Genomic DNA, 72,089 nt, shown 5'->3' on the forward strand with positions numbered 1-72,089 from the left:
AGGGATATGTAAGATATCAAACAATACATAAAATAAACTTGAAATTATATTTTCAATAATAAAAAAATATACTGCCTTTCAAAGTTGTATCCTCACTCTGTCAACTCGTTTTAAGATTTATTTCTTTTTCTTTTTTGTTCTGAATAATTTAGATAATGTCATGGTCAGCTATAACTTTGAGAACCCCTTTCCCACTTCCTGCTCATGGTGGATGCAACAGTAGGACATGTGGTCTGTAAAATGTTATATTTTATATATAAAAGAATGTATAAATGAAATAAAAAATAAATCATATATTATGTAAGTTTTACACTTTATATTTTTTATATCTTATATATGTTTAAGTCTCTGCTGTCACAGCTTCAACATGTCAACATCGTCATCCCATTGGAAGAATTTCTGTTAAGAATGGTGGAATAAAACTGACTCACATTACAGTAAGATGTATTTTAAAATTATAAATAAGTATTTAGTCTCAAACTAAATGTGTTCATTTCAGGGATTTTCATTAGCTACATACATTTGCAACATTTTAAAAATATATAAGTTAGATGAAATTGCCTTAAAATCAACCTTTAGACACCACACCCAATTAACTCAAGAATCAGGAAAATGTAGCAGTGCATAGTGACAAACAGGTGTTTAGAAAATGACTGTGGTCATTTCTGTTGCTATTTAGTGTTTTGGGAGAAAATAAAATCAATGGAGCCCTTTTACTCTGTGGATACTTTAGCCCCGTTTTACTCTACATATCTTTTTTCAACACAACTGTATTTCATGTAGGCCAATCTCATTTTCATGTCCTTTTGTTCTGTGTTTTCCACAATGCTACCACATTTACCAGCTCTAAAGTGAGAGATGGAGAATTTAAAGAAATGTGGGGAGAGAAATACAAACATGCATTAGTTAAACACTTGTTTGTCACTGTAGGATTCAATTTTACTGCTTGTGGGGGAAAAAAAACCATGCATCCATTTTGTAGTCATTCTCATTCTGGGAAGAGAAGGGTTGACAAATAAAAGAGGATGGGAAAAAACTGTTCAAGCGAGAAGGAAACATGCTCAAAGAATGTTTATCAGCTTATTTGAAATAAAACGACATATTACCATGCATTTGTGGGGCTACTATAACCATGCAATGTATTTCAAAATTGCGATACAATTAAACAAACAATAGAACAGACATGAAAAGTGCTAGAACTACTGTCTTGCATTTAATGTGCTACATAACCCAGAGATCTTTCATTATTACAAGAAATAAGTTATTCAGACTTTGCAGCTCCATGGAATGAGAATTTTAAAGGATTTGGTTGGTGCTGAGTTTGTATTATTTGTGGATGGTTACTTTTATATCAACGATGCTGAGCTTATGTAAATTTGTTGTTCAGCAGATACACAACTTTTTTGTCCTCTGGATCAATTTAAAAGCATGTATTCCTTCTTCACGTTCTGATAAAATTGCATCCAAACCATTCGTGTAGGGATCTCTATTAAAAGAGGACAATCATGTATGATCGATGGTGTCTCTTGGTCTGCGTAATAATAGTGACCATGTTCAATAAAGTCAGGAGTATCAGAAGTGTATGTCTGTTGACTGTGCTGGTATACGACTCCAATAGCAACCTTTAATCATTTAAAAATGGAACAATGTGTAGGTGTGGGGTACATTATTCCCTTCCAGAAAGAACATCTATGTAGAAAAGTGAAAAGACCTCTTGATACAATCTATCAAAACAGTAAAATGTATATTTCATTTGGTCCTATTCATGATGACAATAGGCACCTTTACGGTCAAAGGGTGTAAACATTTTTACAATCATAATGGAAAAAAGAAAAGCTCTCTGGACAGAGTTACCATAGCCCTAAAGCTGAGCATGTAAACAAACTGGATGTAAGAATGTGTAGTTTGGTATGAACATCTGAGAAACAATATGTATCAGAACCATTCAAGATGTATTGACAGCTGTTAAACTTAAAAGTTAATACTTGGTCTTAGTTAACTGCTTACAAAATACTGCTCAATAAATAAAAATTTAAAAAAAGAATACTAATAATAATAATAATAATAATAAAATATATATTTGCATCACAGTGGTCAAGGAAGTATGGTCATATATATATATATATATACTTTACACATATAGTTCAACCAGAAGTGATCATCATAATTTATTATTTATTCACCCTCAAGTTTTCCAAACCCATATGACATTCTTTCTTACTTGTATAACAAAAGATGTTAGGTAGTGTGTGTGTGTGTGTGTGTGTGTTTAAGAATATGTGATGTAATTTGAAAGAAAGCATTTCAACTGAACTTCTTAGAAACATCAGCAGTTTTTATAGAACGTTAACAATTAGAACTAAAATGTAACAACCATGTAAGAATGAAAATGTTCATATTAAACAAAATAATTATCTTTGTTTATTACGATCCAATTATTATCCAAAAATGCAGCATAAAAGTAATCCATAACACTTCCGTGGTTTAATCCATGTCTTCTGAAGTGATCTAATCAATATTAAGTGAGAACTGGAGTTGTATGGATTCGTTTTATGGTACCTGTATTTGCTTTTTGAAGCTTCAAACTTTTGGTCACCATTCACTTGCATTACATGGACCTACAGAGCTGAGATATTCTTGTTTGTGTTCTGCAGAAGAAGGAACGTTAGACACAACTGGTATGGCATGGGGGTGTGAATGATGAGGGAGTTCCTTTGATGAATGGATCACACATCCTGAAAAATACACTAAAAGGAAAATTCAATTTAGCTATAATGGACAAAATCACTTGTCAATTCTGATGTTTTTTTTTTTTTGTTTGGTTTTTATTATTTTCAAAAATCGCAGTTTCTCTATTTACAACTTGTGCAAAAACATTTAAAGGTTTCAAGGACTTTACATTGTAAGTTAATTTCAAGGCACATACATGGGACAACACCAACAATTTAATAGTGGAAACAAACAGAAGAAAATTGAATGTTGCAATTAAAAATTGACTTTGGTTCCCAACAGATTATACTGCAATACCCAGACTGCTGACCAACAAACTGTAGCACGAGAGTGTAAAATCACTTCCCATTCTCATTCTGAAGAAAACACACCCAGAATATTAAAACACATGAATCTTATTCAATGTGTTGTGGCTTTCAGGTTGCCATTTGAATGAACAGTCACTCACCAAGCAATTCGGTAAGGTTTTGCACAATCCATTCATTAACATATCAGCTAAATTTAGCTTTTATCTCATGTAACACCATAATGTCAACCAATAAGTTGAGCTCTGTATTAAATAAGGTTTAATTATAGATTACCACATCACACAGGCGAACAACTTTTGAAAAAATAAAAGAATGAAATGGACACACAAAGATCCAAGACATATTCAGCCACATTTGTGGTAGTGCTTTGTTCAGACTGACCCCACAGTCATTTAGAGTAATTATTCCAAACCAAATCAATGTGCTTTTTCAAAGAGACGGATTGACTGTTGGGTAGGATTACTGACACGAGCCATTGCTCTCAGTCCCTTTTGTGTAATACATCCATCTGACTACAGGGCCGCTACTGTGATTTTCAGCTCATCCATAGAAAATAAAGAACAATGTACGCCACACGAGCGAGGCAATGAGTCACTCTTAATCATAACATGCCATTCTTGTCTGGAGGACAGATCTTGGCTTCTTAGCAATGTCATCTATTGATGTCTGTCAGTATGTCGTTTGCAATCGCCTTTCAAAACGTGTGCTTTGCATTCAACCCTGACTTCACAATTGTTGACTATTGCTGTAATCCGCAGATCTCTGTTTATGTCATGTCCAATCCTTCAACTGAACCCGATTAAGATATACTGCTAAGTTACAGTAAGGCAACAGATAAAACTGTTCATGTGTAGTATGAAACATTTCTGGTTTTGGTGATGGCCCTGCAAAAACACCCTCTACACAAGCTCTGAGGACATCAGAAGAAGGAATGATGTAGTGTAACGTGGCACATGAGAGGATCAGTAAAGATTTATCTCACTAATGGGTAAACTTCACAGCTATTTATACGGGTCTTCGCCACCACATCCACCTCCTCTTGGGGAACCTGAGCTTGAAAACCACACTGGACTTCAGACTGTGTGAGGAAGTCTGTTTAAAAGACTTACGGGTGGCCACAGGATTTGAAATGAATTTCTAATGGAGTACAAAATCAGTTAAAAGCCTTCAGTTGAGCAATGGATCCCAAGGATGTTCCAGATTTCAAGGAAAGCAGAGTTCATGCCCAGAGAAGTGCAGTAGCCCTCTTTTTCTTTTTTCTTTTAGAGAGCATTTTATTTGTGCCACGGAAACAACACTTTTGTAACCTGTGCAAGCTTCAAGCTCATCAATGTAGTATTCAAATATAGACATGTTAGTCATACAAACCAAATATCCCATTTGATTTCATGTAATGGCAAGAGCTGTTTGGATGTAATCAAGTATCCAGCCATCTATTCTAACTTTAGTGCCAAACCAGAGAGCAACAAAGGGTTAACTGTTAATTAAGACCCCCCTTTCCAACCCCAATCCTACTGCCAAGCGAAAATAACCTCTGCATATTTTCTCCTTTTCTTGGACCACGAATTATAAAGTGGGGGGTTGAACTCGACCCACAAAATAAAATAGTGTCAAAGCAAGTAATGTCGATGAGTAACAGTGCATGATAAATACTTCTCCACAGCAAGCTTGCATTCCAAAATGAGCTCTCTGTCCTGGAAAACTGACGCGGCATTAAAAAATAGTCCTAATTGCACTCATGCAGGGATCTGAAACTCTTTCAAAGACAAAATCAGGCATGTGCCAGTTCAACTCTGTGGGAAAAAAGGCTTTTGTTTAAATCAGCCATTCATCATCCCTCCTGATTTGATGTCCAGAACATACAGTCACTATAGAAGGTTCCTGAAAACATTCGTTTCAGAGCATAGTCAGAAAGAGCTTTATGTAATGTCATGGCCTAATTTGTAGAGCAATTAGAATAAATAAAAAGGAATTATACAGACTGTTCCCCTTCTGTTATGTTCGGGTCATTTTGACACTTTTAAGCATTAAAATTGGTTTTTAGGTCAAAATGGCTTTAGATTCTCCACATAGTCCACATAAATAAGTTTGATATATATATACTGGGTTGGGGAGTAACAGAATACATGTAATGGGATTGTGTATTTAAAATACAAAATATAAGTAACTGTATTCCACTACAAATACAATTTAAATAATTGTAATTAGAATACAGTCACATTCAAAAAGTATTTTGATTACTGAAGAGATTATTTATCATTTTATTGTCATTTGTTTCATTTAATATTTAGTCCTTTCAGATGGAGAACATTTGTACATATAAATGATGCGATCCAAAATACACTTTCTTATGATGTGTTACATTCATACGAGCAGACAGAGAAGTAAGTTTGAATAAGTTTGGAGCAGAAGAAATCAAAATAAACCTTGTGTAAATTGTCAGCTTTATGCTAAGCTAAAATGCTATTTCTTGCCATTTTACATGCACGTTACCAGGCACGATAATATTTTTTATCAAGAAAATTCATGTTAGATCATAATTTCTTTTTTCAAGTAAGACCTTTGATATTAGGGCAAAAATCATGTTCTTGATAATAAATTTTGGATTGTTTTCCTGTAAAAATATCTAAAAATACTTAAAACAAAATCAATTAAGTTTTAGAAACAACACTGCATAAGATATTTAGGCATGTGTATTTTGTCTTTTATTAATATCATTTATTATTATTTTGTATTTTGAGTTTTTATAGTCAAAACAAGTGATAAAATCTATTAGTGCTAAAGAAGTAATCCAAAGTATTAAAAATATGTTACTGACCTTGAGTAATCTAATGGAATACGTTACAAATTACATTTTACAGCATGTATTATGTAGTGGAATACATTTCAAAAGTAATCCTCCCAACCCTGTGTGTATATATATATATATATTATTTGAATCATGCTTGTTAATATGTCCAATGTTGGGTATTTACAAGGCCACTGCTAGGATAATTAAAAGGCCATTGCTAGGGCATTACTAAATGGTTGCTAGATGGTCAGAGTAAAATAAATATACCAACGTCTCTATGCCATCCTTATACCTAGATTTAATGTAAAAAGTAGTCTATGGGATTTTATTTAATATATTTATTTGTCTGCCAGGCAGATGTTTATAGTCTGAAATTAAATATTTTGAATAATAATAATAAAACATGATTCTGTATTTGTTTCAACAGATACATATTATCTTTTTTACTAAAAACGTACAGTAGGGAACACAGTATCTACTGCAAAAAAGTAGTACCACCACTGATATATAGGAGGCACTCTTTCCAGATGAAAAGCTATTTGATAAAGCTTGTTTACTGTAAAAAACAAGCCTATGGTAATATTCATGTATATGATCAAATGCAGGTACACTGTATATGTACTGTACTCTACTGGGTCTTTTCGACACCAAACATAACAGTTGTTTGTAATTTCCTCCAAAACAGAAGAGTTAAAGGTGCTGTTTTTCATCACTGTGTGTATAATGAATAATAATATATATGGAGGTTAAAGAGCTCCAACAGGATATTACTTGTTTACCACTGGGATTTACCTAATTATATTACCTCTTTTAGCAATTTATGTTTGGGTTGTAAATTAGCAGGAGAAAAACCATGAAAATGTATAATATTAAAGAGTGTTTTTTGGGGTCTAGTAGGTGCTATGAATTCTGCTGTATGGGCTGAAACAAGCTGCCCCCTGGTGGACAAAATGAATACATATATATGAATAAGTGTGTATACATATATATATATATATATATATACACACATGCCATGGAAAACGCTTGCACAGGAACCCTTCTGGTCATCTCCCTATAACATTTACTGCTGTTGGCCTTTCCCTGTGAGAAACTGCAGGGTGATGAAGAGTGGTCCCTTTTCCCTTCAAATGTGATTTCCATGAAAGTTAATTTCCTGAATGACTGCTCATGCTCTCTGCTGCATTAAAAAAGTGCACTTCAATAATAATTTAAAAAAAAGAATGAAAACTCAGCTCAATTTTTTTCTACTGCAGCTTAATCAGCAGTGTTTGGATTTCCTGACCACTGTTATCTTAACTACTGTTGTGTGAAGGGGTAGCCGTATTTCAGCACAAAGGGCATATTTTGGTTCTGTGGTTGGAAAAATATTCAGGATCTGAAAGTTGTCATGAGGCAAGCCTGTGCACTGCATATGCAGCAGGTAGCCAGCATTATTTGATTATATAAAATAACTGAAGTGTCCTTAAGCCAAAGCACTTTGAGCCTCACAAATTACAAAACCATTTCATATTTACTAAGAATAGAAAATATAGCAGAATTCCACATACTTGTCCACAGTATAAATTACCATTTTAACTGCACCTGGAAATATATATATATATGTGTGTGTGTGTGTGTGTGTGTGTGTGTGTGTGTGTGTGTGTGTATTTGTATTGTACAGTATACTGAACTACATTTTTCATTCAACAAATAGTTGTAGCTTCCATTAAAGAGCATCATGTGTGGCAGAAGTCCACACTGGGTACGTTACTGCTCTTGCAGTAACCTATGCTATTGTTACTGAGGTGACAGTCTCTGAGGCCAATTCCTCCATTAGGTGTGTAGATGGGCTGAATTCTGAAGTCCCCCTTTAAAAGCTGCTCGTTGTTAAGTGACACTATCTGAAAGCTTGTTTCAGTCATTTCTAGGATGGAGTTATCTTTTTTGGTGCCAGCCTCACAGTAGTCATCTTTTCTCCTGCCACGATTATATTTCCATTTGGATGACGACGACCTGCTTTTCTTGTGCATGTGCCAGCAAAACAAACTCAGAAGTGTCACTAAGACCACTAACACTGCCCCACCTATCACTCCGGCCAATAGGAGTGTAGAGGTATTGTCTTGCTGGGCAGCCTGCTCCGATTCAGAGTATGTGGATATGGACTTGGTCTTAGCCTCAGAACAGATAGTATCCTCCCCTGGTCTGTAAGTATTAAGAGTATCCAGAACATACACACAAATGCGATAGAGAGATCTGGGCTCCAAATTCGTCAGACGGAGCCTTCTCTGGTATCCTGGGATGGTTCTTTCTCGAGTGATGTCACTCATTAGGCTCTGACCCATCTTGACCCATGTCACTTTGTAAGCCATCACAGTGAAGTAAGATTCCCAACTCATGTCAATGCAGGTAGAATTAACAACATGAAAGGAGATTTTCAAGGGGTCTTCATAAGGAGGTAGGGGTCCGGGAGGGAAACGTGGCACTGGGGGTGTGGGGCTGGCAGAGGGAGGGTAAAAAGCTGTGGATGAAATGGTGGTGAAGCGGGTGGTTCTGGGGGTGGTGGTGGTGATGGTGGTGGTTTTACGTGGTGGAAATGTGGATGGGTATGAATGGGTTGGCCAGGGATGCAACACTGTGCCATCAGGGCAGTCAATGGCATTTAAGGTGAGTTCTCGAATTACCATGCCACGCACCCGCTCCGGACTATGGCATGTGAATCCACGGACATTTAGCGCAGATGGCAGAGACCTGAGCCATGCAATGACCCACTTAATGCTGCAATCACATCGCCAGAGGTTGTTCCTCACATTAAGGGACCTAAGGTTTCTCAAACCGTCAAAGACACCCGGTGGAAGAAACTGAAGCTGGTTGCTGGAGATATCCAATCTCTCCAGTTTGCTGAGCCCAGAAAAGGCTGTCACTTCAATGTTATCAATCTGATTCTCCTGCAGGTTGAATTTAGTCAGGGATGCACCAGGGAGCAATGGTGGTGGAGTGGTGAGTGAATTGCGTGCCAGGGACAGCTCTCTGAGGTTCACCAGATCGTGGAAGGTCCCAGGAGCGATGGCCTCATCTTCCAGGAGGTTCCCATCCAGCAACAGTCGCTGCAGGGTGGTGACATTCTGGAAGGCATCCTCAGCAATGTCGGCAATGCGATTCTCATCCAATCGCAGCTCCTTGAGATCTGCCGGTAATCCGATAGGAATGCTGCTCAGGTGGTTTTTGGTGAGGAATAGAAGCTTAAGGCTGACAGCCTCACTGAAAGCCCCCTCCTCTACTCCTACAGTGGAGATGGAGTTGTCATCCAGGTGTAGTTCCTCCAGCATGGGTAGCTGGGCTAGTGAAGCCCTGGAGATAGTCTGGATGTTGTTTTCCTGGAGGTGTAGCACTCGAACGTTCCTGGGAAGGTTTAGGGGAAATTCATCCAGCTGGTTCCCATATAAGTGAACAGTATCTACAGAGGCAACGTTGTGTAGCTCCACCGGAAAACCAGCATTGTTGATCTGGTTGTTGTGGAGGAAGAGGGTCTTATATCCCTCTTGCACCCCCAGAGGCACAGACGTTAGGCTCCTCTCATTACAATAAACAAATGTTTTATCGCAGCGGCACTCCTCAGGACAAGAGGAGACAGGGCTGAACTGCACATGCAAGCTCAACAACACTGTCAACCAAAAGCGAAGAAATGAAGTCCAATCATTACTCCAAAATCCAGCTTGAAACTCCATAATGAAAAAGAGAGGGAGGGAAAGTAAATGGCAAAAAAAAAAAAAAATCGAAGACCTCAGGGAGTAAATTGGAAATTTCACAAATCCAGCAAAATTATGTCCTCTGAAAGATCAAAATATGCAGTTCACAGATAAACCAGGAATTTAAGGAGTAATCCAACGATAATTTCTAGTCCGTCTCTGGAGAGGTGGTCTCATTGAAGTGCATGGGTTTTCTCACTTACGCCATTCAGTGTTGGGCCCAAGCAGCGTGAGACTGAGAGTGTGCTGAAGCACAGAGCCACACTGGCCAACTCCCAGCCTGCTGTCAAGTGCTGATGGGCCCCAACACAAGCTGCTTCCGGAAGATGCGACATTTGGGTCCAGAGACCTGTTACAATAAAAAGGAAGAATTAGAATACAAAAAGTTGCAGGGTTGCAACAAAAACGAACCAGGCCAAAGCCTCCGTACATTTATCTGACTAAATAATACACACTAGAATTACAATCATAACAAATCTTACAAAACTTGAAACAAACACGCTTACAGATAGTTCACCAAAAAAATTATTCTCTAATCATTTACTTACCCTCTTGCCATCTTAGATGTGTCTGACTTTCTTTCTTCTGCAGAACACAAATATGTCTTTCTTTTTTTTTTTTTTTTTTTATATATCTCAAATCTGTGGGTCCATAAAAGTAATCAATTTGACTCCAGTGGTTAAATGAATGTCTCAAGAAACAATATGATGGCTGTGAGTTTACAAACTTTAAAAACTGCGGGTTTAAAATATTATATGTAAATCCATTTTTACTATAAATTTCCACTTTCACATTTGTCTCCTTTAATTTTCAGCAACTTGCATTCTTCGTGCATATCACCACCTACTGGGTAGTGAAGGAGACTTTATGGTGAATAAAAGCCTTAAGTATTGATCTGTTTCTCACACACACACCTATAATACTGCTTCTGAAGACAATAATTTTTTTTTTTTTAGTGGATTAGTTTTATGAACATCTCCTTTGTATAGAATTCAGAGTAAGAAGTAAAGAATGTATGTACCGCTGCATTAAAATCTCTCTCTCTCTCTCTCTCTCTCTCACACACACACACACACACACACCCCTCGAGAAGCTGCTTTATGTCAGTAATGTGTTTTTTCGAGAGTCTGTAAGTTTGCTTACACATATGAAGATTTGATTGCCTTCATATGTTGAGAGCTCAGTGCAAGCATTATTCTGACAAATCTGACATTTTTGACAGAACAAGTGCTACTACAATGCCAATGTTGGTGTAACTAGCAGAAGGAAAGATTACACAAAGATGTTCTATGTGAATACTCGGCTAATGGGGAGTTGAGAGTTGAGTTCTGGCCACCATTCACTTGCATTTAATGGACCAAGAGAGCTGAGATATTCTTCTAAAAATCTTTCATTTGTATTCTGCTGAAGAAAGAAAGTCATACACATATCCATGAGTGTGAGTAAATGATTAGAGAATTTTCATTTTTGGGTGAATTATCCCTTTTATACCATTAGTTCTCTGCATGAATGGGAGCCTCTGAGTTCACATTTCAGAAAACAAAAAGTACTAGTAGCAATGTAAAACTAAAATCAAAAGAAAACACACTAACATAAGCATAATCATGCTGCAGGAAGTGTTTTAAAGTGACTGACTACTGCTTTTGCATATGAATATTGCATATGGCGTATGGTGTCTTCATGGTGCATCGCAGACTCATGTCCTCTTTGAGCATAGCTAAAGGGAAAAAACCATCAAATGAGTTAAGAGAGTGGGGGGTGTCCTCTCAGAGCTCAATGTGACGAATGCTGCCTGTCAAATTAAATAGGACTGGGTTATAATGTAGCCCATCTACCTGCAATAAATGATCAATGCAAGCTTTTCTCTCAGTGAAAGGGTTTTGCATTCACAAAGGTCTCAGAATCACAACGCATATCAAATCAACTGCTTAGATTTTATTGCTTCATTTCCAGGTGATTCAAATCTGTGACCTGCATAAGTTCAAATTTAAAATTCAAAGTAAGCTGCATGTGTACCGTTTTTTCATCAAAACCAACTCTTTTATAACTGGGCAAGGCAGCTGCAGCCCTTTAATCAAGACTGGTTGGAAAAAACTTTTATTTTTTACCTGAGGACAGAAAACAGGCTTTTTGGCTGACATTTATACAGCTGTCATTTTCACAAAAATGTAAATGTTGTAACAGACCATCTAAAAAGCAGTATTGCACAGATGACAGATGTTGCCTAGTAAGGCACGAGAGAATCAGACAATCCCCATCCTTTATTTATTTATTTATTTTTTGCAACGTAAAATATATTAACACACTTTTTTGGCATCTGGAGTCTTCAGTCAAACACATTTGCATTAGATATGCTATTGTGGCCTATATTCCATCCAGCTTTGTAAATAGAGTTAAGAGAATCAATGCCTGGCAAGAAAACACTTATCCATACCAAGAAACAATTTGTGACAGATGGTGGTAGCGGTGTGGGTTAAATAAGTAAAATAATAATAGGCTAATAATAGTAGGCTTATAATAATAATAATAATAATAATAATAATAATAATAATAATACAAACCCGACCTAAAATAAACCTGTTCGAAACTTCCAAAACCGAATATCTCTGTGAAATCACTAAAAAAGCATAGGCTATTAAAAATGTAAAGAACAACTGTTCCACAGGTCCCCGCCGATAATAAGCCTGTTTTAATTGCTCAAGTCCAGCGTGCTGCAAGTATGCACATCAAAAACAAATAGAGTGAGAAAGAAAAAAAAAATCTATACATCGAAATGAAATGTTTGTATCGTTGACAGCATTTCACGGCGGATCAGGTGATCTCAAAAGACCAGCGAAGGCCGTTGATGTGAATGAATAATCACTAGATGGTACTGGGAGCCGTGAGACGAGCACTGAGTACTTTGCCAAACTAGAAGAGAAACGGTGCCATGTCACGCATTGATGTTAGACCAGATAAACCGCTTTCGTTATCCCACTATGTGTACATACTAAATATACATGCTATTTCAGTTGTTAAATATTTGTAACGATTGAACAAGTCTCATCATATTAGTTTAAATAGTGTGCGGGTAAGTAAAAGCCCATAGTTAAACAGCAGAACAGTTTCGGATGAATGCCCGTAATCTATACAAAGGTCAATGCAACCAAAGAGTAGTCTCTTATGTCAAAAAGAACACTTTTAACTTAATATATGGAGGTCATTCCTCCATATCCCTGAATTAACATGGGTAAATAGACTTAATCCCTCAGAGAATAACTGCAATGTCTCCATCAAAATCTGCCTACCTTATTAAACATGATTTTATCCATACCCGAAATAAAGCAAATACTTCAGACAGCCATCTCCCGCTGCTCTTCATGCGCTCGGTGGAATGGACGAGGCGAAAAGATCCAGCGCCATTCCCGTAACATACTGTTTTAAAGACTCGGTTCCGAGCTCCTCTCCGCCCGCTGCGCGTCCGTACAGCATACCGACTCCCGTATGGAGAGCTCAATGTCCGCGTACTTTTTAACCGAAGCGGCTCTCTCTCTTCCTCTTCCCACAACTGAGCTCTCTTTAAAACCTTTAATTCAAATTTAAATGTACAACATCCACTTTTTCCAGTTGTCGTTACTCGAAACGGTCAACTCGCCCCAACGAGGCAAAAATACATCCACGTCATCATGTATCATATCATCATACTTCGTGAAAGCGTAAAACAAGAGTTAGTCGATTTATCTCCGAGGGATGTTTACTGAAGAAAATTGCGCTTGTAATGAGCTGTTTACTACACACCTCCGTGTCTCTCTCTCCCTCTTTCTCTCTCCCCTTCTCTGCCTCTCTCTCTCTCCGTCTGGTTAGCACTGAGTTTTTCGGTCGGTCCTCCCATACTGTCCTGAGTAAAGAGGTAGGGGTGGAATGACACTTACGTTTGAACCATGTGCGACCTTCGGGCTATTTTTGTCTTTTTCATTTTAGTTTTTCGATAAATTTGGCAGTGTATTTTGGGGGGAATTTTGATATTTCAGCCTCAGTTCCTAATACATCTATAATACACTGTGCACACAAAATAGTTACACTCAGGATCTTAATGACAAAAATGTCCCCATTGAAACCCATTAAAACTGCAATGTTTGAGTCCAGTGCCATTAAAGCATAAAATCATGAATTCTATGAAATTATGCTTTCATTCTGGAGCCCTGGCTTTAAATTATTACATTTTAATATTTTCCACCAAATGGCAAAAGTTTTCTCATGTTTAGCTAATGGAGCAAATACATGCTTTTTTCCTATTTCTATTTGCATTTAAAGGGTTAAAAACATGAAAATGAATGAATATTTGGTAGTTATGATCAGAACTGATGTTGGTTAAAAAACCTAAGTCAGTGAAAGTGGAAAATAACATTAATTTATAATATTTTATGTAAGTTTTTTTGACTTATGTTTGTCCTCTAAGGTCCTGAATGTGTTTTATTTTTTTTAATCTGACACTGCACAAATAAAATAATGCATCAAAATAAATGATATCGCTAATCATTGACATATCCCAGACAGTGATACCCCCCGCCCCCCACCACCACCAAAAAAAAAAAAAAATCCCATTAGCATTTAGTATATGGAATATAATTAATTTTTTGGTGTTTTATTTTTTTTTATGTAATTTTTTTATTAAAAAAAACAACATGGGCATTATGTAAACAATCTGGCATTTAAAGGGTTAAAATCCTGAAAATGTATGTATATTTGGTAGTTATGATCAGGACTGATGTTGGTTAAAAAAAAAAATACTAATTGAAAGTGGATATTATTAAGTGTAATATTATTATGGCTGTTTTTTGATGCAGACTTTTTTGTCCTCTATTTGTTTTATTGATGCACAAGGGTTAAATTGGCTTTTCTCATTTTAAGAATAGATTTCTTTGTGTGTTAATCTCTATACCACTGCATTTATCCACATGTAGACTTCATACAGTAGGCTATATTTATATGAATGAAGTGAACAAATAATGTATGTAATTGTAGAGTTTCTGACACCCTTTAAAATTCTAGCCTACCTGTGGGTTTTATTTTGAAGTCATTCAAATGCATACACACGTGAAACCTCGGGAGATTCGGTCAGTTGGCTTTTATTTGGTAATTGCAGTGAGCTGATACACATGAAGAGAATGACCTGCTAATGTTATGAGAGCGATAAGATGCGATTTAATACAAGTGAAGCACTGTGATGAAGCCACACGCTTCCCGCCCCTCTGCTTTAGAGGAGCTCGCACACACCTATTAATTTTACTCTGCCATTGCTGTCCTAGTGTCCTATGAATACTCAGATGCACTCTATTCTCTATTGTCTTGAGGTGGCTGAGGTAAACTTTAGGGTAGCCTCTCTCTCTCTCTCTCTCAAACTCTGGATGGAACGCTCATTAATTATTCCCTCACTGGCACCTGCCATGCACAGAATGTGCCGATATTGCACTCTTTCAGACTATACATTTTAATTAGTGCCAGGTTACTGTATACGTGGCATGATATTTAAACAGAGGCTGGCTAACATTGAAGGGACAGTTTTATGTGGGCGTATATCCAGTGGGAGGGAAAACTCCACACACTTCTTAGGGCCCGACAGAATTGGCAATCAATTTGCGATCATTAGTTTTAAATTACAAGAAAGGGTGGAGAATTGTAATTGGTGAACCCTAAGAAATGAAAGTGTCTCCCGCCTTATTGCAAATAAATTGGTCTGATTCAAGAGATTACGTCACTTTCAGGTTCCCAGCTAGTTACTGTCTCCATCGTATCACGTTGCAAAGAGCCCTTTTAGTGACTTTCCAGATGTCTTTTATATTTCATTTTATCTTCTAAATGTCAATGATGGACTGCATCATCCTTCTCAGTTTCCAAAATTTAATTTCAACATAAATCTGTCTGCCATTCAGACAATGAATTATTTACTGAACACAAAAATATACAGAAGTAATAGTATCATATTTTTACCTGGAGCGACATTTACTGGAAAATTCTCAAGTCTTAGATTACCAAAAAAGGATAGCATTTGGTCACACAGCAAAAAGTTTTATAAAGTACTGTATTTGGTCATGCCTTTCAGTTTCTATATGACATATGTGGCTGGGACACAGTTTACTTTTATGCAAATGTTGATATTGTATGTGTATTTGCTTAGTTTTTTTTGTTTTGTTTGTTTTTAATGAACTATATCATACTTAGCCAATTACTCAAATAAACAGATACATGTTGGTCTATTGCACATATCAACTCTAAAGCATGCTTAAGAGAGTTATGAACATTTTGGCAAATTAAACATAGGATGGGATCTAAATCTTTTAAACCTATACAGATACTTAATGTAAAGTTACAATATGATCACTGAGAGGAATTTTAATTTCTATATGCTTCATTCTATAGCATTCCGTAAAGATATTTTGTCTCATAGCACATCATCTGATAAAAAAAGGAAGAAAAAAATAGGTTCCACTGCTGATAAATGTGACTGGAAATAGGCTTCAGGTCACATTTATTCTGCTGGTTGAGCACTCAGTAGGTGTCTGTGAGGTAAAGCTTAAAATCTGGATCAAAGCCCTCACTCACTGACCCCTCTGGACCCAATCCAAAATCACAGCACTACAGAGCACATGCACTTCACTTCTATGCGATTAGTAGTTTTACATATTCCAGCTTTTTATTTTCCATTCACTTATTGCAACTGATTTAAAAGGCCTTTCTCCACAGAAATTCTAAATGCTGCAGATTTCCCCCCAAAATCAGGTTAGAAAATAAAAAATTAAAAAAGAAAGAAAGAAAAGTCCACATGTTCCATATGCCATGCATCTGGACCTTCTAATGGCTAAATAACATAACACCTGCATTCTTCATAGGCATAACTGAAAAGTTAGGAAGGTAAATGTCATTGAACATTTAAAAAACAATTGCCAACACAAATGCGTTTTATTTTTTTAGTCAATATCCCTGATAGTTTTAGTATTTGGCCAGTGCTTGAAATGTTAATAAACTGTGTTTGTGTGTTTTTATAGCAGAGATTTGCAAGCAGCTTAGCATAAGGACTTACGAAAGGTTTATAATTTGTGCTTAAGCCAATCCTCTACGGCATTAGAACTCGTACACATTAAGAAGTATTAAAAAGATAAATGTTTCTTAGCTCCTTATTTCCTTCGCAGGAGGAAGAGTCAAAGTTAGCAATGTTTCACTCGACAAGCTTCACCCGAGCACGACAGCATCAGCAAGCTGTAAAAACAGGGTCTCACAACAAGCAAGGCCTTGTTTTTGCCTGCCGACTTGAGACAGGGGTCAGAGAGGCAGCCAGAGGATGGGTCTTATCCAGTGTCCTAATCCTGCCAGGAGCTCTGCCGTTTGAAGTCACATCTGCTGTAAATTGTCCTCCGCGAGCTTAGGCAGGAGGAAGTCTTAAGTTTGGGGGGGGGGTGCTGAGCTCTCCTGACTTGCTCAACCCTTATCCTGGGTCACCAGCGCTGGACCGGTATTCACATGGCTGGGTGGTTCAATGTACTCAAGAGGAACAGTGCTGATCTAGGACCAGATGTAGACGTCATACTATTTTGGATATGAGTAAACTGTATGGTATTATTTTAAATTAGTGGCCATGTTACATGTTACGTGTACATAAGACTAATTACAATAGCATTAATACTAACAAAGTTTATTTACAGTCAGCTCTGTATTATAATTTGAATAATCAATATTTGGGTCATTGACACATAAGGTTGTTTGAGGTACAAAAATATCAGACATTTTAAAAAAATCATGGGTAACTTAATGAGTATTGACACTTCTTAAAAAAAAAACTTACAAAATGTGATGCTGTGTAACCATGAAATTGCCCTAAATAGATTCCTTGTACCTTGGCTGTGATACCTGAATGGTTGATGACATCATCTCATTAGCATGTTGTGCATAGGAAAAATAAATACAGAACTACATACAGACTTAAATGGGCAGTTAAAGAAATATAGAAATATATAATAACAAAAAAATGAATTTCCTTTAGCATTTTCGGATTTTCCCAACCTTTTATTTATGCTCCATATTGTATTATTTTTTTCAGCTTTCATGCGTCTTTGCACGCTTTCGACCAGGCTTTCACATTGCTGTTCACATTTATGCCACTCCTGGCAAATCATTTCAAGCAGGAATTCAACAGCAACTGGAATGGAATGGCTGCCATACATGTAGAGATGCTAATTTAAGAAACATTTGGAGTGGTCCCTTATTTCTTTTCCCTGAGCTGTATACTGTATATATATATATACATTTTTCTGGATGGTTACACCACATGACCTTTTATCTTTTCTTCACTTTAAGCCCCAGAAAATTATTTTAGACAACTTAATTGATCTGGACAAGATCAATGTCTTTTAATGTCTTTTACTCATTTATCATGTCCATGAACTTTTTTGGTGCTAAAGGAATAGAATTATCAGAAATATCAAGTGACTTTTTCCAGTATAGCAGAATTGTGCTTTCCTTTTAATGTATTTTTTCATGATATTAAAGGATTCTCTCATCATTTATTCACCCTTATGCCATCCCAGATGTGCATGCGTTTCTGTCTTCAGCAGAACAATGATTTTTTGGAAGAATATCTCATCTCTTTTAGTCCATACAATGCAAGGGAATGGGTGCCAATATTTTGAAGTCACATAAATCATGTAAGGCAGTATAAAAGTAATCCATAAGACTCCAGTGGTTAAATCAATGTCTTCCGATGTAATATGATAGGTGTGGGTGAGAAACAGATCACTTTCACATTCTTCTTCTTCTTTTTTTTTTTTTTCTTCCTTTATGCATACTGCACAGAAGAATTTTTTGCAAAAAAAGGACTTAAATATTGATCTGTTTCTCACCAACATCTGTCATCTTACTTCTGAAGACATGGATTAAAACACTGGAGTCAAAAGGATTACTTTTATTATGCTTTTTGAACTGTCAAAAATTTGGCAAAATGAGGGTGCGTAAATGATGAGAGAATACTCCATGTAGTTAAGGAAAACTGCACAGATAATATTTATATAATAATAATAATTATTATTATGTATTTATTTATGTTTAAAATACATTTTGATGTATTAAAATGTAATGTCAACTACCCATGAACATGCCATTTTTTTTTAATAATTCAGTACTTACAGTATAATTACACTATAACATGATTAAAGTAAAATGTGACTGTATATTAATCACTGAATATTTATGATATATTTTACTTATTATTTATCTATTTTATTTACAGTGTTGACCTGATCCTAGGTCAGCACTTTTGTTTCTGACCTTTGTTGTATTTGCTGACTTTAGTTACTATGGGGCAATACGCCATTGACTCAGGTGCCTTAAGGGTATATGCCGTGTCAGAGCCAATAGAGTCAGTCCCGCGGGTAATTCTCCACACATACATTTATCATCTTGTCTCTTAAGAAATGACCTCTGGAGAGTTATTTTGAGCTTTAATAAATGCAAGATCAAGTCTTGTAGTTAATGAGCATTGAGAACATGAGGGTCTGCAAGTTAATGAGTGAATCAGCTTTGTTGCAAATAAGGCTGAGTGACACACACATTAACACACACATGGTCGATCTTGTAGTCAAAGCAGCTCTTCTGTGCTCAGCCTACCATGGTGATGAGAAAATGAAAGAGAGAGAGTTTATATTCATACTCAAGACTTGGTCAGCAAATTCCGTAGGATCCCTATAAAAGACAACAGTAACATAATGTGACGACGCTTGTACATAAAATGGTGTTAGGTTGGTGTGCGTGATGGATTTCTTATAGATTCATATACTGGAAGGCATCATGAAAAACTCAAAACCTCACAAACTATGTGCCAGCAGTCATCTGGCAAAAGCAAAAGCCATTGTGACATAATCTGTTTCAGTCAGACTGACAGGCTGAGTCAGTCTCTTCCACACTAGTCAGCCCGAGCCTCTGTCTATCCCATAGAGTGACAGCATTTCCCTTTTTTTAAATAACCATTTGCTCAATTGGGAACCTTGAATCCATCAATCCAAAGAGGAAATTATAAACAAACCTCTCTCCCGGGCGAAGAGAATGTTTAGAAACCACCACCAAAAATCACCTCAGACTGAGAATTTGATTGAAGTTCATCTGGTTGTAATTATTCAGTAAAATGTAAAATCTTTCCTCTGCTGATCGCCTCTGGATGCTTATAGCTAGTATCCAGCTCATTAGATAGCAATTTTCAAGTGTCATTTGAGAGCTGCAGTTTTGCTGACTTGTGTTTACTTCTCAGAGTGTGGAGAAGGTAATCACTTTCATATGGTGGACTATAAAGATTAAATAATTTGCAGTTGATTTTAAGCTCTTAAAAACAGGTTTAACTCTTATGACTAACTGCCATTTGCCTGGTCTGATAACAATCCACTTTAAAGTTCTTGTTGTCAGGATAATAATTATGTTATGTTATTGCAGACTACATCTTTAAAAATTCTATTTCACACCTGAAAGCCACGTCTGATTTGGCTTTATTGCTTCAGACACTCCCATCATCCAAATGTAGTGATTTATGTGCTGAAACTAATGGTGCTGCGGAGTTATGTTTCACTTTTATGGTAATTGCACCATGTTTGTGTTGACATTGTTCACAATAAATGACTGTAAATGTCTCAGTAAGGGTGTGAATGTGAGACTGTTTATAGAACATGATCCAGTCTGACAGTACGGATCTCTTCCGTTTTGTTATTTACATATTACAAATTGCCCAGATACTTCCCTTGCCCCAAGACAAATGCGATTTGGTTGAGATTACACAGCTCTATTTTTTGGGAGATGGCTGCTTTGCTGTGCTTCCACGCTGGCTCTTGGGATAGTTTGTTTATGATCCGCTGCTATCGCCTCACTCATCTGCAAAATGTTCGAAAGATCCGCAAATATATATTTTTTTTCCCCATATGGCTTTGCTCAGGCAAAAACCCCCTTCATCCCAATCTGTACCTCCATCTGCTCCCTGCGGTTTAGCACAAAACAGTTTGCTTCTCGCAAAGAGAGATAACTTTTAAAGTGAAGTCTCAGATATCTCCCGGGGAGGCTTGGTAGGAATGCCGGGATATGTTAATGCTGGTGTTAAAAACACACTCAGTGTGACTGAGAAGTGAGTTCTGTTATGATCCTCTCGGCACCGAGGGGGCCGCAGTGAGAGATGATGTAAAGTTTATTGATTTTCACTATCGATTGGCCCCTTCTGCTGTACAGCACCTCAGAGGCATGCTAGTCCTCTGACAAACACTTTCTTTCTTCATCTTATCCTCTTTCGCTGTCTTTTTATTTAGCATCGCCAGTTGCCCACCAGTTGCCGACCCTGTTGCCCACCACCCCAGCCAAAATAACAGAGGCATGACACTGCAACTCATATATTACTAATCGTCCTACACTTGTTGCTACAGAGACAAACTAAAATGACCTCTGTTCTCTCCTCTGTTTACTCATTCGACAGCACAGAGGTACACTGTGCATCAAAATAACAAAGGGGAAGAAAAAGAGAGGATATTAACAAGGAAAAATTAAATATAGCCAAGGTCAGTGTGTGTCTGAGCCCTTTGTATAATTCATGCCTTGCGTCCTCCATTTAACTCATTTCTTTTCTCTACTTTCAGACAGTGGCGCTTTTGATAAATTGCACTGTTCCAGAGAGCTGGACTGTCCTCACACCACCGTGACTCGAGATGAGGAGATTGCAACCCTGTATTAATTATTCAAAGAAGCTGGAGAGAGCCAGGTACCAACACCTGAGTGATACATAGTGTCAGACTGTTTGCAGGGGTAGACATTATTATACTGTTGCTCTGCTGGAAAACTGGATTAATCCATTAGCCAGCCTACACCTTAACACGCATGTCTACATGTTTAAAAAGACTTGCCCTGGATTTCTAAAGTGTATGTAGAGCTACTTATAATTAATATAGACTAAAAAGAAAAAAACAAATTTTGGAGGAATTATTATTATTATAGTTTATTTACAAATCACTATTCCCCACTTGAGAATGTCCCCATGCATTCACCAGACACTTGACTTAGGACAAAGTCTTTTTGAGATAAACACGGACTGTTGCATTTATTAAATGATTATTATAATTACTAGATTAGATTGTAATTTCCATATGGAACCCAAATCTATATTGTAACCCTAAATCTAATAGAAATATTTTTGTATTTTCGACTTTGATTTTTTTAAAAATATATTTATAAATGTATATTATATTATTTATATATATATATATATATATATATATATATATATATATATATATATATATATATATATATATATATATATATATATATTGTTTTTTTTTCCTTTTTTTTATGTGTGAGTGGGTGTGTACAAACTTTGCACACACGCATTCACATATACAACAATATATAAATATATAATGAACAACATAAAGATGCAATGAAATGTGATATGAATGTTATCTGGTTAAATCATATTCAAATTACATGAAATTATCAGGCAGCAAAACATGAGGCCGATGAAATATCCATTATGTGCAGTGTTGCACAAATACTCTTAATTGAAACTGATTTATCAGATTTAACCATGCAGTTTCCTCTTCTTTTATTCTTTTATTTATAAATAATTTCACATCATTACATGATGTAGCTCAACAGCTCTCTGCCTTGATGCAATGGAATGCTACATATCATTTTGGCAATCAGACTTTTCTGAGATATTTCCTGGAATAACAAAACCCTATGACTGATATTTATGTATTCTCTCGGTAGACACTTTATTACCTATTGACATAATGCATGTATTAAGCTGTTTTGAGATGCTTGCTTCAGAGGGTAGGTAACGACGCAACGCCAATGCCAAGAATGGCATGCATGTCATTGCTTTTACAATGTACTATTGGATAACATGTATTTAATTTCTTTATAACTTTATGTAATTAGCAAAAGCATTGGCTCACAATGTGGCATGCTACATGCTACCAAACTTCACAATGGAGTTGGGTTTCGATATCTGCTTTAAGATCTTACGCCTTTGGCAAAAGCCCTGATTTCTTTGTTTTGAGAATGCATGTGGTAGATGTTTTGGGCTTGATATTTTCCCTCTTGTGGTTTGCCCAAGGGACACCATTATCATGTAACTTTCTTGAACTTCTACGATGTGAATGTATGGATTTGTCATGTCAGATTTACTCCAGATTTTTTAAGAAAACTATAATACATTACACCATTTAATGTGGCTTTTCTTTTTTTACTTGCCAACGGTAATGTGGGTTAATTTAAAGAAAACGCTTTAAACAGTTACATTAGAGCAACTTAAACTGAAATCAGTAATCACCAGGATTTCATATCTCGGATTTCTTACAAAAATGCATAACCACATTTAAAATATGCCAATATCATAAAAAAATTTAATAATGTTGAAAGAAGAAATACTACTTGAAATCTGTATCTGAGCTCTATGAATGCTAAATGCATACTTTAAAAATTCTGGCTTTTCATCAGCTTTAATGTTATTTGATCCTCTTTAGCACGTTATCTTAAAAACATGAGTTAGTCTACTAAAACATATGTAGCATGCATACCGTTGAATTAAAATAAAGGGAATTGTGTGATGTGACACGCTCAAAATTCTGCTTTTTGAACTCTACCAAAAATGTTCTCCAATGAGAGGTCATTGCAGAAAGAGATCGTCTGATTAATTTCGTGTTTTAAAGAGAGATTTAAAATTGCTGAGCTGTCAAAATTACTGCAAGTTTCAACCACAGTAAAAAAGGAATCTGGGAGCGAACACACACTATTAGCTCAGGTGGCTTTGTTCTTCAGACACCTTCTATTGGATTTATTTATTTATTCTGTTAGATTTTGTCTGTTGTTGAGGTGTGTATGACACAGATGTGAATAACAGCCTGATCTCAATGAAATTACCTGACTTTGGCAGCATTTTCACAAAATCATTTTACACGGTTCCTTACACGTCTCACGGCAGTTCTGAGGTGAAATGTCCACTTTGTGGCACTAAAAGTTCATTGATTTTCTCTCAAACAGTTGAGGTTTTACTTTTAATGCTTTATCACGTTTTGAATCAACAAAACCTACCTCCATACCCTAAAACTTAAACCTAAACCTAATCAATAGTGTCATAAAAAGTGTGATATAAAAATGCAATTGCAAAAGCAAAAACGTCACAGTGATCATGGCCTGTGCTAGCTATAAATGGAGTACGAACTTGCCGTGGGCCTCTGCATTTGGGAGGGCCTCCAAATACCAAAGCAGTTGGTCGGTGAAATACTGATTTTACTCATACATTGAGCCTCAATCATGAAACACAAGCAAATCACATTTTTGTGTAAATCGTTCATAAAGCCATTTTGACGGTTTTCGTATTTTCGTATTTTCAAAATGTCAACAAAATTTACACCATCAATCCAACAGCTAATTTGATACTAGAAAATCACCTGCCATTGTATCAAACAGGGTTGAAAGATATTTGGTTTGTTAAATGAAGTTTAACATTGTGTTTGTTTTTGAGTTACAGTATGCAATAGACTGGCATGTCTTAAGGTTGATATTAGGTCAAAAATGGCAAAAAAGAAACAGCTTTTTTTTTAAACTCGTCAGTCAATTATTGTTTTGAGGAATGAAGGATATACAATGCTTGAAATTGCCAAAAACTGATTTCATACAAAGGTGTACACTACAGTCTTTGAAGACAAAGGACAACTGGCTGTAACAAGGACAGAAAGAGATGTGGAAGGCCAAGAGGATAAGTACATCAGAGTCTCTAGATTGAGAAATAGACGCCTCATATGTCCTCAGCTGACAGCTTCATTGAATTCTACCCGCTCAACACCAGTTTCATGTACAACAGAAAAGAGAAGGCTCAGGGGTCCAGGCCTTATGGGACGAATTGCAAAGAAAAAGCCACTTTTGAAACAGAAAAACAAAAAGGTTTGAATGGGCAAAGAAACACAGATATTGGACAACAGATAATTGGAAAAGCTTGTTATGGATCTTAACCCTAATGAGCTTTTGTGGGATCAGCTAGACTGTAAGGTGTGTGAGAAGTGCCCAACAAAACAGCCACATCTATGGTAAGTGCTACAGGAAGTGGGGAGTGAAATGTCACCTGAGAATCTGGACAAACTGACAGCTAGAATGCCAAGGATCTGCAAAGCTGTCATTGCTGCATGTGGAGGTGTCTTTTATGAGAACTCTTTGAAGTAGTTTTAAGAAGTTCTGATCATTTGTTTTCAAATTATAATAGTAAAATTTCACATTATTAATGTCCGGACTATACATTGTGATTAGTTGAATGCCGAATCGGTGAACACAAGTACAAATTTCTTTCCATAAGAGCAAAATCAGTACATTATTCCAAACTTTTGGCAGCCAATGTGTGTGTGTGTGTGTGTGTATGTATGTATATATATGTAGTAACCATTTCAGTGACAGTTTCTTCATTTGACATGAGCACTATAATTTAGGTTTCACTAGATCAATATAGACGTTGGTAAATCGTGTTCAGTTAATGATTTGTGGTCTTTGTTAATGCTGTTAAATAAACATATTGCAGGCAGGTGCTTACACAATAAACTGAAAAATAAAATCTAATAAAATAAAATATAGAAAAGCTCTGCATACTGTCGTAGTTTACAGCGTTTCGTCAAGGATCTTCAGACTTTACGTTAATTTCTTTGAAGGTTATTCCAGATGCAGGGGAGGTATATCAATGTTACCATCATGATTTACCCAAGAAGTAGCACCAACGATGCTGACAATGTGCTCAACAGAACCAGAGAAGGTTAATGGTGGTAGACGTTCTCCTTCTGGCATGAACTGATTTTTTCACACTAAAGCTTCATGTCAACCATTTTATTGACCTCTTGGACGGTTTGAATAAAAAAAGAGCTTTTGATGTCAGCAAAAACATGCAATGACAGAAAGTTCCTCACTTTATTTGAGACACTATTGTGTTTGCTAAATAAAAATATTACGATGTGAATGCACTTCATTCATTTAAAACGATTTCATTACTGTTCAGCATAGATGTTAACAGCATTTATTAGCAAGTCTGGTGTATTACTTTTATGCCGTTTTCATGAGTGTGGATTATGATAATTGTGAATGAATGTGCAGATGCCTCCTATTTACGAATGTTTGGAATTCACTAACATACATTTATCTAACAAATCTGTATTGTATGCAGCGTTTGTTAATCCAGAGGAACGTTTTCACAAAAGTCAATTTTGGCGTTAAAGTAATAGTTCACTAAAAAATTCTTAATTCTCTTATAATTGACTCACCCTCATAAAATTCCAGATGTATATGACTTTCTCTCTTCTGCAGAACACATATTGTTATATCATGTCATGATTTTTATAATAATATATTTCATCCAGTGGCACCTGCAGCTGTACGGCCATACGCACTGTGCGTACCATGAGCGCTCCAACTGACCTAAGAAATATTTACTCTCAGAATGTTTCACCAATCATGAAACGTGTCCCGTATTTCTGTTGGCTGTTTAAAAGAACTAGTGATGACCAATTTGTGAATTAATAATTCTTTTGAGTCAGTTCTTTTCAGTGAATTGGCCAAACGGGCTTGCAAAACTGTTTGAATCGATTCGTGATTCAGTACAATTAGTTCAGCGCGCTCTCTCACTGAATCATTTTGAGCGGTTTCTCACAGTAACGGGATATACGAACACAGAACAAACAGTGCTGGATACAGTGTAAATTTACCTACAATCAACTGACACAAAAGGCTGTCTTTAAGGTAGTGATGTGTCATGTGAACAAGGGGCTGTTCAAACCATAGCCTATATTGTTTTGTGTATGCTTGTGCTGTTTTTCAATCATTTCCATGTAAACATTCACTTGATGACAACTGCATCATGTTTAACTGTGTTTTTAGCTCTCACACAAACTCTGCATATTTAGATGCCGTGAAAATGAAAATAGTCGCTTGGACCAAATGCTAACAGCTCTTACATTGTAACCAGTTATTTTAGAACTTATTATAATATTTCTAATCTTGTAAATATATTGTATAATGTTGTGCAATAAAATGTTGTCATTTCACATGTGGTTTGAGAGGTGTTTCTAATATTAATTTTATTTAGATCCCAAACTTTATATCGTACTCACCCACAAATGTTCACATGTTTGATGGCGCTTTCTAAACTTTCTAAAGAAAGGCCAGCTCATGTAACCATGGAAACCTCACACTATTGCCTAAACAGAATGAAGATTTATTATATTCATATATTATTTAATAAGAATAACAAGTAAGTTCCGATGCCAGGTTGAATCATAAAACAACATATATTTTTCCCTTAAGGATAACACACACTTGTGGAATTTAAATGTGTACATACATTCTCAAATATATAAAAAAAATTGTATTTGTTCGTATGTGGCTATATATCAGATTTAATTATCAGACAATGTAATAATGGCAACAGGCCTTATTATTGAATCCTCATTTGTGTTTTTAGGACATTTCTGGTACTGCGTCTGAGCACTTTGCCACTTGATCTTAAATTAGGATCAGAACTGACTTTGATTTTCAATTTAGTTGATATTTTTATTATATTTTATTTATAAAGATTGTTAGGTGTTTTTTGACTAAATAAAATTTCATAAGTCTTAAATAATAAATAAAAAATTATATCGAGCTGGTATCTGGCGGAGGAGCAGTTGATGACTGTGTCCGGGAGCCGGCGAGCAAGTTCATCTCTCTCTCCTCTATCACTGTGTCTCCGCTCACTCTTTCCCTCTCCCCACACCTCCACTCGTCTCTCCCCTAGGTTCGCAGCAGGCGGGGTGGAACACCGGCTGACAGAACGGCCGAAAGGGCAGCGCCCCCAGATATGGGGGAGGGGTGGAATTAGACAGATCGGTGGCGCTTCGGTCTAAAACGGGTGGGGGAGGTGTGACGAGGAGGAGGAGCGTGGCCGGGCAATGATGGAGCATGGCCATTGCTGATCAGTGGGAGAGCGAGATAAGGGGCAGCCGGAGACGCCAGTTCGAGAGAGAGACACACAAAATGTTGACACTCCAAAAAGCACAAAGCATCATAAAAGTAATTCATACGACTCCAATGTTTTAATCCATATCTTCAGAAGCAGGGATGCCGCGATTATACAATTTCACTATTAACCGGAATATAAAAATGTTGCAGTTAATTTAACCACAAGAATTAATAATCTATGGTTAAAAACCGTGAAATGTTTTATTTACACATGGCAAAAATATTATGTATATAATATCTAAATTAATATATATATATATATATATATATATATACACAGTGCATCCGGAAAGTATTCACAGCACTTCACTTTTTCCACATTTTGTTATGTTACAGCCTTATACCAAATTTATTAAATTTATATTTTCCTAAAAATTCTACAAACAATATCCCATAATGACAACATGAAAGAAGTTTGTTTGAAATCTTTACAAATTTATTAAAAATAAAAAATGAAAAAAAAAAAATCACATGTATTTAAGTATTCACAGCCTTTGCCATGACACTCAAAATTGTGCTCAGGTGCATCCTGTTTCCACTGATCGTCCTTGAGATGTTTCTCCATATATATGTATATATAAAAGAGTTTTGCTTGTGCATTTGTGGTTAGAGTAGCTGTTACTTTGGTTACGGACGGAGGCTACGTGGTGCTTGGCCAGGTGCCGCGGACTGAACGTTAACTTTCAATTAATGTGAAACTGGGTCTTAAACATTCCAAACATGACAGGAGAATTCGATACCAGACTTGTATCCACCAAAAAAGCTACTTAAAATTAACTTAAAATCTGTGTTGGAGCATTTGAATGACTGACTGAAGACGACAGATGGAAAACATGAGATACACATCTTACAAATCGGACAGGGTGTTCTATTAGTCATTCAACAACCAACTAGTTAGCTTAATATTTTTGGTGCTTATAAAAGGATGAACTGAAAGATGCAACTTTATGTTATGTTAAAGCGTGTGCTGGGTCTGTTGCCGATTCTTTATAGTGGAGTGTCTGACAGACAATGGATCACTTTAATAAACTGTTGCAGAAGACAAACTGTTGTATGCCGTAAACTATATATTGTGCACCCACAATAATCTTACAGTTACAGTATGAAGTTCTGAAGACTCCAGGTACTTTAAAGCACATTTTGCTCCAAGGATGCAGATAAGCAGTGTTGACTCTCGTATTTTATTCCTTCTATTCATTTATTGTGTGTTTAGCAGTTTTCCTTCTGCATGACTGTGCTTAGAGTTCATGTAGCCCTAAGAAATGTGTGCGCTTACACATCCAATTATGATACGATAAGCCTTTTTTGCTTCAGTGCTCCTGCATAAAAAAAAAATCTAAATAATCATAAAACCAGTTAACGGCGATTTCTTTTCTCAGACGGTAAAATAACCAACAAAAGCACTTGGTGTCATGGCAATAAGTATAACCATAAAGCGAGTGAGCTCGCACAACACCATAAAAAACACTGGTGCACACAGAAGACACTCACCCACATGCCATATTATGTGAGAGCCACAGTGACCTTCATGTGGGGTTTCGTTAACTCACGGATTTGGAGATTTGAACTGCATGTCATCTAAAGATCCAGTCGCTGTCACCTACCAGAGTTGCTCGTAGTTGTGAGCCGCGCAACACAAATGCTGCGATCTGCATTGTGTTAAAAATTATTTAAAGCCAGTTAATTGTGATCTGACGGATGAACTCGCGCCTCAATTGGACTTGTTTGTTTAATAATGCTCCGTCAATTGTGATAAGACATGCCGCTGTCATGGACGTCGCCGTTTTTATATTTACTTTAGTCACTGTTACTATGTTTACAGCTGTTAGAATACGGCTTGACTTCATTTGTTTGTTCATACAGACAGTATTCAACTGTAAGATGTTGTATGAATGGGACATTTCAAGACTCATGCCTGTATGTAAATGTGGTTGTCAATCCCAAACACTGACTATGTGAACGTAGCCTATGAGACCTGGCTTGTAAAAAAAAGAAAAGTTACCATGGAAAAATAAAATAGACAACAAAAAACAGCTCAATGTAATAATGAAAATAATCCCATTCCATATTTTTACCTGGTAATGTAACAAGTTTTAAACTTTTAATTCTCAGGTGTATCTTTTTCCCCCTGAGAATATCAAGTTTCGACAAGCACAGTCGTTTAATTCTTCACAGGCAAACTGAACCCAGAATCATGGAAATTCTTTAACAAATGCCTGAGAAACTAGAGTAGTTTGTCCTCAAACTGTTCTCATAAGGTCAAATCATCACCTTTAAGTGCCAAAATTGACCACACCTGAATTCTAGCATGGAGTGTGGAATCTTTTCAGGAAGTTAGGCCACCAAGAATGGGAAGAAATGTGTAACTGCTCTCAGTGTGAGAACGTGCCTCGAGACTTCCTGCACTGGCTTCAGGCCAGCTGAACTGATAGGTTAAGAAGAAGAACTTGTTCTTATCAATGGAGTCCTTTATGCCTTCTGTACACAGATACACAAACTCTCACACTTACAGCCCTGCAGGCATAACAGCACTGCTGACACCGCCTCAGCTCTTCCCGGCTCTCATCAAGGTGCTTTCAGTCAGTCAAAACCTTTTTGACTCCATGGCCCCCCACTGTCCAAGACAATATTTTAAGGCCCCCTCACCCACAATTAGACATGTCTGATTAAAATAAGTAATCATAAATAAAAAAAACAATTATTTTAAAAGTTTCAGAAAGAGTCTGTTTATAATTTTTAGGCATACATCTTAAAGCCGTTTTTAGCATTTTAATTAAGTTGAATTATTTTAATATTTTCCTATTTGAAATTAATTTTAAGTCAACTTGATGCCCCCTTGAAAGTGTGTTGAAGCCCCCAAGTGGGTTTGAGAACCACTGCTTTAAGTGGCACAGGCAGAAAGTCATTCTTATTATTCCTCCAGCATGGAACAATTGAACCTCCAGTCAAGCCGAGCTCTGGCCCGATTGCTGGGGCGACATGAGGGAGGTGGGAGAAAGCCTTCAGTTATCTTGGCTTCTTGTTAGCCACAGCTTTCAGCTAGAGAAAACAATCCCTCACTACTCTTAACAGGCTAATCTCTATGCTAAATCCAGGTGAAAATACCATTTGATTTAATTGCAAACCGGACAGTGTCAGTTAACTCTTTCCCTAACCCCTCACATACATACACACTCCTCCGCTTTCAAGCTATTATGTCCTTTTGGTCTTGTCAATGCAGCCATTTTTTTCCCCTGCACAGCATAGCTAAGCAGTTCCACTCATGCAGCAGAAAGGCCAATTACACCATTACTCACTGGCCAACACACTCTGACCTTAGCAGAGGTGACCTGCCTTGACTTGGATGCAGACTGATGATCAGCGCAAAGCTTTGTTCAGCACTCGGGAGATAATTGCTTTAATAGCACAATACTATCTAGAGTCCCACCTCACCACCATAACAACACCCTATCCACTGCTCACACACACACACACACACACACACACACACACACACACACACACACACACACACACACACACACACACTCACACTAATTACTCAACAGTTCTCCACAAAAAACAAATAGTCAGATACTAAAATGATGTAATATACAGATTTGTTTTAAGGGGCTTAAAGGGATAGTTCACCCAAAATGTATAACCATATTCTCACCTTCATGTTATTCCGAACTGCCATGGATGTCTTTCTTCCATGGAGCACAAAATAAGATGCAGAATGTTAGGTTCAGTCACCATTCAATTTCATTGAAAAAAGTTTAATAAATAAAATGCTATGTCAACCGTGACTGAGGCTGTCACTCGGAAGTCTCCTTTTGTGTTTTACAGAAGAAAGACAGTCATACAGGTTTGAAACGAGAAGTTGGCAAGGTTGAGAGGATTACTTTTGAAATGTATTCCACTACAGATTAAAGAATGAATGCTGTAAAATGTAATTTGTAACATATTCCATTAGATTACTCAAGGTCAATAATATATTCTAAATATTTTGGATTACTTCTTCAGCACTGGTAGATTTTTTTACTTGTTTAAACTATAATAACTCTTCCAGTACAGTAAGACAAAATACACATGTTAAAAATACATTCTCTGAAAAACCTAAATATCGTATGCAGTGTTGTTTCTAAAACAAGATCAATCAAATTGATCTTTTTTTTAAGGATTTTTAGATATTTCTACAGGAAAACAATACATAAATTATTATCAAGAATACAATTTTTGCCCTGCTATCAAATGTCTTAATAGAAAAAATAAAATTATGATCCAACTTGAATTTTCTTGATAAAAAAATATTATTGTGTCTGGTAATATGTGCATGTAATAGCAGTTTAGCTTAGTATAAAGCTGACAATTTACACAAGGTTTATTTCGATTTCTTCTGCTCTAAACTTACTTCAAACATACTTCTCTGTCTTGCTCGTATGAATGTAATACATCGTAAGAAAGTGTTTCTCCGCTGTTCAAATGCACTTTGGATCACATCGTATGTGTATATATATATATATATATATATATATATATATATATATATATATATATATATATATATATATATATATATATATATATATATATATATATATATATATATATATATATATATATATATGTATATATATTTCCATCTGAAAGGACGAAATATTAAATTAAACAAATGACAATAAAATGCTAAATAATCTCTTCAGTAATCAAAATACTTTTGGATGTAACTGTATTCTAAATACAAACAAACCGCTAATTTTAGAAGGTTGTAGGGCAGGATAATGTCATCACCAAAGCTTTCAAAACAACAGAAGTTAAAAAACAAACCTAAAATGCAATTTTAAAACAAATGTCATATTTGTGAATTAAATGCTATGCGTTTTATGAATTTTTATACTTAACTTCTGACCTGTTAATCAAAACCAAATAGAGTTGACATAAGAATCTGAATTCTGAAAATATCAATGTTCTGTCTTTGCATAGCCAAACTAACAAGTGATAGCCAGTGATGAAGCAATTTACCAATAAAAAATTGGCATAATTAATCTGAGTAAAAAGAATGGCCAGCATCATCCAATCACTGCCATACATGGTAAAATAAAATTTAGCACCATAAATTCTGAATTTATGTACTGATTACCATTGTACCATGTCTGCCAACTATGTTGAGTGGTCCAAAAATCATTTGCAGCCTGAAACTGAACTTTTGACCGGAAATTTTGAGTGAATGCATTTGACTGCATTGGAAAGCTATAGGATGCTTCTTTGCTACCTATTTAGTGACTTGACTTTACCTCCAGTGTGTCTGCACTAGTCTCAGGACAGTTCTAAATTAACCTTATTTTCATCCTAACTCCATATACAGTTGATGCTTTTGGATGAACCCATTGAACCGCAATGTGATGAGGCACAGTAAATATAGGATTTCTAAGCAAATATAGCCCTATAATCACATTCGTGGTCATTGTATTTAACAGCGTTCAGCGTTCCGTTTTACGATAAATCAATAAAATGTTCAAAATGGTATATTGGCTGAAACTAGAGACTCAGACTTTTGACTCAAAAAGGTTTAAATGTAAAACCTTATTGAGGTTTCTTACCAGATGTTGTTTTGTTGGTGTTTCTCCCAAAGACAACTTCGCTGAGATCATGCATTAGACAAAAACATGTGTCTCGTAGTATCGCCACAGCGAAAGGTGACCATTTTTTAATTGATGCTAAAATGTCTGATGAGGATGGCGCTTGTCAGTCATTTGTCAGAATAGTGTCGATTTCAGGGTACATGAAGTTTCAGAAGCAGCATATGTGCAACACAAATAAATGCTTGGACACTATAATTATGAAATGTACAGATTTGATGGGGATGCTTAATTCTTGCCAAGGTTTGCACTAAATAGCAGCCATTCAGATCATTCTTTGCCGTGTGTATTACCTCGTTACCTCAATTTCAGGATCAATTCTTGACTTCTGCAGAAGACCACTACAATATAAATCTATTTGTTATTATTGTTGTCAGGTACACATACAACATTTGGCATCTTACAAAGCCCATAAAACCTAGTTTCACATTTTATAATAATTAAAAGGAATTTAGTTTCTGTTGTGTTTCTAGGGCACAAGCTCACCCGAGGGATAAACATAAAATGAATGAGATCACGTTTATACATAGGAGGGCGGATTGGCAGCAATGATGCCCACAATTTCATGGGTTGTATGGCATATTTCTCTTTAAAAAAGAAGTGTGATGGCATATCATAAATCACATTATATACTTCATGGTGCTGGAATGGCACAGCAAGATTTCACTAATTTTGTCCCTTTGGGGGAAATGTTTTGTGCACTTTGGTGAAAGATTAAGATATTACTTGTTGTCAGGGTACAGTTTTCTTCAATGGTTGTATCCCTGTTTAAGGGTAAACTGACATATGATTGTTATGAGTATTCACATTTTGCCAGAACTGTACACATAACATTTACTGTGAAAAGGCATAGCCGGAAAAGCTGCTCTTGTATATAATAAAAGAATAAACTTGAGACAATAACAGTCCTCTTTCCTGGTTTCTTGGATCTTTCTGTTTTTAGTTTTCAAAAAGATAGAAGCAGTGTTCATTCCTTATAGTTTTTTTCTCTTCTTTTCCTTGTATTATATAATTCAGAGACAGCAGCACAGGACATAAAGGCTACTTCACTACGTGAACAAAACATTGATACTTCTACTGGAGTTCCCTACTAACATTAGTGCTGAGATATTCCCTCAGATCAGCTCATTTTTGGCCCCTCACTTTATTATTTCAAATCCTCTCTCACAAGCCAGTAAATTAATTATTATTAATTTTTAACAGTATTTCCTTTAGCTTTTGGTTATATCTCAGCCAAGAAGCTCAATACACATGCCCCCTGTGTGTGTGTGTGTGTGGGGGGGGGGGTGTATGGGTGCGTATGTGTTCCTCAGCCTCGGGTAATTTTTGATTGAGGCGTTTACTGTTTCCACTGTAGATTTAAGGGTAGACGTTTGCCATTTCTTAAGCTTTAAACCCTCCACATCATTTCTTATTTGCAGTGGACTTCTCTGTGCATAGATACACAACTCTGTGCAAACTCACACCATGCTTGGAGTATTTATAATAAGCTTCTAGCCTGAGAATAAACAACAAAATATGCTTTATGAGGTAGCATCTAAATAAAATGGTTTGATTAAAACCAGTGTAATTGTTTTTTTATATTTTGCATTATTCTGATTTAAATGATTACTTTTATTTTTAATTACAAATTATATTATCAGCATAACAGTTTGAGTGAAAAAAAATGCTCAAACCCGATGATTATGGTATAATCATGACCCTGCATGTGAATTTTCTTGTGAAAGTGTTTTAATGAAAGAAAACCTGTCCTATTGTACAAAAGCAGTTAACACAGTTAATGTCACAAATTTTCTTATTTGAATACTGATCACAAAATTGTGTGGAATCTTAAATATTTCTTATATCATGTCATACATTTTACTAAATCACACAGAGGGGTAATCACTAGAATGCAAGCAACAGTTTTTCGCACCTGCATTCCAGTCTACATCTTGATGAAATCCTTCCTCATGATCATGCAGTGTGTTTTCATCAGCTCAATGGGAGACTAAACACTATTAAAGTCTGACGAGACTCACGCTGTGCATGCAAGCCGTTCACGCATCATAAGCCGATCAAATCTTCAGCCCTTTTCGATGAATCGCACCAGCAAAATCTTAAAAACGTTTCCAGGTTTAATTTATATTTTTAATAGACTCCGATTTTTGAACTCCATAATGTGGGTTCATGTTTTCTCTTTTAATCGTTTAACATTATTTTGATTGTGACCATAGTTTAAGGAAGGTGTTCCTGTATGCTTAGTTGGAAATCTCAAGGGTTAATAGTCAGTATTATGTCACTTGTTTAGGGGTTGAGGGGGTATGTGGCAGGGCGGAAGGCATTTCCGGGTCGTGATCCTACACACCCGGTCCAGTATTAGGCTAATTATGCCTCAGTGAGGGATAAAGGTCGACTGCAGGAGATTGTGCGAGAGAGAGAGAGAGATCGTTTACGGACATGTCCGTCATGTGTGTGTTTATGTTGTCTTTTGAGTTTATCATTAAACTATTATTTATATTGAAAAGCCGGTTCTCGCCTCCTCCTTTCATTTGATCACTTTACACGGTAATAAAAATAAAGAGATTTAAGCCAACAGCCAGACCAAGAACATGAGACAATGAAAAGTAAATTCTTCTATTATATATTATCAAAAATAATTCTTTAAAAGTTAAGAGCAGCAATAGTTCTTTTTTTTGGCTTCAGGGTAACCAAAGGACCGAAACAACAAACAAACCCACTTAGATTATATATTTATCTGTTTTCTTTTTCTAACGAATGAAAAGAAAAATACATACCAATTAACATAACTACACTGACAATAAACAAATTCAAAATAGTTCTAAAAAATTAAAAAAAGAGAGGTTACCCCTACAGGCGGCACGGTGGTGCAGCGGTTAGCACTGTCGCCTCACAGCAAGAAGGTCGTGGGTTCAAACCCTGGTTGTGCTGGCCTTTCTGTGTGGAGTTTGCATGTTCTCCCTGTGTCTGCGTGGGTTCTCTCCGGGTACTCTGGCTTCCTCCCACCATCCAAAAGACATGCAGGCTAGGTTAATTGGTGTCTCCAAAAAAATTGCCGTGGATGTGAGTGTGAGTGTATGTCTGTCTATGTGTGGCCCTGCGATGGACTGGTGACCTGTCCAGGGTGTCCCCCGCCTTTCGCCCAATGTTAGCTGGGATAGGCTCCAGCCCCCTGCGACCCTATACACAGGATAAGCGGTTGACGATGGATGGATGGATGGATGGTTACCCCTACAGATTGCTGCATTAAACTAATAACATAACCAGGTTAACGTAAGAAAATAACATAACACATATATCGCTGTGGCTTTTGTTGATCTGCCGGTAGGTCTGGGAGTGTGGAGATATGTGACCAGTCCGAAGTCACACACAACCCCATTCCAGAGAGCAGATCTCCTGATTATAAGCCAACCATGTCAATTTGTCAGCCAACCATAATCACTGAGGGGTGGAGCTATTCAATCCTTCAATCACAGAGTCAATCAGTGATTCGGTCACTGATTGACACAGAACACACACAGGGGGAAAGCACACACATTAGAAAGGTAAACAAAACACAACACTGGATCGGAACAGTCGGGTTTTCCATATTACATCACGCATTGATCTGAAAGCAAAAAGAAACAAATGAAACACAGAATGTAGGCTGTCATCCACGCAGTCTGACCGAATCAAAGCGAGCAGGTTTACTCACGCGATTAACCGGAAGTGAAGTGCTGTCGGCTCGTGATTCACGAATGGCTTGCATGCGTTGCACGAGTCTGTTGGGTAGACTGCAGTCTCGTCACATTTTAACTTTTTGCTATCCTCCCATTCAGCTCAAAAAAAAAACTCACTGCATGATCATGAGGAAGGATTACTTCCAGATGTTGGAATGTTGATTGGAATGCAGGTGCACAATTTATATGAATAAAAGTCTACTGTCTCGCCATTGCTGGCGTGCCACTGATTACCAAAGCGACCCACAGAGGTCGCTGACCACTGACATAGATCCTTAAAGGGTTAGTTCAGTCATTGATTACTCACCCCTGTGTTGTAATAACCCCATATGCCATTCTTTCTTTTTCTTAACACAAAAGAAGAAATTGTGAAAACAATTTGTGCTCAGTGATGTCATACAATTACAGTTGATGGTGACCACCTCTTCAAGATTCAAATGGATTCAAAGTTAGAAGTCAAATAAATTATTCCATGAGACTTATGGTTGTTACAAAAGCAAAACATACAATAAGGTTTGGTGAGAAACAAATAAAAATCTAACGTTCATGAGACTGCATGAGAGCAACAGTTAAAAAAAAACAGGTCCACCACAGCGATAGTAACAACAGAACACAACATATTTGCATTTTCTATGCCCAGTCTTATTTGTGCAAAACAATTAAAAAAGTACTTAATCAAACAGAGAGATAGAGGAGGCGGGAATGAACCGGTGAGTATTTGTGACAGACCTCCACCTGAAGAGAGTGAGACCTCAGTGAAAACATTCGGTAGGCGTAACATTCCCTGCCAGAATCAAGTTGTTTTTAACCAGCTCATGAGATGTAATAAAGACACCTGGCTTAAATCTCCATGCTCTTAAAAGGCATCTCCGCTTAAAATGGCACCATTATATTTGTGAAGGGCACCTTTATATTTGTGAAAGAAAGGGGCAGGGGCTTGCGCCCCTGTAGCCCCCATTCTGTGCATGTCAGTGTTCACCATAAAGCACCATTGTATGACATTACTGAGCACATATCTTTTTTCACAATTTCTCCCTTTGTGCTAAGAAAAATGGGTCATATGAGTCATATGGGGTGAGTAAACAATGACTGTGTCACGATTGAGCAGCAAGGCAGACAAGGAGATGCAGATCTAAATGCAGTTACACTTTATTAAATAAACAAGCAAGAAAAAACACAAAGGAAAACCCTCAATGGGGAAATAAACATAAAACTAGAAAACACAGGCAGGGAACACACACCAGGCTAACAACATTCAACGAACGACAAGGAGTGAACAAAAAGCAGGGCATAAATACACAGTGAGTGATGACAGAATGAGACACAGGTGAAAACAATGAACAGAATGGCAGTGATGATGGCAGGTGGATTCTGGGAAGTGTAGTTCTAAACAATGACAAGTGAGACAGTGGAGCTAAACAAGGGACAAAAGTGAAAACTATGGAATGCAAAGGTGACAAAAATGGCAGACAGAGGGCAACAGTGAAACAAGACAAGGAATTCCTAACATAGCCCCCCCTCAAGGATCGGATTCCAGACGATCAAAGTAACATAAAACAAAACAAAAAATGTCCATGACTGGGGGGGAGCTTGAGGTGGGCAGACAGACCAAGGGGGCAACAAGGGGCAGACAGACAGTCCAGGGGGCAACGAGGGGCAGACAGACAGTCCAGGGGGCACAGAAGGCAGGCAGGAAGTCCAAGGGGGCACAGATGGCAGGCAGGAAGTCCAAGGGAGCACAGATGGCAGGCAGGAAGTCCAAGGGAGCACAGATGGCAGGCAGGAAGTCCAAGGGGGCACAAAGGGCAAGGACTGGGTCAGGAGGCCTGGGAGGAGGCCACAGGACAGGGACTGGGTCTGGGGGCCTGGGAGGAGGCCACAGGACGGGAACAGGGTCAGGAGGCCTGGGAGGAGGCCACAGGACAGGGACTGGGTCAGGGGGCCTGGGAGGAGGCCACAGGACGGGAACAGTGTCAGGAGGCCTGGGAGGAGGCCACAGGACAGGGACTGGGTCAGGAGGCCTGGGAGGAGGCCACAGGACAGGGACTGGGTCAGGAGGCCTGGGAGGAGGCCACAGGACAGGGACTGGGTCAGGAGGCCTGGGAGGAGGCCACAGGACAGGGACTGGGTCAGGAGGCCTGGGAGGAGGCCACAGGACAGGGACTGGGTCAGGAGGCCTGGGAGGAGGCCACAGGACAGGCGCTGGCTCAGGGAAGGTCGAGGCGACAGGCGCTGGCTCACTGACCTCTGAGGCGACAGGCGCTGGCTCACTGACCTCTGAGGCGACAGGCGCTGGCTCACTGACCTCTGAGGCGACAGGCTCTGGCTGGGTGACTGGTATGCGCTGGCTTGGGTTCGCTGACCGTGGCTGACGAGGGCTCTGGCTCGCAGACCGGGGCAGGAGAGGGCTCTGGCTCGCAGACCGGGGCAGGCGAGGGCTCTGGCTCGCAGACCGGGGCAGGCGAGGGCTCTGGCTCGCAGACCGGGGCAGGCGAGGGCTCTGGCTCGCAGACCGGGGCAGGCGAGGGCTCTGGCTCGCAGACCGGGGCAGGCGAGGGCTCTGGCTCGCAGACCGGGGCAGGCGAGGGCTCTGGCTCGCAGACCGGGGCAGGCGGAGACTGGGGAGCAGAAGCCTTTCCTCTTCTCCTTCTCTGCCAGGCGGACGAAGCTGGCAACGCTGGCTCGTTGGCCGTGGCAGGCACGGAAAGCCCAGTGGCGGAAACCGGGATCGAGAGAGGTGGTTCCCCGGCAGCGAGTACTCCCAAGACTAGATCCACATATTCCCTCCACGTGAGGTCTCCGGAGTTCGGCAATCCCCTCAGCTGGTACGTTGGTAGCCCAAGCTGGTAGATGGTTTTCAGGGATGTGTCGTCGAAGCCGGTGTGGATGGCAACAGCGGAAAAGATGTGGGAGTACTCGCGGATGGTCAACTCTGCCTGGGTCAGTTCCATCAGGTAAGCTGCTAGATCCATATTGGGTCGTTCGTTCTGTCACGATTGAGCAGCAAGGCAGATGAGGAGATGCGGATCTAAATGCAGTTACACTTTATTAAATAAACAAGCAAGAAAAAACACAAAGGAAAACCCTCAATGGGGAAATAAACATAAAACTAGCACACACACACAGAGCAGGACACACACACACACACACACACACACACACACCACACCACACACACACACACACACACACACACACACACACACACACACACACCACACACACACACACACACACACACACACACACACACACACACACACACACACACACACACACACACACACACACACACACACACACACACACACACACACACACACACACACACACACACACACACACACACACACACCAGGCTAACAACATTCAACGAACGACAAGGAGTGAACAAAAAGCAGGGCTTAAATACACAGTGAATGATGACAGAATGAGACACAGGTGAAAACAATGAACAAAATGGCAGTGATGATGGCAGGTGGATTCTGGGAAGTGTAGTTCTAAACAATGACAAGTGAGACAGTGGAGCTAAACAAGGGACAAAAGTGAAAACTATGGAATGCAAAGGTGACAAAAATGGCAGACAGAGGGCAACAGTGAAACAAGACAAGGAATTCCTAACAGACTGAACTATCCCTTTAAGGTAACACTTTTTACCTTAAAAAAGTGGTTATTACTTTTTACAGAGAATACACTACATAATAATACTTTTCCATAAGGAAAAAAATAATGTGTGTACAGAGAATAAAAATGACAAATGATGTTTGAGTCACTGAAAAGACACTTCAGCTTAAAGTAATCTTTTTTCTTAGTAATTTATGTATATATGTATTCATATTTATAATGGGATATGAAACGTGCACTGTGGTGATGTTTGCTTAATTTCAAGGAAAATGTCAAGCACCTTGCTTTTCTGGGTTCAAAATGCAAATGTACAACTTAATTTGAAGCTGAACTCAGTCTTTGTCTGCTGCGGTTGCTATGTTACAAGAAATAATTTCCACACAGACTCTCTACGTACAAGCAATAACACACATTCATATCTTGTACTTGAGTGGATCTAGAATTAATGCATGTCCAGCAGTATTAGTCTACTTGTCAAATCCACACATGGCAGATTGCTCGGTTTGTTTACAGACTTGTGTGGGCTGGGTTCTTTTCAACTTTCTCTTTTTCGGTTAGCCAAATTTCCCCTTGAAGTTTGAACAACATCAAAGACTTTTTCACATTGCAACATATGGAAAATGAATAAGTGTCAGAAAGTGTACTTCTGAATATTTTTCACTCTCAAAGTAGTTAGGGAGACTTGAAAATGCAGCATGTGATCTTATTACTATTTATAAAAAAAGGAACGGTTCTTCCTGAGAGCGATTCGTGATTACAGCTTTGTTCTGCTGCAGCAGAGCTCTCTGTATTTCTCTTAGTTAGCATTATGTGTATGTAAAAGGAGAACGCTTGGCCCTCACAGTCATAAATTATGGCTGTGTCATTGTGTCTGTGTTATCGGCAGTTGGTCTAGAGGTCCAGGGCAAAAACGGCGAAAATCATGTGACTATGGCTCTGGCTTTTCAAGCTATTCAAACTGAATGGAAAACCACTGCTCACTGGGAGAATGAAAGAGTACCAGACTAAAATACCAGTTAAAGGTCACACTACTATACATACACATACTGCTATTTTACATATTTTAGAATAATAACAATGTCATTAAAACTATGAAATGACTGGACAAAGCAAATAAAAAATCTTGTATTTTAATTATACATTATTAAATATCTTACATTTTTAAATTGTAACAAAACTTAAAAAAACAAAAAAAAAAAAAATTATACTTTGCTTCTTCACCCTTTGCCTAGATTGCAGATCAACCTGGACATTCTTTAAACAAATGTAATTTAATCAAGTCACACCTGATGCATTTAAACAGTATTAAATTAGTTCACCTGTACTCGTTGGCTTCTTTTCCTTCAATATCCGTCCCAAGTCATCTATTAAAATGAATAAGTAAATAAATAATACCTATTTTGTCATTCATACATGTGAAATTTATATTTGTCCAAAAATTTGTTTTTGTTGAAATTAGTTTCAATAATACATAAATTAATAATTAATTAATAATGAATTAGTTAAATTCATATATGTGCAATTTATATTTATTTTAAAAAACAAATTTCAAGAATCAGCTAAACGTGTTTACCCATTGAATGTTTATCATTTATAATACACCCTAAATCAGAATAAGCTTCAATAGAACAGGGTCTGAAATGCAGGCATAGCAGGAACAAATTTTCTGAAAATGTAACTCTCTGATTCGAGGGTCTGCAGGACAATCTGTCCTGGGTCACATGCACTAGTGCTACTCTTTGAAGCTGGTTGTTACAGAGGGACTGGACTGGCTTTGTGCCATTGACATCCTAATATTGTTTGGATAAAAAAAAAAAAAGTGGTAACAGCTTTTTTGGGACTGACACTATGACATGGAATACAAGATCGGACTGTTTGCCATGGCGAATGAAACCGACCACTATTGCATAGGGCCAACACAAACTGACTCTCTGCTCATGGAATCTCTCAATTTTCCACAATAGATTGCAGTAGGAAACAATTGCATGGCAATGTGCAGCCTGAAAGGAGCACCCACCATAGAAAGGAAGATCACAGCCAAGCAATGCAATCCTACCACGGCCCAGCTGAACAAATGCTGCCACGGCGCTTCTTCCCAGCAGGCCTCACTCTCAAGCAAACAAACAAAGGAAAATGAAAGCACACCATGAGGGATACTGAAAACGCTAAAGAACTTGGTCCAAAGGCTCTTAAACTGTGGTGACAGTGATGCAGTCCACCCCAGGTGGTATGTGACACGACTCTGGAAATTTACAATGCAAAAAATATAATAATATTTACATTTTATATTCAATTGGAGATGTTTTATTTCTAATATCTATTTTATTCACATTTTCTTTTGTGGTCTACATATACTGTAAAACTTTAAAACATATTACCCATATTCTTCCTTTTGGTGAATTGGACTAGCCATAGGGAGAACCGGGACTTTTCCAGGTGGGCCGGCTACGAAAAGGGGCTGCAAAACAGCGCTGCGATATGACGATGGGGGCCGCGATATGCACCTACGAACCCCCAGCTGACCACCCGTCAGTTTTTATTCAAATTCCAGGGCCGTTTTCTCTTCCCAGTCCGCCCCTGCTTGTGAGGTAATATTTTTAACTTACTTTTACCACCACACAGTGAACATTTCACCTGTACTGCTGTTATACGCTTAAGGAACCACATAATATCGTGTTGCAAAGATGTCGCCACAGTCACAAACTTTTCATGAGATCAGGCCAGTTTTAGAAATTTTAAGCTAGACTACATTCCCCCACCTTCCCCAAAATAGTATGTGTGTTTGAATTTTACTGAAAACGTGTGTTTTAGCAAATTAAGTTCTATTGTAATTCTATCTAAATGTTACAATTGAAGTGTGTGCTTATTTTTTACTGATTAGTCAAGGGATGTATGAGGGTCTTGCAAGCCAATGATTTATCTTAACTTCAAGAATATATTAGGATATTCATTAAAATATGACATTATGCAACTCACAGCCAGAGGTGGGTAGAGTTGCCAAAAACTTTACTCAAGTAAAAGTAAAAGTGCTAACATAAATAATTACTTGAGTAAGAAAGTATCCAATTAAAATTTACTCAAGAAGTGAGTAATTCATTACTTTCACAAATGACATAATGGACGTTAACTCCCTACATTCTATTACATACAGTTATACACATTTAATATGTATTACAGAATTATTATTTTTATTATTATTATTAATGGAAATGATGTCATCATTCATCATAATTTTGTTCCACACCCATATGTCTTTCTTTCTTCCATGCAACGCAATGAGGAGATATTATACAGAATGTTAGCCTTGGTTACCATTTAATTTCAGAGAATGTGTTTTTTTCAGAATGTGAATATTTCAGCTCTGTAGGTCAGTACAATGCAAGTGAATGGGTGCCAAAATTGTGAAGCTCCAAATAGCATATAAAGGATTCATAAAAGTAAACCATACAACTCCAGTAGTTAAATCCATATCTTCAGCAGTGATAGATATGGGTGAGAAACAGATAATATTTAAGTCATTTTGTGCTTCTTTCCCAGCCCAGCAGGGGGCAAAATACAGAGAAGAATGTGAATCACCAAAAACAAAAGAATAAAAATGTGAAAGTGATCTGTTTGTCATCCACACCTATCATATCGCTTCTGAAGATAGTGATTTAACCACTGGAGTCTTATGGATTACTTTTATGCTAATTTATGTGATTTTGAGCTTTAAATGTTGGCACCCATTCAGAGCTGAGAAATTCTTATAAAAATCGTAATTTGTGTTCAGCAGATGAAAGAAAGTCATACACATCTGGCATGAGGGTGAGTAAATGATGAGAGAATGAATGAACTATCCCTTTAAGAGCTCTTGTCAGATCTGGATAAATCTTTCAATAAGAAAAGAGGTTTTGAATCCTTTCTAGTAATTTTTGCAGTGAAAACCTGAAAAATGTCCCACAGCTAGGAACATTATATATAATGCTAAACCAATGCAAGATTATGTTTTATTAATGCCTACTTTCACTATTTCATAGCTTTTAGTTCTTATTTTAGTGTAATTACAGTTTTCAATGTCAGAAGAATTTAGATTGTTAGTTCTGTACAGCAGTACCACCTCTCCCTAAACGCAGAGTATGCAGCCTGTGTAGGGCACCATGTGCAGAAATGCTGTCTGTTCGCACTCCAGTTGTCAATTACACGTTCGACAGAGCAAAAGGCATTTACACTTAACGTGGATGTTTACAGTTAATCAGCCCGAAGAAGTTGCTATAGTATCCAGTACCCCCATGAGGGCACAGGGTAAATGTGTAAATACTGCTCATGACATGCGGGATACGGGACAAAGCGCACTGTTATATTGCTGCAGATTTTAAAATGTACACTTAAAAACTGATGCCACAAGAGCACATATTTACAGAATCACCCTGAAAATTTTCATCACCATAAAACAGAAAAGCCTGCGTTATAATTAGAGTCAGCGTGCTCCCTTAATTTGGAGCTGCAATTTAATCTTAATAAATAAATAACTGCTTGTCTTGCTGTAAAATGGTGCTGCATGATGAACAATATTTTTTTCACTGTGCGGAGCAATGAAAGTGTTTCACTTAGTTAGAAGAGCATGATGCTACAGCAGTGATGGATTTGGCTTGAGTGACAGTCTGTGACAACGTGCGCAGCTGTGTCAACGTCCGCTGACGTAAACATCCCATTCAATAATCTCTCAATAAATTAAGCAGTAATTAAAATTAAACCCAATAATGTAACAACAGGAACGCCGCCCATTTTAAAAACATAAAAGCAATTTTTTTAAATTAGAAATGTACTTGAGTGAGAGTAAAAAGTACCCACTTTTAAACCTACTCTAAAAGTATTTTTTTCTAAAAAGTTACTCAAGTAAATGTAGCGTGTTACTTCCCACCTCTGCTCACAGCAGTCCTCCAGCTTGTGCTCCAAGAGATTTCAATTTGCTCAATGTTAAAAACTTGTGACTTGGTACTTAGATATTCTGTTTGGATCTATGGTGGTACTAGTCCTAAAAAAGTCATGAGAATCACTGATTTCTCAAATTTAACACTAGAAATTATCTTATAACACATGTGAGTTAAAAAGCAAATAATCAAACCAGCACATTTCACAATCTACACAGTGTGAACATTTCTCCAAAGCCGCATTAACCGCCTGAGCTTAAACTTGAATTTGTTTTCAATTAGTGTCCCACTGCCCGGTAGTTAGTCCTGACATCAGGCCAGTCACTTGGTTCTGTTCAAACTGCAGGTGGCATCAGTGATGCGCATTAGAGTCCCACAGCCCTCGTCATGCTGAGCTTAACCCAGACATAACTGGATAAATTCAGAAAAAGGGCCGTCTGCACCACAAGTGGAAACCTAGACTAAATCTAATTCAACGTCAACCCAAGACCATGAGCATGAAGTGGACATGACGGTCCTTTTCAATAATCCGATCTCCATGTGGTTTTCTTTTCCTACATCTTCACTGGCACTGTGCCAGGGGCACTGGTAGCGTCAGTCAACTTGACGAACTCAAACTGTACCTCAGCTTAGTCAGTTGCATGTGAACAGCTGACTCTGTTCAAAATGTGGTCGCTGAGAGCTGAGCGCATGTGTTTTATTAGGTGGTAGACAAATAAAGTGTATTAGAAACAGTGTGTGGGAAGACAGACTCTGGCCTAAAGCTGCTGTCATCTTGACTCATGTTTCACAAGGGTTTCAGTGTCAAAGTTAAAACAAAAATCCACAAAAAAATTATCCTCTATATGCCCATGTAAGAACAACATATTGGGTATGCGGTTGTCTCAGCCTAGATCAAAACAATATCTATCTCAATATGCAAGCTCTTCTCTTGTCTTTGCTTATTGGTCTTGGACAAGAATAACAACAAAAATATATGAATAGCCCTCCGATGACACACCGAATCCTTTGATTGTTGTTCCGACAGCTGCCTGCTCTGTTCCAAAAGAAACGTGTGGTGTCTTAACACCTCAAAAAAAAAAAAGTGTACAGAGAACCACCTAATTAGAGAGCTGCTTTAGCAGAGAAAAGGTTTAAGATGGTAAATATGTCCTGTTTTCACCCTCAACTTCATTCTAAAGGCTCATCAAAACCTACAGTACACAAGCTGACCCAGTGGAGTGTATTGTGTCTGAAGAAATTTTCCTGCTTTCACCAGCACTCCCGCTGGTCAGCATGATCAGAGGTTGCCAAGAACAGCAGTGGCCCACATCCACATTCTCCATTCAGGGCAGTGTGCCAGTGTACCCACTGCTCAATAGGGCACAGAAAGGGATGAGAGGATCATGGATCCTACTCATTCCAGGTCATCAGCTGAGCATGGTATTGTAATGCAGTCTGTTAAAATGAAACCCAGAGTGTGCAGGTGAGGGCCACAGAGGTGGATGAAGCCAGACACATCCTCAGCTGGACTTTATCCAGATTGTCATAATATGCATGCAAGTTTTTTTTCTTCTAATCTATTGTCTCTATGGCATTAAAAGACAAATATCTTAAAATAAAGGAGTGTGAAATAAGACAAAGAAAATAATATTGATTGTTCAAGGCCTTGTGCATTAGGTTGAAATTAAAGATTGCACAAAAACCTGCATCCTGTTCACTAACCACACACAATCCAGTTTATCGAGTTGCTAAATATGCTGAAACTGTATATTTAAACGAAGTAATTCTTTTTTAGCACCTTTTCTTTGTAAATTAGGCTTAAGTTTTTTCCTTCAGCCACATGTAAGGTATGGCGGAGGATCAGTGGCCTTAACAGATTCACGAACAAACAAGAACTTACTGTTAAAAACTCCTCTAATTACTGAAATAGCGCCAACCAGTCTCCACAAGCACAATAAATGTATTGACAAAGAGACAATGAACTATTGACAGAGAACCGCATGTGACATCCGCAATGCTCACCACGTGCTTATCGTGTGGACAGGAAGGGGAAACTTTGAACGTAACAATGTGTGTGTGTGTGTGTTTTTCAGTTAAACACAGAACTGCATATTGCTAATGAAATACGTGTAATCCCTGTATGTTGTGTATTTCTGAGGTATATCAAACTCGTTAGAACTGTTTCGTTGTGTGTTTTAAACTCTGAGGCCTCATATTTAATAGCCTCAGAGTGTATATTCCCTTTTTAAGTGTACTAAACACACGTTTCTTGGTATCAAATTAAACCTTACGATTTGTCCGAGCTGAATTCAAATATAAGATCTCTGTAGAATGATATTACACAATGTTTTTCTATCTTTTGTGTCATTCAGCCCAAAATCTCTTACTGTCATAAACATGCAAATGAGCCTTGACAAAGGAACTCTCTCATGCCCAGAGTAAGGGAGACTTTTACGACCTCCAAAGAAATGTTCAGAGAAGTGCTGACCCTCACTTCTTTCTCTTACTGAGAAAGAGAAATGAACCCTGTTAATCCTATATATATATTCTATATATCCATGTGATAAATTCATTGACATGTATCTAATGTTCCATCTCATAATTTTCCTAAATGTTGTTTGATCTGTGTTTTCTTTCAAACTCTAATGGGTTAAATCATATGTGTGGCATATTTGGTCTCTATAACTTGGTATTTTGAAGATCGAAATGACTGTGTACATGATATGTCGATAACAACAACATATTAGTATTACAAGTATATTTCCTAGTTTCTTTCTTGCTCATGCAATGAGAAATGTGAGAACAAAGAGCAATAAACCAAATTCCCGCCTGGAACCCAAACTCTTCTTATTGGTCGAGCCAATGAGAGGTGGGACACGTTTTCTAAGGGCATAAATTGCACCAACAACGGACCTTCGCTTTTTGCCCTCTCTTAGCTCTCTCGCTCTTGCTTCCTGCCTCTCCTGTTTTCTGGTCCTCTGAGCCTTGTGCTCTCTCACTCTCTTGCTGAATGATGCTGAACTAGCAGGCCCCAAGGACTCCCAAGCATGCGCCAGGCTACGGCCTTGTCCTTCCATTCACCAAAGATCAATCTGACCCCCACTGGTTCTCTCTCTCATCAAGACAACATCATCAAAGATCAACTGGAGCATCAACAAATTGCATCAGAACAGTTTAATTCAAATGGGACATGCAAGTATCAAACTTAGTCTCATTATTTGATACATTAAGTATCCTTAACCCCTTTCTAAAAAGGGCGTGTCAGAACTAATATGATGGTTTGCTCAGGCTGTTGATCTGCTGAACTTCAAACAATGCTATAACTTCTATGCTATTGCCTTCCTGTATTCTGCTTCAGCCCTCTTTCCCTTGGTAAACTGTATGAATGTATGTATATGTATGTTAGAGTAGTTTAAATGTTTAGTCTAGTTAATAAAGTCTTGTTCATGTCACATGTAAAGTTGTCTGTGTCTCAAGCTCATATCTAAAGTCACTAATCATAGATTTTGACTACTTGCTCTTAATACTTAGTAAGAAAGACATTTCCCATGCCCCGGAAATGTACATTTCTATTAATTAATTAATTAATAACCAATATTGAGTGTTCACGGGATGAACCGAGTATTTGGTTGTAATGTTAATGTAGCTACATCAAGTTAACCCGATTAACTGATCCAAGTATTCATAATCGATTATAACAAGTTATGATTGATTATTAATATTTCATAGAGCTGATTCGCTACACACATTTGAGGCTGACAATGAACAGTGCTACAGACAGAGACAAAACAGTCTTAAAATCGATGGATGATTTTACTGGAAAGAATCCGCATGACATTATTTTCTTCAAACGAACGGGTTTATTAACAACTTTCCTGTTATGTGTGGGATCGTAAATGCTCAGGTTGATTGAAGTAAATGCACCGCACGCCACTGCTGTATATAGGTCAGGCATATGAGGTATTGTTTGAAAGCTTAGAATCTGAACGCTTCAGAATACCATCACTTTTACATTTACAATCATTTTAGAACTGAAAACATTGGCAGGAATGTAAATGCAGTTTATTTTGTTGCCAAAAACCACAGTTCAAAAGATTTTCAAAAGATTGGATGTCAGTGTTGAGTTAAAAATAGTCATCCTCAAAAATTACAAATCACTTACCAGAAATTGTATTAAGATTACTTAACTGATTACTTCATGGGAAAGTAATCACTTTTCTAATTACTTTACTATTTAAAGCAGTTTTCACTGAAAGTTCAAAATATTCCTCCTCATTCTTTGCTATTGTCCCCTCAGCTGTAACATAAACACAGTTTTTATAAAACACATGTTTTAAATGTATTAATATATACTGTGTGTGTATATATATATATACAGGGTTGGGGAGTAATGGAATAAATGTAATGGGATTACTTTTTAAAAATACAAAATATAAGTAACTGAATTCCACTACAGTTACAATTTAAATAATTGTAATTAGAATACAGTTACATTCTAAAAGTATTTTGATATCTGAATAGATTACTTTGCATTTGATTGTTATTTGTTTCATTTAATATTTAGTCCTTTCAGATGGAAATAGTTATACAAAATATTATGCAATCCAAAATACACTTTCTTATGATGTGTTACATTCATACGAGCAGACAGAGAAGTAAGTTTGGAGCAGAAGAAATAGAAATAAACCTTGTGTAAATTGTCAGCTTTACGCTAAGCTAAAATGCTATTTCTAGCCATTTTACATGCACATGTTACCAGACACAAACATATTTTTTTAATCAATATAATTCACGTTAGATCATAATTTTTTTTTTTCTAGTAAGACATTTGATATTAGGGCAAACATCATATTCTTGATAATAATTTTTTTTATTGTTTTCCTGTAGAAATATATACAAATCTTTAAAACAAGACCAATTTGATTGATCTTGTTTTAGAAACAATTCTGCATAAGATATTTAGTTATTTTTTAGGTGTATTTTGTATTTTTTGTACTGTCAGATTTTTTATATTCAAAACAAGTGAAAAAATCTAACAGTGCAGTAGAAGAAATCCAAAGTATTTAAAATATGTTACTGACTTTGAGTAATCTAACGGAATAATTTACAATTTACAAATTGCATTTTACAGCATTCATTCTGTAATCTGTAGTGGAATACATTTCAAAAGTAACCCTCCCAAAATTGCATATATATATATATATATATATATATATATATATATATATATATATATATATACGAAATCTGTGTAACCCAAGTTATGTACCTAAAAAGTTAATAAATTTTTTGAAAGTAATTAACTAATGTGATTTCAATCATTTTTTACTCTTACACTACTTTTTTTTACTAAACAAGTAATTGATTTGCAGTGACTAATTACTTTGTAATCAGATTACACCCATCACTACACTTTATTCATAATGAAGTTATATGTTGGCCACAATTAACGTTGTGGTATTAACAGCGGCGGGTTTATGATTTATGAGGCCCCAAGCATCCAAACAATGATACAAAAACGTCTAGGTTACGAATGTACCTCTTGAGCACCGAATATACCTCTGATCTATGAAAAAAAGCCACTGAGAAGTTGGCAGTCAGTATTTGCATACCCCGCCCCCGGACATACGGGTATAAAGGCGAGGCAAATACTAGAGTTCATTCAGGATTTTTCTGAGGAGCCGGGAATGGTCCGGCCACTACAGCGGCTCGGCTCAGCGATGTGGCCGGGAAGGACACAACGTCTCGTTCCCTCCATCGGGTAACGGAGGTTACATTTGTAACCTAGACATTCCCCTTCTGTCGCTCTCTCCACGTTGTGTCGGAGAAGCAACACTAGGGGTCCAATTTAAATCACGCCATGCGCTGAGCCGTGTACGTGGTCTGACACAGGAGCGGGCAGGTGTTTTTTACGTGCCTGACCCCGCCAGGTGGCAGGGTTTCCGGGGCATAGGTGAAGTGCAACAGCCCTATTCACCGGGGGAATCGCCGTGTATCCGTGGACCGCTCCGCCGTCGAGGGTAGCGAGAGCGGATGAGCGAGTGGCTCTGCGAGAGCTGAAAGGCGCTCTCCACAGCGACGTCAGCTCATCATGCACTTCCGGGAAAAACGGGACTGGGGGGGCGTGGCCATGAGCGGCACTCAGACCCCAGGAACCAGTCATCCAACCGCGATGGCTGTGGGGGTGACGGAGGGTTCCAGTCCAAGCCCACGGTGGCGGCGGCCCGGGAAACCATGTCGGACATCTTAGCGTCAGCCTCAGCCTGGGGGTGCTGGCCCGAAGGCGGCAGCCCAGGGGAGTCATCTGCGTCAGACGCCGCGCTCTTCAATGCAGCGGCGAGCTCATCCGCTTCGAGCTCTAGACGATAGGCAGGCTGGCTGTGAGGCGAGCCGCTGTTGCCTCGAGCACGGACGGGAATCAACGAGCGTGCTGGGGAACGGGTGGTCCGCGGGTCTCTGGTACCCAACGGAGCCGCACCCGCTGCCGCCCCCAAATCGCCTCCAGCACCACTCGCACCGTCCTCAATCCCGTGGGAAGGAGGAGCAATGCGAGGGGCGGCTGGAGTGGCTTGTTCTCGGTTGAAAACAAGTTGCGACCGCAACGTTGTCATGGTCATGTTCTCGCTGTGTTTGTCTGAAACGGAGAGCACTCTACCGCATCCAGGAACTACACAGCGGCACATCCTGAAAAGGACGTTCAATGCTCGCTGTGTTTGCTCTTTTAGAGGAAATTACTCTTTTAAATAAAATCACTCTTTTAAGAAACTCTTTCGAGTTTTTATCTGCGCTGTCGAAGTGCCCAGGGGCAACAATGCACAGCCGTGCACAGGACAGGAGAAAGCCGCTGTTATGCGCCGTCAGATCCAACAGCATGCAGATCGTCAGAGGAATACATGGGAAAACTGGTGTGTGTAACTCGTAGCAGACAGCATACAAGACCATCGGCTCTTATAAAATTTCTGAATGAACTCTAGTATTTGCCTGGCCTTTATACCCGTATGTCCGGGGGCGGGTTATGCAAATACTGACTGCCAACATCTCTTTGGCTTTTTTTCATAGATCAGAGGTATATTCGGTGGCTCAAGAGAGACCTCTAGTGTCACTTCTCCGACACAACGTGGAGAGAGCGACAGAAGGGGAACAATATTTACTTATATAAATTTACACAAAATGATTTTCATTTTTTTTGTGAATTTTGATATTTTTTTTTTATTTATTAATATTATATCCCAATAATTATTTATTGTTGTCCAGGTTGTCATTTTAATATGATTCAGTATTTTTATTACTTTGAGGATTTGTTGTATACAATAGTAAAATATTCGTGTCTTATTTACTTTCACTTGGAATTTATATTCTGATGCTGAGGCTGTATTTTATGCAAGCATCGTAGGCAACGTTCGTATTGTAACAATAAACATACAAAGCACGGCGGCCCCTCAGCACACTACCAACATTGCCGTTTATCAAGCGCTGAAATGTGCTTGTTGCAGAACAGTCTGGAATAATGTTAAACATTGTAACAGCCTTTGCAACATGAACTTTTTCAGAACGTTACATCTTTGTGACACCTGCTCTAAAAAAAAAAACTAAACTATCTAGACACACTGAAACAGAACGCAGGTGTCTCTGCATGCATTTTTGAAGCCTTATTAACTTGACACAGTGTCTAAAAATGTGCCAGTCCTCTGTGAGACACTGAAGAAACAGCGAGATGCAGTGCAGCATGTATGGATGTTCATCCAGTGTGTTTACACAGGAAAACAATGGAAAAACAGAGCAAATGCAGGCAAAAACATGTTCGGTGTGAACGGCCCCTAACTCATCCATTTGCTCGTATCTGTGAGTGAGAGCGCATGCAAGAAACAAGTTCAGATGGCCTATATATTTTTTTCATAAATTACAAACCCGAATCCAACTTAAAAAAACTCACCTGTCCCAACCCCGGCAGCTTCTAACGTGAACCACTCTACGACAACAGTGTATTTGCGCATGTACCTAACATCATGTCACCCCTCAAGCATTTTTTGCAGAGCTTTCATACCAAGGCAGGGGCCCCTGACATCCAGGGCCCCATGCAATTGCATGGTTTGCCTATGGAAAACAGGCCATAAACTAAATTTTATTTAAAAAAAAAACGGATTTATTTTATGTTTTTTGTGATCGTGACAGTAATAATTCAAATAATGCAGGAGAGCGTATAACCATACATTTATCTAGGTGTGCATAGTGTTCCAGCATAAAAAAAAAAAAAACATTAAGGTGCCTTGTTCACAGTGGTGAAGCAATGCTGGTCAGTCCCAGTAAAGTATGCCAGACAGTGGTAGTCTGTTGCATCCTCCACAACCAAGCACTCAGATCCTACCCACAAGATTGCAGCAAATTGCTCTCAGCATTAATTTTGTTTGGTGCATTTGCACTGTTGTCTTATTTGCATAATTTCTTTAATGAATTGGGTGCTAAAACAAAGCAGACAGCGCATGCAATTCAATGGCGCTATTAGCAGCACCATTCATTCTCTACAACATAAAGATTGCTCCCTTCATGTTACTGTCTTTTTATTATGCATCTAAGAATAGATGATCCAGACTTGTCTGTCACAATGTCAATTTTGACATAATGTGTACTTAATGCATTTTGCCTTTTCAGAGCAGTATAGAATACATTCCATGCTGCCTGTTGATAAAATGCAAAGCCCAGACCTCACATAAAAATCAGTCAATAAATAAAAACAAAACTCAGAAATCATTCTATCATCTACCGAGTCCTCACAGGTGAAAAAATACTGAGAGCTCATCTCTGACAGTAAGAATCAGCAGATATATCATATTTGAGATGTGCTGAAACTGATGTGCCTTCTATTTTCCCTCATTTCTCTCACTGCCTTCCAGAATGCAAGCATATATTGTTATTTTTTATTTTTTCTCCACTATGTTATTCAGATAGATGTGTTACCCACGAGAGACTTGAATCAAGAAAAAAAACATCTAATACTGAATTATTATTATTAGCATTATTATTAAAATAAATGTGAAGTACCTTTAATATCATCAGAATAAATTTTCTCATGGAAGGGCTTCCAAAGCATAAACTCTTTCCAATTTTTTGGTGATTTTTTTTAATCCTCTTTTTTCTCTTTAATGTGAGAATTTTTTTACTATCTGACCATTTTAATTAGTTATCTCCCTCCTGTATGCAAATGTACCTCTCAGAATTCACACAATCTCACTTCTCTAGGGAAAAAGTAAATAAATAAATAAATAAATAAGACAGCAGCTGTCCTCAGTATTACATGAGTAATACAGCCAATCTACTGTGTATTGTAAAGCCCAGCTCATTTTTGTGATAGTTCAGCATTAAGAGGAATAACAAACCAAGCGGCACATGACCTGTCAGTTGTAATGATTGATGGTGGTTGAGGAACAAGCATAGCTGACTTAATTAAATGAAAGCTCTACCCTACGCTTTAACTTAATTACATTAGTCCTCTCTCCACCATGTTTGTTTTTTCTTTCCTTGCGGGAGGGATCGGCAGTCATCTCAACATCTTATTCTAAAGAATTTAGAATATTTAGAATTTTTATTCTTAAGGGATTCTAAAGAAGTCTAAGACCATTTGTGATGGGGCTTTAGAACAGTCTTGCGTTTGTGCTGGCATTTTGTGATGTGACATCGCCCTCTGCACTCCACATATTTGAGCCTTGCCTTCAGGCCAAGGTCCTGCTTCACAAAACATCTGATTCGTGAACTGTGTTCTGCTCTCCCTACACTGATCTGATCACACTTGTGAGGTGACTCACATGCTGCTGTCACTGCTGAAAGGCAGTCTAACATGGAAAGCACAGTAGTTGAGATGTATTAAAATGATAACAAAGAAGGTGACCTCTTTCAGCCTAGTCAAATCACTGATTATGCTATTAAAGAGAGTCTGAATTTGTGGAATTTCTAATTTGTCCAAAGTGAATAATCAATTTAAAATATTTTCTTCAGGCACACAGCTTAGACAAAAAGACTTTTCATTCATGTTTTCTGATGAAGCAACTAAACTTACAGTATACTGAGAACACTTCACATTAATATTACTTTTGTTAAATGTTTATAAAGGGGTTCATTAATGACAAGTCATTTTTCAAATACATTATAAATCATTGATAAGTGGTTGTAATAACATAAAAAGAGTGACTTTCATACTTGCCAAATAATGAGCATTTTAACATGCATGTTATGAATGCTTCATAAATACACTTTTATAAATGTTTTACACTTGTATTAATGTGAATCAAAATCTTAAAATGCCCTAATTAATTCTTTGTCACAATGCAGCATAAACAGACGATTGTATTGAGATTAGGAGGAATATGTAATTTTGCTACAGTCCACTTTGTGTTTATATTAATTACTTTTATGTCTTGACTCACTTGTGTTGTCATTTTCATTGTCATGTTGATTTCAAAAGAATTGTGCTAAAAAAAACCTTTCAGGTCTCCATGCTCATTCACAGCATATAACATAATAAAGCCTGATGACCAATACACCAAACTGGACTTCATTTAAATACAATCATAATGTTGACAACTTCTTAATATATTATTTATATGTGTCCACTTTACATTATAGTACATTTACATTGTTATTAATTCTGAATAAGTGTTATTAAGCAAGTATTACATTAGAGTCATGCTTTGTATTCATGTTGTTATAACTGGAGTCATATTGTTATAACTGCATATCAATTATTTATAATGCATTTGTAAATTAATTATTAGTTAGGAATTAACTGCTTTATAACATGGACACTAATGGAAAGTGCTGCCAATATACTTGTGGAATCTGCTGATTAATTGATTTAATTAGTTAATTTTCTGCACTGATTTTAGGGGACAATCTGTGGTATTCTGTGGAATGGATATAAGCATGGTAAAACTGAGGCTAAGATTACTATACTCTTATTGGTAGCTGTAAGCACAAACAAAACAGTCAAAATATTGAATAAAGTAACATGCAATAAAGTAATGGCGTGTGTAAGACAATACAAACTTATTTTCGACTATTCTATTTTTTTCTTTAAATAACATGCACTCTAAACTCTAAATCAACATTCAAATTTAGCAACACTAGATATGAGAAAATGGCAACAATGTAGATTGCTGTGTTTTAACTTGTTCACCTTGTAAGCTGTGACTCTCCCCTGACTGAATGACTTAGTGGATTTTTCCTGATGAGCCAAAGGGGTGCTCTGCCTTCAGGCATTTAAACCAGATCTCCGTTGAGACACTGCATGTACTTAATTGAACGCATATTTTGGTTACACTAAACCAGCAGTTTTCCAATTTAGCAAAATTAATTTCTAAATTATAAAAATTCTAAAGAAAAGTCTAGCTTTCTTCAATCCCACTCTTCCTCTACACATCTCATTACTAAAGTGTATTTAATCTCAGCCTTTTAAAACTTGATCACATAAGTATTCCATACATGAACACACATATATCAAAGAGACCATGGTGAACTCATTTCCATTCATAGGCATTTGTTCACATGTACATATTTGTACAGTATATAGACACTGAAACATACTATTTGTACATTTGGGAGCATCTAACATGTGAACAAGTCCACATGTACAACTATAAAGACATACAAATCTTCTTAAGACGGGACAGAACTGAAAGTGTCAGAACCTTTGCCAAAGAACCACTGCAGGCGACTGAGTTCAATGATAATACACAATCTTTAAAGGAGATTCTCCTTTATCAGAAAATGATGGAGAAACCTTTTCCTAATGAAATCAAGAAGGGACTAATACAAATACTGGCATTTGCGCTCTTGGCTGAATTTAATTATCGTCAAAGCTCAACAAGTGAAGCTCACTCGGCTACAGTGTAACATTAGTGTGTGTTTCACTCATTTACTAGTGTGTGCTGTCCCAATAGTCCCAACCAGTCTTTAGAAAACACACAGAACAGAGTGAAACACTGATAAGGTCAAATTAGGTAAATGCGCTAACTGCAATGCTGTTAAACATATTTATCATTAATATCATTCATAATAAAGTAAATAAAATCAACTGATTATTTCCATTAACATTCTATGAACCTCAACAGAAACATCTGTGTATCTCTAAAGTTGCTATGTGCAAACAAGTGTTAACTGGAAGAAAGGTATACAGTATACAACAGTCAATGTTCTGGACAAAAAAGAGACATGAAGATGGCTTAATAAATCATAAAAGTATATCCAATTATACCGCAATGAATTACATTTTAAAAAGCCTGTCTGCGCTCGCAGCCTCAGATTGCTTTGAATTACACAGTCCTACCATCACTGTTTGCATGCAAACTTTTCATCTGAATGACACATTCTGTAATTGGAGACTCTTAAATGCATCAGTGAATCATTTCTTTCTTTCTCTTTCTTTCTCCCTCTCTTTAGATCCATGTTATCAGTTGTCCATTAAACAAAAGCCACTTACTTTCACTGAAGTCTCTCGGTCACAGCAGGTCAAAAGGGCAAAAAGAGCTTTCTGGAGTTACGTATGTTTTAGATACTGATTCCAGCAGGGGGTTACGAAACTCCTCAACTCTAAAGAAGAAACTCCCGGGTATACTTGAGCCGTCAGTCCTGGGAATGAGGCATAGACTCTGACTCACAAGCGTACCGATGTCTTTCCTGAAGTTTTGACTGTGTAACTTCCTCTGAAACTGACCCTACTACTTTCCAACCTGTCTTGTGTATCTATATTCCATCTCTCACACAGTCTCTTTCTTGTATTTTTTTTTTTTTTCAGTTATTTTGTAAGTCCACGCCTGTCAATGAGCTCACTGGGTCAGGCTCATGTTTCAGCCTAGTGCAGGAATTTGAAGGGCAGGCAAATTCTGAGAGGAGAGAGGAGGTGAGGAGAAGGAGCAGGTCATGGGGTCGCATCCCGCAGAACAAAGCAGGAGTTATGGAGGTGAGGGTTCAGGCATGCCACAGGATGTCAGAGCTCAGGGCGACTGAATCAGCCCTTAAGCCAGGGAGTGTGGCAGGATTCAGCAAGCACCCACTATTCCCTTTGGGTGACAATGTGCGTCAGTCTAGAACAGGGGTTCTCAACCTTTTTGACTCAAAGCCCCCATTGTCAGAGAAAATATTTGTAGGTCCCCCATGTTGTCTATAAGATATTTATATTACAAGATATTTCCTTATTCCAGATATGTCTAGAATTGTATATTCTTCATAAAATGCAAGCGGTTGAATTGAGTTATTACATATTTGTAGCATTTTCAGTAAGTTTAAATATAATAATTATATTAATTATAATAATCTATAATATTTTTAATAATTTTAAGAGATCTTGAGGCCCACCTGGAAGTTTGCTGAGGCCCCCTAGTGGGACCTGACCCCCTGGTTGAGAACCACTGGTCCAGAAGGAATATTGAACGTTGGCACAACACAATGTTCATTAACTTTTGTTTTCTTCAACATCACTGGTGTTTCCATTGGTACTTTTAGCACTGTGGACTTCTTGATTGTAACATTTTTAAAAACACTCTAACTGTTTTTATTATTATTATTATTTTGTTTGTATACTAAAAATGTCCAATAGAGTATGTAGTGGAATTTCTCATGAAAATTCTCATCACAGATTAATTTCCACCACATTTTATATTCTTTATTGTGTTTAATTATGTGGTGGAAATTATAGTGATTGAAATTATGTGTAATGTTTTTGAGAATAAAGTCACCACCTACTCTAATCACCAGCTAACATTTTATGTAACTTAAATAAACACAAATAAATAATTTCCTTTCTCTTTTTTTTTAAGAAGAATTGGGCTAAATTAATGCTTGATTGGAAATGACTGCCAATAAAAATACTCTGCTCAAGATATATTTACTTAGATTTTTTTTTTTATGTTTTCTTCCAACATCATTGGTCTCATATTTAATCTCAAGCATGCTCTTCACTGACTCTTTTGTTGACTTGGTAAAAACATAAACTGACTTTTTGTAAAAGACTTGAAAGTCTAGGTCTGGAACAAGGCTAAAACAGTAAAATCTATGCATATAAGGTATTTGAAAAGTACCAAAAAATAAACGATGAAGGCAAGGTAAAGGTTTCCAATTCAGTTTTAATGAAACATTCATATAACAACAACAACAATAATGAAGTTATAAGTAAAAACAAAAAGTTAAAATCTGTTTGTTAAGATGAAAAGCAACCCCTGAGATATGGAAACAATACTATAAGTGAATATATATGTCGTAGGTCCTGTAACTGGGTACTCTTTATTCCAGTTTTTTCTTTTTTCAACATTTTAATCACCTTTTTGCTTTCATTAGTTCATTTAAATGGGCCTGCATTGTGACAGTAAAGTAAAAAGTCATAAGAGTCTCTACATACAGTGATTTGACCATGGGCAAGGGGTGATCTTGGCTTTTTTTAGAGTGCCTAAAATGCCTTTAACTAAGGTACTTAAACCACTATAATGCATGGACTCGAGTGGCTTATTGCTTTAATAAAAATGGGGCAACAGCAGTATGACAAAAGACTCCAATTTTAAATTAACAGTCAAATTATGACTAATAATAATCTGAATAAATATTCTTCCACAAAGTCATATACTGTAGTTAAAAGTATAACTGCAGGCAGTCTGGAGTTGCCAAACAATGTAGCGACTATACAAAATGAATATATACTGTGTTGTCACAAATGTGTGTTTATGTCATTTTACAACAACTTCGGATGGGACTCATTCAATCAGAATTCTGAATAACCCGTTGTAAAAAAATATTATTAAAAGTACAAATCTCCCATGTACTGTAGTCTCTCAAGAATATGAAGTCATAAAAGCTGCATGCTTTAGATTATAGCATGTCTGAACACAGCAGAAATTGCTTGAATTTTTTTTCAACTACTAATATTCTGTGCGGATGTCAAGAACTGGCTCCAGTTCAGATCAGATGTCATTATATGTTGTTACAGTAAAACATATTAAAAAAGAACAGTGTCATCGGATATCTGATCTTTCTGTGTGTACTGCCGGACCCCATATGTATGTTACTAAGTGAAGAGCAAAATATAACTCACAGTAGACAAGAGAAATGAAGTGCTCTTTAGAGAAGTGAAGCTTTTCACTTGTCAAGAATGCTTCCTGCATCTGCTTGACGCATGACTATGGAAAAAATAGCCTATGTTATTACAGTTTTTTGGGTTGATTAGGTTTCATGGTCTAACCAGCAATAAAAAAAGCCAGTTCCACTTATAAAAGAATGATATCTTATTGTTTACATTCACACAGTCTGTGTCTGACAGTCAGCAGGATTGACAACATTATTTACTAGAGATGTGACTCTCAAATTGTCCTGTTCATACAACAGCAGCTAAAATGCTATCTGTATGAATGAATAACTGAAAGCAAGCCCCTTTTTTATTCGTATGATAGATATAAGTAACACATGTAACCATAGTAACAGTGAAGTACACACAAAAGATTGTAATTTTTGTAACACTTGAAAGTCCTTTCTGAACTTACACAAAGTTATTTAATAAACGAGTCCAATCTGGTAATCTGTCAAATCTTAATTAACAAACAGTGTCTTTCCAGTCATCAGAGCAATTGTAGCTTTAAGTAGCCTATCTGTAACGTTGTGTATTTATGGGCCGCATCAGCAGGGGGCAGTCAGCATGCCTCAACAAACCTTACAAGAAGCTATATAATTAATTTGATTATGCAATTAAAATGTATTTGATTGACAGCCCGGTTTAAAATAATTTCAACTGAATATAAATCGCTACGTTTGGGTCAAACCAAGGCCACAAAATTGATGAGAGCAGCTCTGGTAGATTACATAAATAGAATCGAACTGGATATTTAAATAGCATAAATCTCATATCTCCATCTCTGTGAGTTACCAAAACCCCACATGAAGAAAAGGCTATTCAAAAGTTGCCCACTGTGGTTCCATACACACAGTAAATGCTAATTGATCTAACTCTCAAAGTTTAGTTGTAAGTGCTGAAAAGGAAGACACTTTGGTTTTTGAATGAAGTTGTCTCTCGTTTGTAACTGAACTGTGTGAGAACAAAATTGTATTTAGCACTCAACAACAGGACTGACAACTGATCCACATTTCAAAAACAAATCTAGATTTCTGTCAAATTAGCCGCAAATGGGCCACTCATTATTTTCACATGCAAATTCACTGCACATTTTTGCCAGAATGACACATTTTGCAGCTCTTTAATGGAAGTAGTGAACCTGCAGAAAACCTTTGCCAACAGTGGACAATTTGTCACAAGTTTGCCTCAAAGCTAATTTCTATGTGAAAATAATTTGTGGCAAATTTGCTGCAAATTTGCCCTGAACTCTCGATTTTTGTAACTGCTGTGTAAATGTAGCCAAAGTGTGTAGAATAGACAGTGAGCCTCAATATGATGATACAGTGGATACTATTGCCTTCACCTGTCTAGCAGGAAGAGTGGCCTCTTTTAGTGACAGGGAATATCTGAGTGAGCACTTAAGGCAAAGATATCAGGAATCTCGAGATCCACCCCCCCTCCCTTGAGGCGGTTTCAAAGGTGCAATAAGATGATCTCTCACACTGCTAATGCTCTCGTCTGAAGGAGTGATCTTTCCCCTGGCCAGGAATGTTGAATGAGTCACAGACTGAACTAAATGAGGGTTCTATGATGGCACATGCACATGCATACTCATACACGCAAATACACGCACAGTCCTGGGCTGGTTCCCATGGGAACCTTGTTTCCAGTGAACAACTTGCATTGTTTCATTATATTTCCTGTAGCATCTTCACACATCAAGAGGCAGTTTTGCAATTTGTTTTAGGAAAAACAGAGCTGAGAACTGCAGAACTGATTATTACATCTGAGACAGTAATGCCTCTATCAAAAACTCGACTAAATGCATTTAATTATCTGCTGAATAAATTAAACACAGCCTATTTGGCTGATTGTTTCCCCCATCCAAGAATTCTGACCACACTGATTGGATGCTCACAAAGTTGGAACAGACAGAAATTGTTGCCATAGTAAGAGGTAGTAAACAAACTGGGCGGTCTGTCTCAGAATAAAATCAACCGATTTTAATTATACAGCTGCGTGTGTGCAACAGTTTAATCCTGCAATTTATATGAGAACTCTTTCCAGGATTTATATAAAAAAGAAAAATTAGCCTTTGGTCATTTAAGGAATAGTTTGAACACTCCCCTAACTCCTCAGCTTTGAAAGCTCAAGCTGGGCTGCAGTGGGAACAGCGAATTAAAGTAGCCATTTCTAGAGCAAACTGCTGCTTACATTTTTGCTGTGTTGACTCCTAAATGAAAAACATATTTGGAGAAACCTCAGCAACCCTGTTGCTGAGAGCCCATGGCCTGGTCTTATATATCCCAGTTAGCACTGACCTGTGCATGAATGGTCATGGTCAAGGTAATTACATCATTTGGAAGAGACGTGAGAGCACTTTACAAGCCAATATAAATGAAATGCTTTATTGCTTTCAGAACGGCCAATTAAAAAACAACACCTGGAACACAGAGTTGCAATAAAATGTATCCTTCCTCTAAACAAGGGAGAGATGCACGCTCTCATGTTGAAAGAAACTATGGGTGTTTGTTTTTTCTTACATTTTCTTTTTTATACACATTTTTTTCTGTTGATTTCATTGACAACGCAGCCTCACATTTGCGCACATGGGCCATAAGTCCCCCATCTGACAAGGACCTAACAGAATTAATAAAACCCATTTCCTGCAGAGGACATATGGCTTGGGTATAACATAAACATTTTCAGGACACACTGGTGAAAAGGAAAACAACCCTGATCCTCATATTTTCTACCTTTTCTGTCCACACCTAAAGCCTTCACTCTTGGTTTATTGTTGCTTTGCTGTACTGCTTCCTTGTGTAGCGATAAATGTGTTTATCCGATTAAACACAAGCCTGCATTCAATCACAAGGCTTTAAACTACCAAAAGAAGGTTTGAAATTAAACATAATGGTGCGACGACAACAGAGATAGCCACGCTGACACATGTTCACACATTTGTATCTGTACCCTCAGCATGTGGAAGTCAGGGATCATCATTCTAATTAGACAAAGACAGCACAGGGACTGGTATTAATAAAATCCTGCTGTTATGGATTTAGACATTATAAACCCGTTCTCTACCAATAGTGCTGAATTAAAACAGGTATAGAAATGACAAGTGCAATCCCACAGACATTTAACCAAAATCTTTTACTGTGTTGTAGGATATTTTCAAACTTGAGTCATCAAAAGAACCAAACACAGATCTCTTTGAGCAGACTGATATCGCAAAACATCAGCGTTAAAATATTTTGTTTGCTAATATCGGTTTTTGATTTTCGAATGTCTAAAATGCACTCCCAGTGGCTGAAGCTGGAAATACAGTAGCATCGGACTGCACAAGTGCAAGAACTTACTACTTTGAATGGATGTGACGTGAATCGAACATTGTGTCTGATTTTAGAAAACATTTTAATAATTACATGAATATACTCTTAACACAAAATTGGCTCGGTTACTGATGTACCCTCCGTACCCTGATGGAGGGAACGAAACGTTGTGTCGATGAGTTGACACTAGGGGTCGCTCCTGCGCAGCCCAGACATCTCTGATCTTGAGAAAAGGCCAATGGAAATTGCCGTGTGGAATTTGCATGCCACTCCCCTGGACATACTGGTATAAAAGGAGTGACGCTGCAAACACACATCAGGTATCGCACTGAGGAGCCGAGCCAAAGACCCGGCTATTTCAGTGGTTGGTTCAGTGTTGTGGCAGGAGGGACACAATGTCTCGTTCCCTCCATCAGGGAACAGAGGTTACATCAGTAACCGAGACGTTCCCTATCTGTCACTCACTCGACGTTGTGTCGATGAGTTGACACTAGGGGTCCCAATGGAAAATGGCACGAGAGCTGAACCGAGTTACGCAGACTGGTGGTGCGAGACGGGCAGACCACTGTGTGCCACGTAGCCAGCGCAGCAAGCCGTCGCATAACCACTCCAACACACTGGCAGGTATGAAGTAGTCCTCTGCACCTAGGGGAATGGCTAACTTCTCAGAAGTATAAGGACTGGCTGGCCCAGCCGTGGCCTTCTCTCTATTGTTCTCCCCAAAAAAGGAACAAAATCGTTTGGCTGGGGGCCAAATATATGGTCCAAGCTGGGGGGAATCCCTCCAAAAAGGAGGACACCGCGGAGACCACACCCGGCCCCGAGGGGTTTAGGTGGAATACGACACACTGTCTTACCGGTTAGGAGCGGAAGCACATCGTGTGGAGCCCAAAGGGGGAGGAGTTACTACAAACACGCCAACCAAGGACAGAGGGCCCTCTGCCCAAGGAAGATGCGGTTTACCGACAGGGAAACCATTTTGTGGAATATACATCACACAGGGTTGCTTAGGGGACAACCAGTGCATATGGAGCACTTACCTCAGTACGGGGGCCTGGGTGATGCCCGTACTTGGGCGGCAGCGAGCCTCTCCGAAGACTCGACAGCCGCTAGGCTAGGGAAGAAGAACGTCCAGGGTTCACACTTCCTGCGAACGCAACTGAGGAAAGAGCGCATGTCTTCGTCTCAAGGGAGGGGAAAGACGCTATTCACAAGCGATATACCCGGCCAGCTGGTCTGCTTGTAAATCAATGAAAATTTAACGATTCGATCACAGCTACATGAAATAAAAATAAAAATAAAGAGTTATTTTTGTGTGGCCACGAAAAATATCCTTTCTGAGAATTGATAGACGATCAATACTGAGTGTTCTCTGGACGAACAGATAAATTGATTGTAACATTAATTCAGCTACATCAAGTTAATTCTATTAACCGATCCAAATGTTCATAATTAATTATAATGATTTATGATTAATTATTCATATTTCCCTTTAAAGATATTTTTGACTGTGGTATATTTTGATAAATAATCTCATCCCTGTTTCTAAAATATTTTGCTTCAAAGCTATACCGGTATGTGTAATATTATTGTCAATAAACCATGAGAATAATATTACTCCAATAAGAGAATTAATCATAATTGAGAACGCAATTGAAATAACACTCCCGAAAGGTGTAGAGACTCCAGAGACGGCTCTAGAGACGGACGATGGAAGCAGTTGTAAAAAAATAACTAGTCGATTTTAGATCTCTTTTTATTTGAATTCTTTTTATTAACTTTTGGCCAGTATGCCGGTCTTTGAGAAGAAGATCCTCCCATAGGTAGGCAGCTTCACCCGCCTGTCAGACGGCTCACAAGAACCCCGGACTGGCTTCCAGAGGGACCTGACATGGACGACTCAGGGATGAGGTGACTGACTCCGACAGGCCCGGTGAACTTACCAGCCCCATCATCACCAGGTAAGTGTGCTGGTCTCTGGGGCAGCGTGCCCGCCCCAGTCACCAGCCTCTGTTGCAGGCTTGTGGATTAACACATCCCCCCAGGGTTGTCTTCCAGGTGGGACACCTGCTCTGCCTTGCCACGAACCACACGGAGGCTGGTGAATCTTGGTGGACCTGCAGTATGGCCATGGCGTGCAGGGCGGAGGCGGCCTGACCCGCAGCCTTGTAAGCCTTCGTCATCAGCCAAAATCCAATATCTTTGCGAGGTTTTACAACCTACACACAACATACTTTTCCTCTTGGAGAGGGAAGAGCACTTCCCAGCATTATTCTAGAAGGTGCTCCACCACTGTAGCCTCCTTGGGTAAGAGCCTCACCCCTTAACGGGACTAGGGATACACCTTCCCTAAACTCGCTGAAAGGTCACGACGTGGTCAAGCGCTTGCTGCGAGGCATGCTGCCAGTCCACTCTTCCATACCTTGTGACATGGTTCAGCGTCTGTGGCGTTTCCTATAGGAACCCCTAGTTTCACTACATTGACACAACGTTGAGTGAGTGACAGACAGGGAACGTCTGGGTTACCGGTGTAACCCCTGTTTCCTCATGGCAAGAAAGAGACATTGTGTCCCTCCTGCCGCAGCACTGAACCAGTCGCTGACATGGCCGGGACTCTCTATCGGCTCCTCAGCATAAATCTGAATGAGTGATGCACGCCATCTCCTTTTATACCTGTATGTCCGGGGTGGAGGGTGAATGGAAATTCCACTTGCCAATTCTCATTGGCCTTTTTCTATTTTAAGCAAAGGTTATTGGGACTCTCAAGATCGAACCCCTAGTGTCATTACATCAACACAATGTCTCGTTCCCTCCATCAGGGAACAGGGTTTACACCGGTAACACAGACGTTACTGACCGTGAGTAATCTAACAGAATATGTTACAAATTACATTTTACAGCATGTATTCTGAAATCTGTAGTGGAATACATTTCAAAAGTAATCCTCCACACCCTGTGTATGATTTATGTATGGAATCAATAAAAACAGTTCATAGCAAAATAATGAAATCACTTATACTCTCTATTTTCAAATAAGCTATAGTTTTTGTAATGCAAAAATTAAACAAAAAATTTAAAAACAAAAAGTTTAATTAAAAGTAGCTGCATCCATACTATATTGAGACAAGATGTCTTGTCATCTGTGGGAAGGCGGGTCAAATCAAAGGTCATCTCGGGACAACTTTGGCCAGCTCTGGTATATATAAACCCATGAACCTTGAACCTTTTTCACAGAAACTTGAGCTTGAGCACAGGACCTTGAGCTACTGAAACCAGGTGTGATAACTACATTAAAGGGACCATAGTTCTTTGTCAGCTTCAGTTTCACCAAGCATTGCTCTCTGATGATCTGTTAAACTACAATTAAATCTGCAGTCAACCCAAAACCTCTTCATGCTGGAACACATCACAAATCATCTTTATTTGATTAAAAACTCTCCATTTTGCAGTATTGATTCAATACTTCCATCTCCATAAATAAGCCACACAGTGATTGTGTGGTGAGGCCAGCAGGTCTCCTCTCCACCTATGGATGCCTAGGACGCATCCAATCTTAATGGCATCCATTTGAGTCACTGAAATATTTATAGATGCTCGCGGCCCAGGGGAGAGTGGATTGTGTGTCTAAAACTGGTATAGTAACAGTGCAGATTTGTCTCTGTGGGCACAAGCAGGTGATACAGTGAAATAATAATGGCATTGAGTTTTCCTTGGATCCTATTTAGAGAATCTGATATTCACTAATGTAATAAAAACTATGGAAATGTACTAAAGAAAAAGGGGCTATATGGTGTGAATGTGTCTTAATTTCGATTTTTTGATCTATGAGATCTATTCTGATCTTGGCTTTAATGTGTATGTATATACTGTATGCAAAGAAGAACAAATATGAGTCCCTTTTTTGTTCTCTCTTTCTACTCTTTGGAGATCGTTGCCTCCAGTTCACCTGATCAGACTCAGGTGTGTAAGTTGATCTACTTTCCCACCCTTTATCTTCCTCTACACAAGAGCCCTGCAATCTTAAATCTCCAGAACTGTTGACCACTATACCGTTACAGTTAAGAATTGCAGAAATGTTTTGAGTTACTGTACTTTTGAAGGAATATCCTACAACGAATTCTGGGGTGCCTCAGGTTTCTCAGGAAATGTAGATAATCAAGGTTGAGAGTAGCTTTGCGATCATGTATATTTATGACTCTTTGATAAGTATTAGCTACTTAATTAGCTCAGCTAGTTTCAGAACAAAAACACTACAAATTAAAATGAAATATTACTTTTTAAAGTAATGAGTTACTATTCAAATGTGCTTGCCTTTAATTTGGGAAGTTCGATTAATTTATTTGAATAATTTAATTGAAAAACCCAGAGGTCTGCAGTGTTGGGCAAGTTATTAAAAAAATAATCCACTACAAATTGTTAATTACTTTTCTAAAAATTGTAATCATATTACTAAACAAATTAGTTTACTTTTAAAGGGATTATGACATGAGGAATACAATTTCCCTTGATATTTTGACAATATTTAAGAGGTCTTTGCACTATTAAAACATCCTGTAAATTTTAGAACACAAAGCTCCCTCTCCAGTCCAAAAAGAGCATTTATTGTTTCCATCCTGCAAAAACGACTTGTTTTGAGATCGGCTACATTTTGACATCACAGTATTGTTTCATTTGCATAGTCTCCGCCTCCAAAACATATGCAATCGCCATGGCCAGTGTGTTGTGATAGAGAGCAGTTAGAGTAATACTACTGAAACTGTAGTTTGCTTTTAACCAGTGAAAAGAGTAAAGTTACAAAGCTTTTCTATCAAACTAACCGGAGAAGTTAAGTTACACCCTGTTATCTCGCAATTGCACTCGGTATAGACAAAAGTGTCCAGTGTTTCATTCGTACATTTATTTAAATGTAGCCTCGAGTATATGGCTGAACTCAAAATTATGTATTTGTATGTCCCCTTTCTGCTGGACAGAGTGGATTGTGAGGGAGGTTAATATGCTCAGTGATCTATATGAGAGTGGAGTGTTGAGAGCCTTTGAAAATATGGTTCAACGTTTAGGATTCCCAGGTCTCAGTCCTTTAGGTATTTACAGCTGCACCACATGCTCTATTCTGTTTTTGGGAGTAGCATACACCCCCCTAAAACAGCAGATACTCTGGGAGTGGTGATTACAGCTTTTGGAAAAGGTTATGAGGCATCAGTGAATTACTCCCTGTTAATTCAGAGACTGGGGGATGGAGCTTTGGTTTCTGTCAAGAGATTATGGGAGAACGATTTAAACTTTATATTGGAGGGAGGGAGTGTGGGCAAGGATTCTAAAAAACATCAAGTATACATCGAGAGTTGCAAAGGGGCGCCTTATGCAACTTAAGATTTTACACCGTTTCTATTGGACCTCCTTTATATTGTATAGGCTTGGTCTTAAATACACACCCACCTGCTGGTGATACCAATCAGAAGATGGGACACAACCCATGATTTTTGGTGTTGTGTTAAGATCCAAGAATTTTGGTTATGGGTTCAGAGTTTTATGTGTGACGTATTGGGCACTCAAATATCATTTTGCCTCAGAATCTGTATTTTAGGCAATGGGGCAGTCACTAATATAGGGGATATGTACATAAAGAATTGGGTCCTTGCCAGTGTTGTGATCGGCAGATGGGTTATTCTCAGGGGATGGAAGTTGGCTGAAGTGCCTTGTGAAAAATGTTGCATAGTGGTGAGGATGTCTTAAAAAATTATGACATAAATATTATTATTTTTTTTTATTATTATTTTTTTTTTCTACTTCAACATCATGTAAAAGAACTAAGCCATCTGTTTCATTATGGTTGTCTTATTTGAGCAATTTTAATTGGATTTGTTTTTCTTTTAATTAGGTGTCAATTCTTTTTTAGATATCTACATACACTCACTAAGAACTTTATTAGCAACAATATACTCATATTTATTATACTGGGTAGGGTCTCCCTTTGCTTTCAAAACTTTCCAAACAGTCTAATTTCTAAATGGCATGGATTCCACAAGATGTTGGAAACATTCCTTTGAGATTCTGGTCCATCTTGACATGACTGTATAATTTCTGAAGATTTGTCAGCTGTACATTCATGCTGAAGTGTCCCTTTTTACCACATCCCAAAAGTGTTCTATTGGATTCAGGTTTTGCGAGTGGGAAGACCACCGAAGAAAAGTGTCATTGTCATGTTCATGAAAATATTTTGAGACAACTTTTGCTTTTTTGCAACATGGTGCATTATCATGCTGGAAGCCATTAGACAATGGGTAAATTGTGGCCATGAAGGGATGCATATGGCTAGCAACAGTACTCAAATAGACTGTGGCATTTGAGCAATGATTGATTGGTATTAACGGGCAAAAGTGTGCCAAGAAAACATTCCCCACACCATTACACCACTGTCACCAGCCTGGACTGTTGACACAAGGCAGACTGGGTCCATGGATTCATGTGGTTGGCACCAAATTCTGACTCTACCATCTGTGTGCCTCAGCAGAAATTAAGATTCATGAGACCAGGCTATGTTTTTTCTGGTCTTCATCTGTCCAGTTTTGGTGAGCCTGTGACCACTGAATCCTCAGATTTCTGTTCTTGGCTGACAGAAGTGGTACCCGAAATGGTCTTCTGCTGTTGTAGTCCATTCACCTCAAGGTCCGTTGTGTTATGCATTCTGAGATGCTATTCTGCTCACTACAATTGTACAGAGTGGTTATCTGAGTTACTGTTGCCTTTCTGTAAAATTGTCTGCAAATGAAAATCAGTGTTTTCGTCTGCAGAACTTGTCGCTCAATGTTTTTTTGTTTTGTTTTTTTTTTGGCACCATTCTAATTGAACTCAACAGACTGTTGTGTATGAAAATCCCAGGAGACCAACAACCACGCCATGCATAACAGCATGAATAAATAGGTGTTCCTAATAAAGTCCTCAGTGTGTGTACATCGAACCAGACGTCTCTGAAACAACAGTACCTGTAATTACAAGTCTCTGTTTGGTATATATAATTTTGATTCCATGATGAGACTTACGACCTAAAATAACTAATACATGTATAACTTTCAGGTACCTCCGTTGTGAGAACAAACTTCTGTCTGAACTCTAAACTTGTCTCATAACACATGACTTTCACAATTGCAACATTTTCTCATGGAGCAAACTATACTATTTGATGTTGTATCTGGCAATCTTGATTGCCCAAAACTACAGAAGCAAGTTATCTCTATTCTTTGTGAGTATGAACCAATGTCAATTTATCATTAAGGCTGTAATTTCAAAATCTGAACATACACATCAGCCAACTCCAGGATTGCTGCTTCTTCTGATCACAAGCCAGATATATAAGAGCATATTTTACTGAAATTATGGACTTTGCTTGAAATCACAGTCATTTAAAAACAGTGAATACAATTTGAATGTAAGCATCAAGTAATGCTATGCCCTACTCTCTCTGAAGGGCAAATTACTTGAAAAGAGCAGTCTAATAGAAGGGCATTACTTTCTTATATTTTTGAACACACTTTACCCTACAAAGCAATACACACTAAAGCTTTATTTACATAAGAATGTGACCTAATAATGTAGCTGTAAAAAACGTGCTTATAGTTGTCAAGATCTTAAATCAGTTAAATAAGATCATAAAAATGTCAGTTTTCAAAATGAATACTGAGAACAAGCAAGTCACTATCACGTGGTCATTAAATGATAATTACCTAATTGAAATGACCAATCAATGTACCCTTTGCTAATGGCCATGTAAAAAAAGGCCTTTCATAAAGGGATTTAGTTACAAGCTTTCGTTTTTAATTACACTGAGTTTTGTCCCCTTCCTGACGTCCCCTTCACAAAAAATACCACATGGAATTCACCCATCATGGTCAGTCTAGGAAGTTTCTCATGACAAAAATATATTCTTCTTCGTGCTTCATCTCAATGTATATTTTTTCTTCATTTTAATTCTTTGAAATCTCCAACCTTAGTATGGGTTTTTGTGGTGTGAGTATTGTTTTTAAGTTTTAATTTCAGTACCTTCATGCCTAAGGAAAGGTTCATAGTGTGAGGGAAGAGGATCATGCAGCTTGTTTAATTATCTCAATCAGGTTCATTTGGCTTCATCATAACATGCAGACTATATGTTTTTTCACAGCACTCTCATCAGCAGTCATTATCGGTCTTTTGGACATGAATGGTTTGTTCTGTCTCTATGGCTTTCTCTTATTTCTG

The 72,089-nt window shown here is 37.9% G+C and overlaps 1 protein-coding gene across 2 annotated transcripts; it reads right to left on the reverse strand.

Annotated features, from left to right (window-relative positions):
• Positions 1-2,251: 2,251 nt before the first annotated feature.
• LOC127623796 (leucine-rich repeat transmembrane protein FLRT2-like) lies at positions 2,252-58,083 on the reverse strand. 2 transcript variants are annotated; one of them, XM_052098315.1, is made up of 2 exons: positions 57,910-58,083; positions 2,252-9,906 (listed from the first exon to the last, which is right to left on the reverse strand). In XM_052098315.1, the coding sequence occupies exon 2, from the start codon at positions 9,534-9,536 to the stop codon at positions 7,548-7,550; it is 1,989 nt and encodes a 662-aa protein (XP_051954275.1). In that variant the 5' UTR covers positions 9,537-9,906; positions 57,910-58,083; the 3' UTR covers positions 2,252-7,547. The 2 variants fall into 2 exon arrangements, with proteins under 2 accessions (XP_051954275.1, XP_051954274.1); XM_052098314.1 differs by lacking the exon at positions 57,910-58,083 and adding an exon at positions 12,845-13,369.
• Between the last annotated feature and the right edge of the window lie 14,006 nt (positions 58,084-72,089).

The sequence above is a fragment of the Xyrauchen texanus genome, chromosome 30 (genome assembly GCF_025860055.1).
Source record: "Xyrauchen texanus isolate HMW12.3.18 chromosome 30, RBS_HiC_50CHRs, whole genome shotgun sequence".
Lineage (NCBI taxonomy): Eukaryota > Metazoa > Chordata > Actinopteri > Cypriniformes > Catostomidae > Xyrauchen > Xyrauchen texanus.

What these genes read in the sequence shown, in the direction of transcription:
- LOC127623796 (XM_052098315.1), bottom strand. Translation starts at nt 9,536, where the DNA reads ATGGAGTTTCAAGCTGGATTTTGGAGTAATGATTGGACTTCATTTCTT.